This window comes from Schistocerca piceifrons, chromosome 1 (assembly GCF_021461385.2).
Source record: "Schistocerca piceifrons isolate TAMUIC-IGC-003096 chromosome 1, iqSchPice1.1, whole genome shotgun sequence".
NCBI lineage: Eukaryota > Metazoa > Arthropoda > Insecta > Orthoptera > Acrididae > Schistocerca > Schistocerca piceifrons.
Window position 1 is genome coordinate 890,052,733 of NC_060138.1, and position 72,089 is coordinate 890,124,821.

The window sequence follows — 72,089 nt, forward strand, 5'->3', positions numbered from 1 at the left end:
GTGTTGCAGTTTTAAACACCATTATTGTACAACAGAGGGACTTCTCATGTTTTTCCTATTTACTTTTACATGCTCTTTACTATCGATTATAGCTATAGATGTATCAATCAGTCTTATTACAAAACAAAAAAAAACAGGTACTATACATCCAAAGAGAATTTAGAATTTATTACAAAAATTAAGTTATTGTTCATTTGCAAGACTTGATTGTAAAAACCTGAAAAAAGAAGTTATCTTGTGTCTGTAGTACATATGTGACATAGTTTTATTATTACAAGAGTCGTACACAGTGACTATTGGATCCTGGATAATGCAACCTAACCATGATCGGAAATCACTGGTAGCGTTGTTGATTTCTAAATACTATATGCTGTCTGCAGTGGGTACTGCCTAGCCCACGTTGACGGTGTGACAATGTGTACTGCTGACTGGATGGATGCATGTATGCCACACCATCGACTTCGGCTGTCCAGAAAACCAAATACCTCGAACCATGTCGGGCGTGTAACGACCTCCATTGACTCTAATGAGTACCAACATCGCGAGATTTGGATGACTCTAGCTTCAACTTATTCTAGGTTTATGGCCAAGTCTGTTTTTGTTGCTGCATATTTGTTGTTGCTTATAGAATTATATACAGTAACATTACTTCCTCGCGTTAGGGTGGATTATCGTGAGCGGTCTGCTAATAATAACTTTTTTTTTAATATATAGTCAACAGTCTTCTCACTGTTTGATGAGACCAACCATGAATTTCTCTCCTGTGCCAACCTCTTCATCTCAGAATAGCATTTGCAACCTACGTTCTCAATTATTTTCTACATGTATTCCAATATCTGTCTTCCTCTACAGTTTTTGACCTCTACAGCTCCCTCTAGTACCATGGAAGTCATTCCTCATGTCATAACAGATGTCCCATCATCCTGTCCCTTCCCCTTGTCAGTGTTTTCCACCGATTCATTTTCTCTCCAATTCTGCGTAGAACCTCTCCATTCTTTATCTTATCAATGCGCCTAATTTTCAACATTCGTCTGTAGCACCACATCTCAAATGCTTCGATTCTCTTCTGTTCCGGTTTTCCCACAGTCAAACTTCCCTACCGTACAATGCTGTGCTCCAGATGAACATTATCAGAAATTTCTTCTTCAAATTACGGCCTTTGTTAGATACGAATACACTTCTCTTGGCCTGGAATGCCACTTTTGCCAGTGCTAGTCTGCTTTTGATGTCCTCCTTTCTCCGTCCGTCATTGGTTATTTTGTTGCCTAGGTAGTAGATTTCCGTAACTTCATCTACCTCGTGACCATCAGTCTTGATGTTACGTTTTTCACCATTCTCATTTCTCCTACTTCTCATTACTTTCGTCTTTCTCCGATTTACTCTCAATCCATATTCTGTACTCTTAGACTGTTCATTCCATTCAGCAGATCATGTAATTCTTCTTCACTTTCACTCAGGATAGCAATGGCATAAGCGAATCTTATCACTGTATCCTTTCACCTAGGATTTTAATTCCACTTCTGAAACTTTCTTTTACTTCCAGCATTGTTTCTTCGATTTAGAGATTGAGCAGTAGGGGCGAAAGTCTTCATCCTGTCTTACACTGGTAGGGGGACTATTCACCAACAGCGTAGTTACATTAAATACACTGCGCAAAAGAATTAAAGAATCACTTTTTCGAAACCCCATAATTTTCGTCTTCTGCGACGCAGAAGTGTTAAATAAGGCTCAAAGCTGCCTACAACCTTTCTCTGTAATGGTAGAAGAGAGTGGCGCTCTGCGACGTCACACTCGGGCTCAACGACGACTCATGCGTAAAGAAGGCCACAACTTAGAAGTTGATGTGAGGTATAAGGTGGGTTAGTGATGTCACATTAGCAACAAATTTCACCACAATTTTCCAAACGCCACCGTAGAAGTGTCACACAAAGAGAAGGTCGTCACAAAAACCCTCTTTACCCACATCTTACCCCTTCTCAGAACGCCTCTGCGATTGAGGTGAGAACCACGACGTACAGTGTTGAAATCACGCGGTTGTCTTGTGGGTGGCCAGGCGAAACATTGCACACACACACCGCCGCTCAGAATCCACACTAAAAGAAGTCAGGAGGTGGAATGAAGGGCGTCAGAGAAACTACCCATTCCCACTTACTCATGTGACGGTTTACAGTGCGATATACTGCATTATGACGTTCTCGATAATCTTAACACCATTGATACCCGGAGGTTGGGAAGAGGTTATGGAGGTGCAAAATTGACACATGAGTAATAGGGCCCTTTAAATCCCCTCCCAACCCCTTCCCATTCATTAACACCCTTAGTGCTATCTGCATCCTTAAATATGTTGGAGGTTGGGAAGAGGTTATGGAGGTGCAAAATTGACACATGAGTAATAGGGCCCTTTAAATCCCCTCCCAACCCCTTCCCATTCATTAACACCCTTAGTGCCATCTGCATCCTTAAATATGTACCTGCACAAAGACAAACCTTGACCAATTTCTAGGCGTCTGTGGGCAGACAGCCCCTCAACACCCTTCAGCTGAAAGGCACTACGTTACTTCCTCCAGCATCTGCTTGTGGAATCAGAGTGATGTCACATTAGCAACAAATTTCACCACAATTTTCCAAACGCCACCGTAGAAGTGTCACACAAAGAGAAGGCCGTCACAAAAACCCTCTTTACCCACATCTCACCCCTTCTCAGAACGCCTCTGCGATTGAGGTGAGAACCGCGACGTACAGTGTTGAAATCACGCGGTTGTCTTGTGGGTGGCCAGGCGAAACATTGCACACACACACACCGTCGCTCAGAATCCACACTAAAAGACGTCAGGAGGTGGAATGAAGGGCGTCAGAGAAACTACCCATTCCCACTTACTCATGTGACGGTTTACAGTGCGATATACTGCATTGTGACGTTCTCGATAACCTTAACACCATTGATACCCCTGCACGAATCAATTCTCCAAGAACATTATGGGACGGGAACGCCATGAACGTTATCTAAGCCCTTTGGAGCGTAGCACGACCGCAGGTTTTGCTCTAGTATGTAGGTGGAACCACTTGGGGACGTTCAAAACCATCCAACGAGATTTGCACGTGAATCGAAGAATCACAGGGTGTTTAGGCTTTCTCAGCCCTCCTGTCTCGCGTCTGCCTGTGGCGTGATCACTGGAGGTTGAGAAGAGGTTATGGAGGTGCAAAATTGACACATGAGTAATAGGGCCCTTTAAATCGCCTCCCAACCCCTTCCCATTCATTAACACCCTTAGTGCCATCTGCATCCTTAAATATGTACCTGCACAAAGACAAACCTTGACCAATTTCTAGGCGTCTGTGGGCAGACAGCCCCTCAACACCCTTCAGCTGAAAGGCACTACGTTGCTTCCTCCAGCATCTGCTTGTGGAATCAGAGTCGTGTCGAAGGGGTGGCTCCAAGGATGTAGCCTTACTGGTCTTACAAGGACACTTTGCCGTTTTCTCTGTATGTCCATCTTTTCATAGATGCTTGCGGGACTCGGCTGTTTGATACAGGATATCAAATGAAACACCTTTCAGCCGTCTTTTTTCCAAACTTATTTTATTTGACTTCAAGTTTCTAGAACAGTCGGCAGATCATGGTTGAAGTGATCGCTACAGCAAGCATAAACCTACTGATACCAGTACTGCTGGCGCCTGCTTTGACCAGAACGGAGATGGAATCGTCCTGTGGTTCCGTCGGGAGCCTGAAGATGGCGTAGTAGATCGCTTAAACTGGTAGCCATATAAAATAAGTTTGGAAACTAGATAGTTGAAAGGTGTCTCATTTGACGTCCTTTGCCATTTTATTCAAGCATGTTTTAATATCGCAAGACACCCACACAGCGCCACCCCTCAACCCGCGATTACACCTCAGTACATAAAATAGTAAGGCTGAAAAAGAATCAGATAGTTTTCTGCTTCGGATTAATTTCAGATTTACCTGAATGGATCTGAACGGTCCCTAATCGTTCCATCCCGAATGCCAGAGAAAGAAATTACGGTCAGGGGTCAGCTTACGTTTGATACAGTTGCAGCCCCACTATGTCGTTAGAGAAGGATTGCATCGCACAGAGGGTGTCAGCAGCTCAAAGGTCGTCAAGAACGCCAATCTTTTGCACACAGCAACGCAAACTGTTGTTTTCGTCCGCCACACTCATATATTCTACACACCAACGTGAATAATCGTCTTGTTGCCACTACCCCCAATGATATTAGAAATTCTGATGAAATGTTATCTGTCCCTTCTGTCTTATTTGATCTTAAGTCCTCCAAAACCATTTTAAATTATGATTCTAATACTGGATCCCCTTTATTTTCTAAATCGACTCCTGTTTCTTCTTCTATCACTTCAGACAAATCTTACCCCTCATAGAGGCTTTCAATGTATTATTTCCACCTATCCGCTCTCTCTTCTGCATTTAAAAGTGGAATTCCGGTTGCTTCCTTAATATTACCCCTCTTGCTTTTAATGTCACCGATGGTTAGTCTGACTTTCCTTTATGTTGAGTCTGTCCTTCTGACAATCATTTCTTTTTCGATTTCTTCACGTTTTTCATGTAGCCATTTCGTCTTAGCTTCCCTGCTCTTTTATTTGTTTCATTCCTCAGTGACTTGTAATTCTGTATTCCTGAGTTTCCCTGAATATTTTTGTACTTCCTCTTTTCAACTATCAACCAAAGTATTTCTTATGTTACCCATGATTTCTTCGCAGGTACCTTCTTCGTACCTATGTTTTTCTTTCCAACTTCGGTGATTGCCCTTTTTAGAGGTGCCCATTCCTCTTCAACTGTACTGCCTACTGAGCTATTCCTTATTGCTGTATCTATAGCCTTAGAGAACTTCAAGCGTATCTCGTCATTGTTTAGTACACCCGTATCCCACTTCTTTGCGAATTGATTCTTCCTTACTAATCTGTTGAACTTCGGTCTACTCGTCATCGCTACCTTATTGTGATCTTAATCTATATCTGCTCGTGGGTAAGCCTTACAATCCAGTATGTGATTTCGCAATCTCTGTCTGACCATGATGTAATCTAATTGAAATCTTCCCGTATCACCTGGCCTTTTCCAAGTATACCTCTTCCTCTTGTGACTCTTGAACAGAGTATTCGCTATTACTAGCTGAAATTTATTACAGAACTCAATTAGTCTTTCTCCTCTCTCATTCCATGTCCCACGCCCATACTCTCCTGTAATCATTTCTTCTGCTCCTTCTCCTACGACTACATTCCAGTCCCCCATGACTATTAGATTTTCATCTCCTTTTACGTACTGTATTAACCTTTGAATGTCCTCATATACTTTGTCTACCTCTTCATCTTCAGCTTGCGATGTCGGCATGTATACCTGAATTATCGCTGTCGGTGTTGTCCATAGTCTGCTTGTAATGACTATGTACACTCGCCTGGATGGTGGGTCGATGTGTACAGTGATGCCCTTGCAGTTCTCGCAAGATCATATTAACTAACGCGATTCTTCTCGATCTCTTCACTTGGAGAATACACGAGACTCTTAGCTTATTTGAAGCTGATCTTTTTAGAGTCTATTGTCATCAAAGTGACCACAGTATATATCTCTCCCCATGCCTCACGGAATGTTAAGTCCGTGTATCATCACAACATTTCGGAGAGAGGGAGCCATTTATTATCTGACAGTTGCTTATATAGAGCTACCTCTCCCCTCTCTGCGAAGAACAGTCTCCCTCCAAAACTGGAGTCGGCCAATCATATTGCTACAAACAGGAATTGTTTTTCCCACTCTCAAAACATGGATTTTAGTCGTCCTATCCGCAAACTCCACCTCCATAGACAAATGACGTTAATTGTGCAATCACGCTTCCCTCGAAATGTTCACATTGTTCTCCCAGTGGGAGAGCTTTCTACGAAAGGCCTAGGCCTTTACTAGCATGTCATGCACAGTTCACATGAATGCAGCATGCCTTTTTAACTATGTATTTCCTTCTCCGTCTCCGGAAATGTGGCCAATCCAACTAGCGTGAATTGCGCAGTCACCTCTCACTTGGGACACCTGAGACCTGAGGCAGTAAACGAGCCGTTGACTCCCTGCGGCGAAACAAGCTACGTGACTCTGTCGAGATCCACGCTCCATCCCTTGCGGCAGCGATGTTGATGACCTGTCCCTTCGTCCTTCGACGCGGATCTGCACTTTGATTTTTAAAGGAAAATGTTGTATCGTAGTTTGTTGCCTCCTGTTCGTTCTAGGTCTGCGTGGCTACCGAAATTTATGTGGGTGAAAAAGGGGAAAAGGATTAGTTAGTATCTTATTCCGATCAGCTAAACTTTCATTATCATTTGATATGCAAATTAAGTCTGTTACGCCAAAGTATGGCGTGTGACACCATTTGAATAGTATCATCAAGAAGATGCCCATAAAAGGTAGTAAAATAGATTATCACCTTATCTGTTGCCCATGAAATGTGATATAAATGGACTTCCACCTTACAAGCTGTACAATTGGATGCCATTGATCCGGAAAATCAGCTGAGTTTCATGGCAGTTTGAGTTATGTAAATCTCTGTGTTCATATGACACCGAAGCAAAAATATTATTGTGCTGGCCATGCAACTGGTCCTGCTCGACCCATCCAACGAGTACCACTTAGCTGCAGATCCGCGCCGAATGACGAAGGGATAGGTCACCAACATCGCTGCCGTAAACCTTTGTTTATAATGTTGGTAGACTTAGAGAAAGCTTTTTACAATGCTGAATGGTAGAAGGGGTAAAATATAAGGTGCGAAAAGCTATTCACAACTTGTACAGAAACCAGACGGTAATTATGAGAATCGAGTGGCATGAAAGGAAGTACGATTGAAAAGGGAATGAGACGGGGTAGTAGCCTATCACCGATGTTATTCAATCTTTACACTGACCAATGACTGAAGGAAACCGAAGAAAAATTTGGAGAAGGAATTAAAGTTTACGGAGAAGAAATAAATCTTTGAGGTTTGCCGACGGAATCGTCACTCTGTCAGAGACAGCAAAGGAGCAGTTCACTGGAGTGAATAGCGTCTTGAAAGGCCGGTGTAAGAAGAACATCAACAAAAGCAAAATACGGATAACGGAATGTAGTCGTCTGACACTCCACTCCTTTTTACGTTTGTCAGACAAAACACCCTATGAGTGCTTTTTCGTCATTAGAATAAATGGCTTTGGTTAGGAGTGGACCCTTATTCTATGACAGAGCACATCGGTGTTTCGCTATACACAAATCGTTTAGTTTCAGAATTATTGTCAAAGAAGTTGTGACATGACAATATCAGGACAGTTGTCAAGATAACGTATTATGTCCTGTTTAGCAGAAATAACTCTGAACACAATAATATCAAATTTAACTAGAATGTTCTCTACAAGATTTTTCTTACTTATACACTGTGAAGTTGGCCAATATTACGACAAATCATCCGATTCTGGTTCTAAGTTCGGTACTATTTAGGATGCCCACGGAGGATGGTTAGTTTTTGTGTCAAGATGAGCAAAAGATTACTCAAGGTTGCTCGAATTCACAGTGGACACAAGCTGGTGAACCAACAAGTTTACGCCTCTGCCAGCGGCTAGCTACGATGTGCTGCTGGCTGCATGGCTGCTCTCGCCCTCTGAAAATTCTATAAAAAGCTAATCAAAATCTTTGCTGATTTTATAAGCTGACACTGTTTCTCGTTAGGCGAGAAAACATGCACTAATCTCTCGTGTAGAAAATATGGCGATATACACGTGCATAGGTGGAGCAGCGTGTATGCTTCAACGCCGTCACAGTTCTCACAAGAACAATTAATTAGGTGACTGTTTTGTTTCTCCGCTATCGGAGCTCAATGACTCTTCAGCTAATTTCTAGGTGAATGTGAGTCAAATTGAACGCAGTGGTCACACAAAGTTCCTCTTTTGGCGTCGTACAGAGCGTGATGCGCCCTGTTCTAAACTTGATGCTGGTCTCGAGGAGAGTCCTCGAAGATTTTGGTCTTGTGTATTTCGTAGCAAACTGTCCCTCACCTGTGACCTTTCGTGCTTCACATCACGGCATTTTTCAGACCAATGGGAGCGTTCGTTTCATCTTGTGGAAACTACCTCTGCCAATCGCAAAGGGCCAACCTTTAAACTGCGTCGAAATACCGCCCCTTTCTACTCCTTCTGAGTTTATTTCAGCCAATCGGACATTTTGCGTCCACTCCTGATGCCTAAAAGTTACACGCGTACATCACGAGCATTCCACGAACATTTCACATGATCAACTGCATCGCTGCTCTACTTGTATCCATCTGGAATTTCCCTAATGCAGTTTTCTAAAGAATTTCTCCACAGCAAGCAGCGCTGCGCCGCTACCTGCTTCCCTCGATGTATCGTCGGGCACGTTTGCTGTCCCTATCGCTGCAGGCCACCAACTCCTTTTAGAAGCATTCTGTTATACTCGGGCCGTGATGGCATAATTCGCGTCTGCCTCCAATCTAAAATGTTTCTCCCTGCAGCTTTTTTCACATTTTGCTCATTGACATGCAGGATTTGGGTTCGGTGTGTTAATACCGTCGAATCGAGTGTCATCCCTTTGCATTACATACTGTACATTTTGATAAGGAAATCTGCTCATTATCGCTAAAGTATGCCAGATGACTTATTCATCTACTTGTTACAATGCATTAAATCTCATGTAAAGTGCTAATTTGGTATTCATTCAAGCTGTCACTTTACAGTCGAATTAAAACAAGTGAAGCTGAGGGACTTAGATTAGGAAACGTGACACTTAAAGTGGCAAATAAGTTTTACTTTTTGGCAGTAAAATAACGAATGATGACCAAATTAGAGAGGATATAAAATGTAGACTGGCATCAGGAAGAAAAGCGTTTCGGAAAAACAGAAATTTGTTACCATAGAATATAGATTTTAGGGTTAGGAAGTCGTTTATGAAAGTGTTTATGTGCAGTGTAGGTACGTATGGAAGTGAAACATGGGCAATAAACAGTTTTGATTCAAAGAGCTTTTGAAATGTGATGCTAAAGAAGAATGCAGAAGATGAGATGGATAGATTGTGTAACTAATGAGGAGGTGCTGAACAGAATTGGGGAGAACAGAAATTTGTGCCACAACCTGACTAGAAGAAGGGATAGGTTGATCAGGCACATGTTGAGACATCAACGGATGACCAACTTAGTATTGGAGGGAAGAGAGAGAGAGAGAGAGAGAGAGTGTGTGTGTATGTGTGTGTGTGTGTGTGTGTGTGTGTGTGTGTGTGTGTGTGTATTGGGGTAGGGTGAGGGTAAAAACCGTAGAGGGAGATCAAGACATGAATACGTTAAGCAAATTCAGAAGGATGTAAGTTGCATTAGTTCTTCATATATGAAGAGGCTTGCACAGGGTAGAGTAGTGTGAGGAGCTGCATCAAACAATTCTCCAGATTGAAGACCACAACAACATTAACGAGTGCCTTAGGTAACATAATACACAACCCCCACAAAAAATGGTGGATTCCCTGCTGTCCGAAGTGAAATTGAACAGTGCACAAGCACTTTAATTTTGCGCTGTCCAATGACTCTTCAGAATCGTGACGTCGGTTTTCTTGTGACAATCAAAACAGGATGATACACAGCGAAGACCGTCATCACAACTCAGCATTTTAGGCTCCATGAAAAGCTCCATCGCAAAGACGTCGAAATGTCGGATTTGTTACATAGTTGTTTCGTGCTACAAAATGTTGCAGCCTTATACTCAGAAGTATTTCTTCACTGGCCACGAAAACGCAGATGTTTATACATAAACGTTTTTAGGGCCAGATTAACGCTAGAAAGATAAAGAAATATTGACGTAAGGATCACTACGAGAGGATATAGGAAAGGTCGTACTAATGTTTTAGTACTTGCTGAGTTTAACATATCACATGAAAGTAATCAGACTAAGAAGGCGATACAGCAAATGCACCACAATTTTACGAAATTCAAATGACTATAGTTTAACCAAATCCTGAAGATATTTCGGATAGCATAGTAATTTCAATTACGACATAGTGAACTTCATATTATCTACACTACAAGTTTACGCAATCCAGTGTGATAATACATAAGAAAATGGTGTATTTTAGGCTTGGTACACATTAGCAGTCACGGACTCGAAATGCTAAGCTGTTGTGTCGGTGCCTGACGGTGTTCACTTCGTACACACGGCTTGTTGCGTTGCCGTGACAACCATGACATCACTAGCGACCTCGACGCACCTTCTTCTGGCTACGACTGCGGAGAAAACAAATAATGCAAGTATCTCTCTCGCGGACGAAGAGAAGGGTGTTCAGTAGGTGAGTGTTTACTCGAAGATTTAGTGACATAATTTTGTCGAGAATCATGAGTCTGAAAAAAAGAAAGATCTTATCACATTATAGATCCTGAAATAATCGTTTACGTTCATACAACAGTGTTATTTTAAATAAATAAGCTAGGTTCAAATGGATCAAATGGCTCTGAGCACTATGGAACTTAACATCTGAGGTCAGCAGCCCCCTAGAACTTAGAACTACTTACACCTAACTAACCTAAGGACATCACACACATCCATGCCCAAGGCAGAATTCGAACCTGCGACCGTAGCGGTCGCGAGGTTCCAGACTGAAGTGCCAAATAAGCTAGGTTTGGTTCAAATGGCTCTGAGTACTATGGGACTCAACTGCTGTGGTCATCATTCCCCTAGAACTTAGAACTACTTAAACCTAACTACCCTAAGGACATCACACACACCCATGCCCGAGGCAGGATTCGAACCTGCGACCGTAGCAGCAGCGCGGCTCCGGACTGGAGCGCCTAGAAAGCTAGCTTTAATTAAATTCGTCGTCTATGAAACTCTTCAAAAGCATTACATTCCTATAGCGTCAGTGAAATAATAGATTGATAAATATTTGCAAGTTGTTCAACATAAGGTGAAAGAACGCTTCTAGAATATGGAATGCCATTAGAGATGACGAAATATTACTGACGCATGACACACTGTAGACTTAAGTAATAGTCTCAGTACTTCACTGAGTATAGCATGGCGAAATGATGTTTCAACAGGCTGAGTAACTTGTGGTGTGTGGAAGTTACAGGTGCAGTAGCTGCTGGTGTAACGAATATCAAGATTTCTGTTCGTCGCTCAACAATGATCAAAAAATGGTTGAAATGGCTCTAAACACTATGGGACTTAACATCTGAGGTCATCAGTCCCCTAGAACTTAGAACTACTTAAACCTAACTAACCTAAGGACATCACACACATCCATGCCCGAGGCAGGATTTGAACCTGGGACCGTAGCGGTCCCGCGGTTCCAGACTGAAGCGCCTTGAACCGCTCGGCCACAAAGGCCGGTGCTCATCAACGGTCTCAAACTAAGAACTATACATTCGGAGTATCCCAGGAAGAATGTTCAATATCCGGGGTCATGACAGAAACAATCATTCGAAGCAAAAAAGGCTAGTAAACATGGGTTCCAAAATCCGTACATTAAGAGCTGTGAGCACTTCATCTTCGGTACTTTGAAACAAAAGTCTTCTACTGCAAGCTCTTTGATTTCCATAGTTCGTGAGGTGGTAGTATAGACCAAAAGAAGAAAACAAATGCCTATTGAACATGGGCTCTAAAGTGGATACCTTAAGAGCTATGTGCACTTGATCATCTGCGTTATTGCTGAACACAACGCTTCTACTGAACAAATTCTCATAGCTCTTAAAGTGTGCGTTTTAGATCCTGTGTTCACTAGACTTTTTGCTTCGAACGATCGTTCCTGTTATGTCCATGAATATTCCTCCTGGATCACCCTGTTTATACAGGTATTTCTGGGCCAGTCCCACAAAATGAATTTTCTGTTAATTTTGATGCTTATGGATAAAAGCGAGACCATTTGAGCGTAGAGGAAATCGCGAAGTGGACCTACTACTCCGCTTTTGTGCTCCTTTTGTAGTACTGATCAACAAGCTATGTTGTAAATGTTCACACAATATCAGTACTTTGAAGAATTAGCCTTTTGGGTAACATACGTGTAAAACGAAAGAGCTACACCAGCCCTGTTTTAAGCGCTGGTAAGTGAGCCTCAACTAAGAATGAATTATCTAATGAAAAAAGATTACTTTTTGACACAAAATATGTTGATGTTAATGCCTTATGAATCTCAGAAAATGATATAGAAAATCTATATAGGAATTTTATTGCTTGATTCATACTTGAGAATTTTGCCTCTCTTTCGTTTAGCATTTCTGTGTTATCAAAATCTTCCAAAAACTCGCTAAGGGTCCAGATACTATAATTTTAGCTTGGTGAAAATCAAAATTACAGAACGGGAGCTCGTTAAGATATTGAACTTCCACTCGGAAGGGTGACGATACAAATTCCCATTTCTGCATTCCGGCTTTATGTTTTCCATAGTTTCCCTAAATCTCTCAAAGGAAGTGCCTGGAATGTTCCACTGAAAAGGACGGGACAACTTCCTTCAGCATCCTCCTCTTGGCCGGCCGGAGTGGCCGAGCGGTTCTAGGCGCTACAGTCTGGAACCGCGTGACCGCTACGGTCGCAGGTTCGAATCCTGCCTCGGGCATGGATGTGTGTGGTGTCCTTAGGTTAGTTAGGTTTAAGTAGTTCTAAGTTCTAGGGGACTGATGGCCACAGCAGTTAAGTCCCACAGTGCTCAGAGCCATTTGATCCATTTCAACCTCCTCTTGTCCGAGCTCGGTCTATAGTGATCACGTGGTCGACGGGACGATAATAACTAATCTTGGTTTCTTCCTAGATAAACATGTATCCGGTAAGTATTACAATCTGTTATAGTAACAAAAGAACTGAAAGTCGTCAGTAATGCCACCCGAACTGTTCGTGATCTGCAGCTCGGTTGGTGTTCTCAAGTAGTTCTCCTAAATGCTCGACCCTCACTTGAACTTCTTACTGTTGAATAAGGATACGAATCCTCACGTAGCACCTCACCCATTAAAAATTATTAAATTTAACTACTGGGTCCGGTGTGCGTGAAACTTTATTTATCTATTCATATTTGGTGCACGTACAGCGCATCAAGGACGTAATTCTGCAGTTGGCACATCCGATGAAAAAAAATTTCCTGTAAGAACATGCAGAGCATAGAATAACTGGAAACTGATCATTGTAAACAAGTCATATTAATCATTAACTGTTTGACATACACTACGTTTACGTGCGACACATCTCCCAAAACACTAAAACAGTATTTCGTAAACCGTTTCTCGCTGTCGTATTTAGACGTAGCTAGCCCAGTTAAATAAGGCGTCCAGAGAAAGTTGTTCCAGCATCTGATTTGGTCAGCACAACGCTATTTCTCTTCACTTATTAGAGATTAACAGCTTCATGGTCATTATAATACACTGATGGAAAAAAATCACAACACCAAAAGGAGTCGTGCGACATAAACGAAACTCGGTGGAAGTGCTTCTACGTCTGAAAGGTGATGTCTATTACAATTTTGCCCCAGGCACATGAGGATGCAAATTATGTCTGCTTTAAACACAAGATGTAACGGCAGTGAGCGGTAGTTAATTTTGAGATTGGACGTGGTTAGTTGTTGTTAGTCGAGAATGCCTTTGAGGCGACAAAGACAACATTACCAACAGCTCACTCAGTTTGAAAGAGATCGTGTTATAGGGCTACGAGAAGCTGACCGCTCCATCTGCGATACTGCAGAAAGACTTGGCAGGAATGTAGCAACTGTACATGACTGCTGGCAGCGGTGGTCACCGGAAGGTACGGTCACAAGAAGGCCGGGCTCCTGACGGCCACGTGGCACTGCCGAAAGGGGAGACCATCATGTTCGGCGTATGGCTCTGGCGCAATGTACTGCATCTCCAACAGCAATTTAAGCAGCTATTGGCACCGCAGTGACACAACGAACTGTTACAAATCGGTTACTTCAAGGATATCTCCGAGTCAGACGCTCTGCAGCGTGCATTCCACTGACCCCAAACCACCGTCATTTGCGAAATCGGTGGAGTCAAGCGACAGCTCATTGGAGGGTAGGGTGGATGTCCGTTGTGTTTTCTGTTGACAGCTGGTTCTGCCTCGGTATGTCGGTCAGAAGGAGGCCAGTTAAGGGCCTGCAACCAATCTGTCTGCGTGGTAGACACACTGAACCTACATCTGGAGTTATGGTCTGAGGTGCGATTTCGTATGGCAGCAAGAGTACTCTCGTGGCTGTTCCACGCTCCTGACTGAAAATTTGTATGTCAGCCTGGTAATTCGACATGATGTGCTGCCATTCATGAACAGCATTCCAAGGGGTGTTTTACAGCAGGTAACGGTCGCCCACGTACCGCTGTTGTAACGCAACGTGCTCTACTGAGTGTCGACGTGATGCCTTGGCCCGCTCGATCACAAGATCTATCTCCAAACGAGAACAAGTGGAACATTATTGGAAGACAACTCCAGCGTCATCCACAAGCAGCATTAACCGTCCCTGTATTGACAGACCAACTGCAACAGGCATGGAGCTCCATCCCAGAAACTGATATCCAACACCTGTACAACACAAAGCATACACGTTCGCATGCTTACATTCAACATTCTGGCGGTTACACTGATTATTAACGTGTCAAAACCGCACATTTGCTGTGGCTTATCTTGCACTGTCGGGCTTGGCTAGCACTTGGATATGTGACCGTCCGGTCCGCCGAAAGCTGTTCGCAAGCGGGGTGCAATGAACCCTTGAGAGGCAAACTGAGGAGCTACTTGACTTAGAAGTAGCACCTTCGGTCACGAAAATTGACAACGGCCGGAAGAGCGGTGTGCTGACCACATGCCCCTCCATATCCGCATCCTGTGACGTCTGTATCCTGAGGATGACACGGCGGTCGGTCAGAACAGTTGAGCCTTTAGAGGCCTGTTAGGACGGAGTTTTAGTTTAATATTTTTCACGCGCTTACATTAAACTGTGACCTCGTAATGCTAATCACTTACATGTCTTACCTAGACAAGTGTATTCCCAAAATTCCATTAATTTACATGAATTATGTTTTGGTGTTACGATTTTTTCCGGCTGTGTATTTCTACTTGTCTATTTCTGCTTGTCCTTCACAGTAAGTCATTACGCCCGTGTTAGCCGAATATTTTGAAAACAATACCTAAGCTGACAACTCAGTCTCATTTCAAAATAAGCTGTGCACTTACATGTGGCCAAAATCGATTGTGGAAGTGGAAAACCGACATCTCGAAACGAAGGTTCTGAGTCGAGTTTGGAGTGTTTAGATAACCAACCAGAAACGATATTGTGAAATCGATTTACGATACCCGGTTTTGGGAGTCCCAAGTAAACATAGTGATAAACTGCTTGTTGGTAGTAGTTTATTTTACCGGACTAGTTTCGGGAATTTACCATCATCGGTATCTGTATTACATAAAAGACATATTTCTTATAATAATTGTATCAGCGTTATAGTTGCCTATTGTATGTATGTTAACCGGGGACCTAGAAACGACGGAGAGGCTCCGTCCCCACCGCAGCCGCAGTGTTCCACAACCCCACGACGACTACCGCAGTCCACTTCACCCCTCCACCGCCCCACACCGAACCCAGGATTATTGTGCGGTTCGGCCCTCGGTGGCTCATTGGACCACTCTAAACAACTCCAGTCGCCTAATGTCCAGTTACCAACCTGTTTCACCCATAAAAGAGGTGCAACTTTATACGCTGAAGGGCCAAAGAAACTGCTACATATGCGTAATATGGTGTAGAGCCCCTCTCAAGCACGCGTAAGTGCCGCAACACGACGTGGGGTGGACTCGACTAGTGTCTAAAGTAGTTCTGGAGGAAATCGACACAATGAATCCTGCAGGGCTGTCCATAAGAGTACAAGGGGCTGGAGATCTCTACTGAACAACACGTAGTAAGCCACCCCAGTTATGCTCAATAATGCTCATGTCTGGGGAGTTTGGTGGCCAACGGAAGTGCTTAAAGTCATAAGAGTGTTTCTGGATCCACTCTATAGCAATTCTGGACATGGAGGATGTCGCATTGTCCTGCTGGAATTGCCCAAATCCGTCTGAATGCACAGGACATGAATGGATGCAGGTGATGAGACAGGACATCTACGTAGGTGTCACCTGTCAGAGTCGTATCTAGATGTATCAGGGATCCCATATCACTCCACCTGCACACACCCCACACCATTACGGAGCCTCCACCAGATTCAACAGTCCCCTGCTGACATGCAGGGTCCATGGAATCATGAGGTCGTCTCCATACCCGGACACGCCCATCCGCTCGATACAATTTTGAAACGAGTTTCGTCCGATCAGGGAACATGTTTTCAGTCATCAATAGTGCAACGTCGGTGTTGACGGGTCCAGGCGAGGCGTAAAGCCTTGTGTACTGTAGTCATCAAGAGTACACGAGTGGGATTTCGGCTCAGAAAGCGTATACCGCTGATGTTTCGTTGAATGGTTTGCGCACTGAGACTTTTTTGATGGCCCAGCATTGAAATCTGCAGCAGTTTGCGGAAAGGTTCCGCTTTCGTCACGTGAAAGATTCTCTTCAGTGGCCCTTGGTCCCGTTCTTACAGGATCTTTTTCCAGCCGCAGCAATGTCGGAGATTTGTTGTTTTACCGGATTCCTAATATACACAGTACACTCGTGAATGGTCGTACGGGAGAATCCCCAATTTTTTCCTACCTAGGAGATACTGTGTCCCATCGCTCGTGCGCCACCTTTAACACCACTTTCAAACTCATTTAAATCTTGCTAATCTGCCATTGTAGCAGCAATAACCGATCTAACAATAGCGCCAGACCTGTGTTGTCTTATATAGGCGTTGCCGACCACAGCGCCGTATTCTGACTGTTTACATATCTCAGCGTTTGAATTCGGATGCCAATACCATTTTCTTTGTCGCTTCAGTGTATATAGTAATGAGCAATGACCTTTTGCGAGGTGCCCGACACCAAATGACCATTGCATGCAATTCCCTTCGCAGTGTTCACTCGAAAACTGGAATCTTTTTTGAAAGCCAACGGGTTGTGTAGCGTTTTTGGTGTTTCCATATTTTTGTCCAACTCCTGTACGAATAAACAGCTGCTAGGACGAGCGCGATTATAACATTGTGATATCCATGGCCTTATACGTCCTGCTGACCACCACGTTTTGGTTGTGTTGTGAGCTACTGCAGAAACTCTCTGAAACGGAGGAAATTTTGAGAATAGTGCCACAGTGTTTCCCACCTTCAACCAAATCAGTGTGTTCTTTTCCGCGTAACATATTAATGGCGAGCTTCCATATTTTCTTTCTCAGGAACTTCTGTATCATTAGTGACGTATCTGTATAGAGTGGGAGTGTTAGAGGGCTGGCCGGCCGCGGTGGCCAAACGATTATAGGCGCTCCAGTCTGGAACCGTTCGACTGCTGCGGTCGCAGGTTCGAATCCTGCCTCGGCATGGATGTGTATGATGTCCTTAGGTTAGTTAGGTTTAAGTAGTTCTACGTTCTAGGGGACTGATGACCACAGATGTTAAATCCCATAGTACTCAGAGCCATTTGAACCATTTTTAGAGGGCTGACTGGAAGGCAAAATAAGGATGTTTGGAGATAAGGGCAGGTAACGCATAGCTGAGGGAACACACGGGCGTAGTTGTTCCTACTCGATTCAGTTTCGGGCCACATAAGTGGAGCGGCCACTTATGCCAGTGTTTTCACTAAAGGACTTGGTGACGTTTACATTTTCGTTGCTCAAATTAAGTGTGCACGCTAGCAATTATCACTACAACACTTTCCTGACAATTATTTTTTGAAGCTAAGTTTTCAACATCAAGCGCTTTCACTCTTTATTATTTAACAGACTTGTATCATCTCCTACATCTTTTTCCATCTCATCGCAGGACATTCACGTTTGCCATCAACACTACTAACAGGACCAAAGCTCATCACTCGTGAATTAAACATTTAATTTTTATTCATCGGCGGCCGACGAGATACTCACGTGAAATAGGAAATAGCAGACAAGTGTGACTTAAGTTTCAGAGTACGCGCATGAATAAAACGGGTAGTTCACGTAGGATCGTATCACTGACAGTTGTTTGTTTCCTGTGAACCATAATTAAACCATTGATGTAACTTACTGCAGACAGACTGAAGTGTTATTTCAGTCGTAAAATTATTGCTACCTTGACTGCAATCATAGGGCGATCTATTGATAGTTATATAATACGACATTGAGAAGCCTGCAGAGAAAGCTGTCGGCACGGTGTTCGCCTTGAAGTTACTAGACTATGAGAGGTTAGGTAACATTATGGTCCTGCTATTATAAGAGGTTAGGGGAATATGGCCATACGAATGCAGTCGTTGAGTTTCTGTGCATATGGTATAAATCTGTAAATGATGGATAACATGTGTAGTGAAATCCTCATTACCCATTCCCTGCCCACATGGCACTGGCATAATGTAGAACTTCCCATTACAAACTACGGTATTCGCTGCGTTAGGTCACTGTCAGTTAAAACGTGACGTCTTAAAAAGCAGCGAGAGTAGTTTGTTAGTTACCATTTTTTCCTTAGTTGATGCGTTCTGCAATTTGACGCCAGATATTCATGTCATCTTGAGACGCAAAGACTTTCTAGAGTAGGCACTGGACCTCTCATGTTCTGGGGTTTCGTGGTTTGTATTTCCAGGAGATAGTAATTGCTATGTCCCAACCCGGAAGTATGTCCCTCGTAACACTATGTATTGTAATAATTATGTTCACAGCGTTTCGTATTTGGATTGGTCAACGAAAACACCTAAAATAGAAGGAGGTCAGTCCTGGAACTGTCTTCTGTCCTGTTTCCCAATCTGAGTTCCGCTACCTGACGAACATACATAAAGTGAGGCAACGAATCAATCTCTACTTCTATCAAATTCTTTTTAGATTCCTTTCTTAAATTGCCACTTAAATTTCTGAATAATGTGATAATACCTGTAGTTCACAAGTATTCAAACTAGCGTCATAGTACTGTTAACAGAGGTCTTCCGAGGAATCTTGTTAGCAAGTGTCTGCCTTCCTATCCCCAGTAGTTATGAACACGGAATTGGGATGAAAAATAACTCGTATTTAAATTCAGTTTATTTGTCAACGCTGTCGGTGACTGCGTATGCGGCAAGAATCCGACGCAATTTGTTCCTCTCTGTTTTGTTTGAGTTCTAGATAAATCTGTCCGTGTTCTGAGATTATGTAGAGATCTGTCACAGATACATTCTATGCATGACACAATGGAAACAGAAAGTCTAGAGGGAATGACCTTTGCTGGATTGATGATGGATAATGAGCTGGTAGGATTGCGAGAAGGAAAAGGTTAATGTAATACAGCTAAGGCACTTTTAACACAATAACTCCAATAATTTTAGAGTCTTCTAAGACGCACTTCCAAACATTGCTTCTGATTTAAAAACAGAACTATAAATTCTCAACATTTTTCATATCAATAACTTTTTTTATTTGTCGTGTAACCCGTTTCTTCAGAGATAAATGAATTATCCCCTTTCAGAAATTTCTTTTCGTCGTGTATTTTTTACTACATGTTTTACAGTGTTATGTTACTGACACAACAACAGTACTAGTGCATATTAATGTGAGGTGAATAGTGGTATAAAACTAAGAGAAAACAGATATGATATCCTACTGCTTCACTCTTGATGTACGAAGCGTGCAGCTGATGGGGCAACACTCCATAGCTTTTGCTGGCTTAATAGTCCAGCTCTCGTCTCCCTTGCTCGTGGCTGTTTGGCCTCTTAGACCTCTGCCGGGAAGATACATTAAGTTCGCTTTTTATCCTTAAATCGTATAATCTCTATTTATCTTATCAGTTTATTTGGTTCTTTGTTGTGTTCGTGTGACGGATATTCGAAACCAGCACACAATTTCCAAAACGGATTTAGAAACCCTAATTTCCATACGTTGGCTGACCTACTTATCAGATAACAGTTATGAACTTTTCACATTAAAATGTCAAATATATTTTAGTTTGATGTTGCTGTTTCAGGAATTTCATTGTAATATAACAACATAGGAAAACTGTTGTGGTTGGCGTATGATTTCACTACTGTTTTCTTCCTCATCGTCATATAAATGCTCCTATCTTGCAGAATGAGGCATAAAAATAGTGCAAATGTCGTTTTAGTTAACGTCGTTCAGAGTTTAAAGCACCGAGCATCAAAATAAGACCTCAGTGATGATGGTACAAATGCGCTGAAAGTTTGTGTGCAAGGCAAGTAACAAAAAAAAATTGTGATTTTTCATAATCAGACCGAACCCAAGCACATAAATTTAACCATAACTTGGGTACAGTACCCGCAATTTTTTTTCCGTACCTCACTAAAAAAGCTTATGTTTTTATTTCTTTTCATTCCTGAATGTCCGCTAACTTGCTACCTTATAAATCTGAAAACGACACAAATCGACATGTATTGGGAAAGAAAACGAAATTTTCACCTATCGGTCAAAAATTTACACCCAAAATTTCCTCACATAAACTCACGTTTCCTCGGGAAAGTGTTCCTTATCCACTTCACTTTTTGTGTCTAAATTTATATTTCGGCTGGTGACGAGGGATAGAGACGGAAGGGTTTGTAAGTACTGCAATTAATTTACCTGGGCTAACAATTTCAGTCCGAGAATATCACTTTGCTAAGAGCAAATGGTTCAAATGGCTCTGAGCACTATGGGACTTAACTACTTTGGTCATCAGTACCCTAGAACTTAGAACTACTTAAACCTAACTAACCTAAGGACATCACACACATTCATGCCCGAGGCAGGATTCGAACCTGCGACCGTAGCGGTCGCGCGGCTGCAGACTGTAGCGCCTAGAAGCACTCGCCCACCCCGGCCGGCTGCTAAGAGCAGAATACATGAGTCCGCACATCTTTTTAACACGCAATACATATTCATCTACTGAATACGCGCCAATATTTTCTATGAAAAACGGTTTATTATATTTTATTTTTTGCAGGTTTTTGTTGCTGAGTACTGTTCATCCATCTGCGACCCTTACCACTTAGGAGTGATAGAAGAGATAGACAAGATCCAACGAAGAACGGGGCGTTTCGTCACGGGATAGTTTAGTCGGCGCGAGATCGTCACAGAGATGGTGAACAAACTCCAATGACAGACGTTACAAGAGAGGCGTTGAGCGTCACTGAGAGGTTTACTGCTGAAATTTCGAGAGAGCACTTTCCGGGAAGAGTCGGAAAAAGTATTATTTCCTCCCATACACAACTATCGAAACAACCACGACGAGCAAATTCGAGATATTAGAGCTAATACAGAGGTTTGACGACAATCATTCTTCCCTCGTGCCTTTCGGGAGTGGAACAGGTAACGGGGAAACAGTTAGTGGTACTAGAAGTACATTTCGCCACACGCCGGTAGCTGGCTTACGGATTATGATGTAAATGTTAGATTTTACACCATCTTTGTTTGTTGCTGTACCCACGGTACCCATCTAGCGTTATAAAAATCAACTTAACATCAAAGAGTCATAGCCCACACTAAATTTGTTGAGTAACCAGACACGAATGGTAGTTCACAGGGGCTTGCGTCCTGTTGGGCAAAACACGATTCGTCTAACCTACGGAACACCAGATTTATAATACATGCTACAATTGGCACCAATCGATAAAAGCAGCACGGTGGAGCAGCAAACGATTTCTGCTAACTATGTGCCAAACACGCACGCACCTACGTGGTAACTATCACAGAAGACGACTGCTGCACTACCTGCGCTTCACGTGGTTCCTGAGGGAAGAGAGTTAGTCATTGCGCTGGACTTCCGAAGATTTGTAGAGGACCTGAAGATGTAGAGAATAGTGATTTACACTTTATTCGGTGCATGGGCCGTGTCACAAAAGACAACACTGTTACGTCCGTCGGTTGCTGCATGATTGAAGTATATACACGCTGTCGCTTCTCTCTATGAACTGACAGCAGATTATGCACCGATCAGCAATATATCACGAGATCTTCCATTTTCAGTAAAAATCAAGACACTTTAAGAATCAGATATGTACGTCTTGTCATCTAATACGAAATTACTGACGCTTGGCAGACCGCTTCGTTTCGTATTAATTAAATACCTTGGTGAGATTCTGAAAAATAAAAACGAACTACATGGAATCGTTATAGCGCTGGAATTATTTAGTCCCCTAAATCAAACAAATACCGCATAAACTGCAAGACGTGTTCAGCAGAGATTCCTGTAGGCGTTGATGTAAGGGAGGCGGTCGTAGCAGAGGCGGGGGTTGATTGGCAGACCAGACTTAAACTACAGTGAAGTATGTTTACTATCTACATTTTCACTAACATTGTGTATTCGTGGGGATCCACAGCCTCCAGATGCTTAATAAACGTAAACATGGAACGTAGTAGGCTGTAATACGATGTTTATTTAATCGCACGATTAACTAATTTCGAATAAGGGTCGTTGTCAAGTACACTTGCAAAATCTATATTTCATGTCATTTTCAAACTACTCTTAATCTTCGTAAAATGACCGAATATAGCTACTTGTAGTTAAGAATGATTTGAAAATGACGCGAAACACAGATGTTACTAATGTGCTTGACAAAGACGCTTAGTCGAAATTAGTTAATCGCACAATTAAATAAACATCGCATTACGGCCTACCACGGACCATTTTTACGTTTGTTATGTATTTTCACTGTCTTCTGACCTTGATGTAAGCCCCCTGCTCCAGTCTTGCGACTTTTTAAAGAGATCTGGGCTCAAGCAAAAGAAGCGAATTCGTTGTGAAAAATAGTTATCATACATTTTTTAAAACCTGTAACTTTTAGCCTTACTACTTATATAGAAAGAAAAACTTACAGATAATGTTCAAGCCTCAACTCTTGATGTATCCTGAAAACCAAACAGTCGGTTAGAGAGTTAAATGGTTTCATTCCTCACACAGACTTCTCTCAAGTCGAGGAAGTAGTATGAGAGTCTTTCTGCGCTATAAGCACTTTTTAGGTATTTTCTTTACTCTGGAGAAATTGTATGATGAGGCTTGGTTACTTCTCGAACATCATTTTCTAGACATATTTCAGTACCCACTGAGTTGGACTTAGCCATTTCCTTTTAAGATAGCTTCTGACAGATTATGGGACGCAATGAGACTCACAATTCGGTGTATGTAGTAGTGTGTACCGTTTGATGCGTCTGTTGAGCTCCTGGAGCTTCACGCTCTTTAAACGTCAGTGATGTGTGTACGGTGACAGGCATCAGAATATGCGCCGCCGTGGTCAGCACGACGGCCCACGACGTTGCTCAGTATTCTGTGTAGCTCATGTGAAGCTGCTTGTCTCTCGAACGTAAATTTATTCCCTAAGTGCCAAACAGTCATGTTGTTGAGGAAGTATGTATTTCTTTCTTTAAGGAGGTGATGGAATACCGGAAGGAGCTTTTCATTTTCGACGGTTTATGGGGGCATCTTGTTCAACTTCACTAAGAAATAAAACTGTTGACGTGAACACGTTTACGAGGTCGGCATGTTAAATAGACAGCACCAGTCAGCGATCGATGGCGGAAATCCTTGAGCTGCAGTCCTTGAGATCCAGTTTTGTCTCTGTCACAGTCTTCTAGCTACATGTCGCTGGTGCAACAGGCGCCAACTATCTTCTCACTGTTATATGTATATTTCCTGAGTGCTCATTATTGCCAACAATCTATAAGCGTACCTTACATTCTACGGTGTTAAGCTGCAGTGGTGCACAAAACTTAAGGACAAAAGTAACTGTTTCATGATGTGTCACTTCCAAGTAACGTAACTGGATGGAACTTGGACCATACTTAGATAGAACTGCTACAGTATAGTACAGAAGATAACTGAAATAAATACGCAGTGAGACGAACGGAAATGACACTTTTATTCTAAGACGATAGTTACACTGAAGCGACGGCGATTTATGATGGACCTCCAGACACAGCAAAAGGCAGAAAATGATTGTTAATGGGGCGTGTGATCACCACGGACGGCAGTGAATACTCTGCAACGTGCTGCCACTCTGATCACAAGGTTAGTAAGGAGTTCATGTTGTATGGCTTTCTAGTCCTCAACAAGCACGGTTTGTCAAACTGGATGGTCATTGAAGCGTAGAGGATAAGGGAGGGCCTTCCTATCTGAATCACCAAAGCGATCATGTTCAACAGTGCTCCTGGGTGCTTTACGTGTTCTCATCTCTTGCCACGTAATGCACTTAGGTACATTGTCCGAATATGATCGTTTGGGCCAATCTTTGAAAATGGTACATCAACCGATCAGCGCTATTGTAGCAGTGTACTCCTTTACCTTGTGCGTCTTTTCAGGGGTCCATTCAGCCGTGACTTCATTTTCACGGATGACAATCCGCGACCGCATCGAACTGCGCAGGAGGAGAGCTCTTGAAACGAGAGGATTTTCGGTGAATGGAGTGGGCTGTCCTTTCCCCCGACTTGTGTGGGATACGTTGAGGAGACGTATTGCAACATGTCCACATGCACAAACAACCAACCAGCAGTTTTCAACCTTACTGGTTGAGGAATGATACATGTCGTGGATAAGTGCTATGAATAATTTGCTAGAAATATAATTAAGAGATGAAATTGTTGTGTCGCATTGCAGAAGATTACTTCAGACTGAAACGACCTTAACTGTTAACGCAAGTCTGAGTGAGTTTAGACAGTGTTATGGAAGTGTGTTACGTACTAAATGGGCCATAAAACAAAGTAATTTGACTTCTACTGTTGCTGTTTCAGAGTGACATTTTCCATTTTTCACTTGATTAACATTAATACACTGATGGGAAAAAATTGAAACATCAGAAAAATAATTAATGCATAGTAAAGAACTTTCAGGAACACATTTGTATAGGTAACATATTTAAGAGATTAACATTGCAATAAAATGGCTCTAAGCACTATGGGAAGTAACATCTGAGGTCATCAGTCCCCGAGACTTAGAACTACTTAAACCTAACTAACCTAAGGACATCACACACATCCATGCCCGAGGCAACAATTGAACCTGCGACCGTAACAGAAGCGTGGTTCCGGACTGAAGTGCCTACAACCGCTCGGTCACAGCGGCCGGCTAACATTGCAAGCTCACGGGTTAATGTAAGCGGAAGATAAGCCGTTGCAAATCAGAAATGCTGCTATCTTAATAACTGCCGTAACCGGCAGAATGTTGAATGCTAGCAAGCAAACGTGCATGCACTGTCTTTCATAGGTGGCGGATGTCAGGTTGTAGGATGAAGTTCGGTGCCTGTTGTACAGAGACGGTTAATGCTGTTTGTGGATGACGCTGGAGTTGTCGTCCGATGAAGTCCCATTTGTGCTCGATTGGAGACAGATATGGTGAGGAAGCAGGCCAAGGCAACAAAAATGTTTCAAATGGCTCTGAGCACTATGGGACTTAACATCTGAGATCATCAGTCCCCTAGAACTTAGAACTACTTAAACCTAACTAACCTAAGGACATCACACACACCCATGCCCGAGGCAGGATTCTTACCTGCGACCGTAGCGGTCGCGCGGTTCCAGACTGAAGCGCCTAGAACCGCTCGGCCACCTCGGCCGGTCGCCAAGGCAACACGTCGACACGCAATAGAGCATGATGGGTTACAATAACGATATGTGGGCGACCGTTATCCTGTAGGAAAATCCACCCTGGAACGCTGTTCATGAATGGCAGCACAACGGATCCAATCGCCAGACTGACATACAAATTTCCAACCGTGGTGCATGAAATAACCACTAGAATGCTCCTGCTGTCACATGAAATCGCACTCCAGACCATAGCCTAAGGTGTAGGTGCATTGAGTCTAGCACGCAGACAGGTTGGTTGCAGGTCCTCAACTGGCCTCCTTCTAACCAATACACGGCCATCACTGGCACCGGGGTACAACCAGCTTTCATCAGAAAACACAACAGACCTTCACTCTGCCGTCAAATGATCTCTCGCTTCACTCCACTGAAGTCGCAAATGGCTGTTGTTTGGTGGCAGTGGAACACACGCTTTAGGGTGTCTGGTTCGGGGCCGTCCTTGAATGAAACGATTTGTAACAGTTCGTTGTATCACTGCGGTGCTAGCTGCTACCCAAATTGTTGCTAAAGATGCAGTACGATGCGCCGAAGTCATATGCCGAACGAGATAGTCTTCCCTCTTGGTAGTGCCATCTGGCCGTCCGGAAAAATGGGAAATTTGTGATAAGGACTATGGGACCAAACTGCTGAGCTCATCAGTCCCTATGCCGTATGGTTATTTGTACTGTTAATTAATAAAAAAACATGCGTATTAAATTTTGTGACTGAAAAAAAATTGTCTTAAGAATATAAAAGGCTTAGGAACAACGAATCCATCTTCCCTTCTCAATCTGCGTATCTTAGCGTAATACCTATGAGTAGTGCGAACAGGTTTATGTATGGTGTGCAGTTAGCATAATCTACAGTATATAATTATGCATCAGCGGACATTGTGGACAGGGCACTGACCTCGAAACTCCTGAAAATCATAATCTTAAATAGTGAGTATCGTTTTATTAATGAAGATACACACGTTTTACGTATATTGATCCAGTATTGATAACGACAATTTTCATAGATCAACATGAAAGTGAAAAAATCTCTTGGATCTTACCGTTTACAAGTTGAGAATGGGTAACGTTGTAAGAGGAACAAAATTATAAGCACACATCTAGCACAGAAAGTAGTTTCACAAGATATTCTCGTTTGGAGTAGAAAGTGGGCAAAAATTTCTAGTTTTGCTCAGCTGTACGCTGATGTAACTAAAACTAGATTCTGCTCGTTGTCGAATTCTTTTGGAAATTTGTGGTAAGTTCCTACGGGACCAAATTGCTAAGGTCATCAGTCCCTAGGCTTACACACTGCTTAATCTAACTGAAACTAACTTACGCCGAGGACAACACACACACCCATGCCCGAGGGAACCGTGACAAGACGCCCGAGACCGCACGTCCTTCCCCGCGAGGCGGCTGTCCAGAGCCCGGCCTTCTTTCGACCGCACATTCCCGTGACCACTGCTACCAGTGATCAAGTACCGTGGCTACATTCCTGCAAAGTCTTTCTTCAGTATCGCAGGAGAAATATCCAGCTTCTCGTAGCTCTATGACACGACCTCGTTCAAACTGCGTGAGGTGTTGATAAGGGCGTCTTTCTCGCCTTAAACCATTCTTGGAACTCACCACATCCAATCTCAAAAGTAACTAACGCTCACGATCTTTACAGTGTGTATTTAAAACAAACGTGATTTCCACCCTCATGGCGCTACTAGCGCCACTCTTATGCGACTGATGAGAAATTTTGGACAGGCATCATCTTTCTGATGTAGAAACACGCCTACAAACCTTCGTTTAAGTCGCGCAACTCCTTCTTGGCGTTGCGATTTTTCTGTCAGTGTAGTTTTACATGAGGCGTGTTTTTTAAGTAAGTACCCTTTTGAAATTAAAAAGAGATATGCTAAGATATCTCAATAATTTTATTTTTACATGAAAGTCTGTACCTTAATCTACGCACTGATGCCATTATAGTCTGATTCTTCCTTGTTTACGTTGTGTACTGAGTGTTTAAGATGCTTCCGATAATCGTGAGTCCCACCGACTGTGAAGTACGAGCTGTTATAAGATCTGTTTGTGCTAAAGGCCTGAAAGCGATCGATATTCATCGTGAGATCTGTCTAGTTTACGGAGAGTGATGGTATGGTAAAAAAGTGGGTGAGAGCATTTAAAGATGGCCGCACAAATGTGCATGATGAACAACGAAGTGGACGTCCTTCGGTCGTTAATGAAAATTTGGTGCAGGAAGTGGACAATAAGGTGAGAGACGCTTTACATCCACATCTACATCTACATCCATACTCCGCAAGCCACCTGACGGTGTGTGGCGGAGAGTACCTTGAGTACCTCTATCAGTTCTCCCTTCTATTCCAGTCTCGTATTGTTCGTGGAAAGAAGGATTGTCGGTATGCTTCTGTGTGGGCTCTAATCTCTCTGATTTTGTCCTCATGGTATCTTCGCGAGACATACGTAGGAGGGACCAATATACTGCTTGACTCCTCGGTGAAGGTATGTTCTCGAAACTTCAACAAAAGCCCGTACCGAGCTACTGAGCGTCTCTCCTGCAGAATCCACCACTGGAGTTTATCTATCATCTTCGTAACGCTCTCGTGACTACTAAATGATGCTGTAACGAAGCGCGCTGCTCTCCGTTGGATCTTCTCTATCTCTTCTATCAGCCCTATCTGGTACGGATCCCACACTGTTGAACAGTATTCAAGCAGTGGGCGAACAAGCTTACTGTAACCTACTTCCTTTGTTTTCGGATTGCATTTCCTTAGGATTCTTCCAATGAATCTCAGTCTGGCATCTGCTTTACCGACGATCAACTTTATATGATCATTCCATTTTAAATCACTCCTAATGCGTACTCCCAGGTAATTTATGGAATTAACTGCTTCCAGTTGTTGACCTGCTATTTTGTAGCTAAATGATAAGGGATCTATCTTTCTATGTATTCGCAGCACATTACACTTGTCTACATTGAGATTCAATTGCCATTCCCTGCACCATGCGTCAATTCGCTGCAGATCCTCCTGCATTTCAGTACAATTTTCCGTTGTTACAACCTCTCGATACACCACAGCATCATCTGCAAAAAGCCTCAGTGAACTTCCGATGTCATCCACAATGTCATTTATGTATGTTGTGAATATCAATTTCTTCCTTGCGGGATGACTTTCCTAATGTTTCTCGTAGTGTTTTGTATGGTATTGTGGCCGAGCATTTGAATTACCGAAAATTGTGCGCACGTTGGGTACCGAAAATGTTGACGGATGTGCACAAAACCAAACGTGTAGACAGTCATTGACCTTTCTTGAGCGGTACCACAACGACGTTGATGATTTCTTAAGCCAAATTGTCACGGGCGATGAAAGATGAATGACCTACGTCACACCAGAATCAATGCAACAGTCCATGGAAGTTGAGCAAGGGCATCGTTTTGCTGCGAGACAATGCCCGTCCGCAGGTCGCGAATCAGACCAAAGATATCATCACATCTTTTCGATGGGAAACACTAGATCATCCTCCGTACAGCCCCGATCTTGCGCCCAGTGACTACCATCTATTCCTGCACTTGAAGAAACACCTGGGTGGTCAGCCTCTTCAAGACGATGACGAAGTCAAAACAGTGGTGATGCAGTGGTTAACAAGTCAGGCGGCAGACTTCTATAAGGAGGGTATTCAAAAACAGGTACAACGTTATGACAAGTGCCTCAATATTGACGGAAATTATGTGGAAAAGTAGAGTAAGGTACAGTCTTTCATGTAAAAATAAAATTATTGAGATATCATAGCACAATTTTTTTTAAATTTCAAAACGGTACTTACTTTAAAATAGACGCCTCGTAAGACACACGTGTTAGTATTAAGCACGTAGTTGGGTTTATTACGTAACGAAGCGTGTTCTCTATGCAAACCTCCCATACTCGAGTTCGATAGTCCGATAGCATAAAAAAAATTTACCAAAACAATAAACTGAAGAAGACATACTTGGGCTTCACAGCTTTTAGTGTAACCACATGAAAGATATATCTGAGTTGGTATTATCTAATATTTGCCCATTGCAAGATCACGGGTCCAGCCCGTTGGCTGTAAAGTATGAGTCATCATTGATCACGAGAAAATACTAAAGGAGTATATGAGCCTAATATTCATAGTAACATAACACTCTAATAAGAAATAAGCCATTTTCTCCTGATAACTAGGTACACAAACAAAAATCGATGGTTAGGTTGTATAGTAGTTGGTAGCTTGCATTATAAATTAAGGTATACGACGTTGCGAACACCGCTGGGTGACATGCAAGTGGACATGTTTATCTAAGTATCCCACAGCTCCTAGTTGTTCTGAAGCCTCGTTTCCTTAGTAATACACTGAGAACTAACTATGAAATGGTACTAAGAAGCTACAGATCTCTTGGTCGCTTAGTATGTTGTGCAATATCCACTGAATGTATTTCACGGTTTGCTGTCTTTCTGAACAGTGTACATTGTGGGATTTGGAAATCAGCTTAGCACATCCTGTTATCTTTGAAAGAGTCACCGAGGGCGATACTGAGCGAAGTGGTGCAATGGCAAGGCACTGGATGACAAGTCGCTGGATAGTAAGGTACCGGATGGTATGACACTGGATGAAAAGGCACTGCTTGGAAAGGCACTGGATGTTGATGCTCGATGTAGGTGTTAAGGCGCTAGATGCTGAGCCACTGGGTGCTGAGGCACTGGATGTAAAGGCACTGGAGTTGTTGTGCAGAGGACGGTGGTTCAAAACCCCGTCCAGTCATCACAATATAAACTTTCGTTGTTTCCCTGAATCTCTTAAGGTAAGTTACAGGATGATTTCTTTGAAAAGAACACATATGATCTCCTTCCACACCCATACCCCATGTGAGCTTGTGCTCACAGTTTCTACTTAATTTGTTGTCGATGAGACTTTAAACCAGAATCGTCCCTCAATTTGCTGATGCCGATGGATCGAACTCAAGGTTGGCACTTCGCGCCTAGAGCATAACCTTTATTCTACCAATAAAGTCAGGACTTTCCCCATTTCCTGCGGTACTTGTTAAGAGATAAGCTTATCGCAATTCCTGTCTTAAAGCTTTAATGAGAAACTGGATAAGTAAGGAATTTGAGTGATACCCTGGGAATTTTACGACTGGAGCAGTAAGGACAGGAGCCACGTGGGAGATGGGCACGTTTAATAGCGCAGTCACAGCCGCCGGCCTAAGGTATACTTCTCCAGTGACACGCTACCTCGAGTGTCTGCTGTTCGGACCGTAGACTCTGTTCGTACCATCTTTGGTTGCCACATTGTTGTCTGATCAACACACGCGCACGGTTCCATTTCTCGATCTGGTAAGCTGCTTTAGACTCTCGTTCCAGGTTTTTGGAGAAAATACCAGTTACTGCGGGCCATATTTATTTATGACACATTTGGAACATATTAGGCTATAGTGTTCTTGTTGAGTTTTCTGGCGGATCCTAAATAACTTATTATTACGTCAGGAAGCCTACGCAGTCACGTAGGTACATTGTGAGACTATTGTGAATAGCATGTGAGAGAAATTGCTCTTGAAACAGGTGTGGCGAGCCTTTTAAAAATTCAAGTAGTGTAGTGTAATGACGCAAGTTTTGTTTAAAGGATTTTCATTTGATATACGACCACGTGCAGACTTCGTCACCTACTTCAGTTACAACACACTTCAAAATTATTTAAACTCTTTTTAAATTGTCTCTGAATGGTTCTTGAACGAAACTGTAATTAAAACATCATCATTTGAGTCGTATGCGCAGAATTACGTCACTCAGTACTATTGGTTTGCGCAAACTTTTTTCAATTCAGATGTCGTTTTGTTTCTGATTTAATCTGAATTTAATAAATATTAGAACCACATTGCATAAACTTTCAAGACTCAAACTCGCGATGAACATTGTCAAAATTAATGATCTTGTCAAATAGATTATTAATTCATTCACATAATTCTTCATAAATAAATTCTCGGAACACGTATAGGAGTATACACTACTTTATTAGCTTCATACATATAGACGTGAACCTGAGTCTTGACAAGATAGGACTGACCATTTACAATATGACTAACTTTCTATGACGTCATTGTTGTACAAAACATTAAAAAATCACAATTTTTTCAATTTTTAGAAGCACGACGCAACAACTTGGTTTCAGGATCTTCTGTTGCTCCTTGGCTGTCGACCCGCGACGTATAGTGGCCAGCACCATTCTCTCTGGTCCCGGCAACGAAGATGCTGTCTCCGTTCGTTGCGCCGCCCTCTCCGTACATGAAACATAACAAATAAATACAAACTTTAGACAATTCACAACCATTACAAATATTACAAAATATACATAAACAAAAACCTAAATTAAACCTATATTCACCTGCAAACTGGGCTGACACTGGTGGAGGGGTGACGCTTCAATTTCGCGTCCCACTACAGTAGCTGGAATCGTTTCATTCAGTAACATAGCGAAAAGTTACTTCATTTACAGTATCAAATAGTGACTAATCTCTTAAGACTCTCGATGAGGCAGGATTGCTAGAACGATGAAAACAAATGAACTCTAGCACAAAATAAACAATCATAAGGACGGTACAATTTGATATTCAATAAAATTTCCAAATCACTTGAATGAAACTGCGACTGCTCCTGTCGCAGGTGAAGTAGTGACGCCAACACTTCAGCGAAAACTTTTAGAAGGTATTAGAGGGAGATTTCAACTTACCACACGCAAGGGATTAAGACGGGTAGTAAGGACAAGTTATCTTGTGAAATTGTTGTAAATACTTATCCGAAAATTACCTTGAGCAGCTAATCAGGCAACCGACTTTGTGAGGCAAACATTGTAGATCTTTTGGCTACAAATAAACCCGAACTTTTCGATTCAGTTAAACTAGAACACGGAGCCCGCATCTCGTGGTCGTGCGGTAGTGTTCTTGCTTCCCACGCCCAGGTTCCCGGGTTCGATTCCCGGCGGGGTCAGGGATTTTCTCTGCCTCGTGATGGCTGGGTGTTGTGTGCTGTCCTTAGGTTGGTTAGGTTTAAGTAGTTCTAAGTTCTAGGGGACTGATGACCATAGATGTTAAGTCCCATAGTGCTCAGAGCCATTTAAACCATTTTTTAGAACACGGAACAAGTAATCAGACTGCCGCTACATGACCTCGGATTACAGATGTCAATGGGAATGTAAAGAAGGTAGGAAGACATATTTATTTATTAAGTCAACAAGAAACAGATTCAAGATTGTGTGAACAGTCAACTAATTCATCTCTGAAACTGAAAACGTTGAGACTAAATGGACGCAGCTCAAGTGTGTTACGGGTGATATGAGTGACCCTCCTTATTTCTACAGCCGTGTTAGAAAGCTGCTCCGAAAACCAAGAGAGCCCCAATTTTCTTTTTCTCATTAGTCTTCTGAATGATTCCTAACTGCCCACCACGATTTCTTTTCATGTGCCAATCTTTTCATGACAGAGTAGCAATAATTGCAACCTACACCCTCAGTTATTTTCTAGATGTATCACAACCACTGTCTTACTCTACAGATTTTACCCTCCGCATTTCCTTTGGTACCAGGGAAGCTATTCTCTGAGGTCTTAACAGATGTTCTGTCATCCTGTTCCTTCTACTTGTCAGTGTTTTCCAGATGTTCTTTTCTTTACTGATTCCGTGGAGAACATCCTCATTCCTTACCTTATCAGTTCACCTAATTTTCAACATTCTACTATAGCACCATATCTCAAATGCTTCGATTCTCTTCTGTTCCGGTTCTCCTACAGTCCGTGTTTCACTACCATGTAATACTACGCTCCAAATGCACATTTTCTGAAATTTCTTTCTCACATTAACGCCTATGTTTGATACTAATAGACTTCTCTTGTCCAGGAATGCCATTTTTTCCAGTGCTAGTCCGTTTTTTATGGCCGGCGGGCTGTGGCCGAGCGGTTCTAGGCGCTTTAGTGTGGAACCGCGTGACCGCTACGGTCGCAGGTTCGAATCATGCCTCGGGCATGGATGTGTGTGATGTTCTTAGGTTAGTTAGGTTTAAGTATTTCTAAGTTCTAGGAGACTGATGACCTCAGCTGTTAAGTCCCATAGTGCTCAGAGCCATTTTTTGCTTTTTATGTCCTCCTTGCTCCGTCAATTATATTTTCCCGCCTAGCTAGCAGAATTCCATAACTCCATCGACTATCTGGTTATCAGTTCTGATGTTAAGTTTCTAGCTGTTCTTATTTCTGCTACTACTCATTACTTTCGTCTTCCTTCTATTTAGTCTCAATCCACGTTCTGTACTTTTTCGACTGTTTATTACATTCAACAGATCCTGTAATTCTTCTTCACTTTCACTGAGGATAACAATGTCATCAGCTTACGATTAATATCCTTTCACCTTGAATTTTAATCCCACTCTTGAGCCTTCCCTTTTTTCCGTCTTTGCTTCTTCGATCTCTGGATGAAACATAGGGGCGAAAGACTACATTCCTGCCTTACCCCGTTTTCAATACGAGCACTACGTTCTTTGTGTTACAGTCTTATTATTCCCTTCTGGTTCTTTTACATATTGTATAATACCCGTCTTTCTCTATAGTTGGTCTCTATTTCTCTCAAAATTTCGAACACTTTACACCATCTGACACTGTCAAACGCTTTTCCAAGTCGACAAATTCATTTTTCTTCAGTCTTTCTCCCATTATCAACCGCAACGTCAAAACTGCCTCTCTGATACCTTCACCTTCCCTAAAGCCTAACTGATCGTCATCTACCAGACCTTCAATTTTCTTTTTCATTCTTCTGTATATTATTATTTTCAGCAACTTGCATGCATGAGCTGTTAAACTGACAGTGAGATAACTGTCGAATTTGTCGACTCTTGCTTTCTTCGAGAATGTTCGTATGATGTTTTTCCAAAAGTCTGATGGTATATCGCCAGCCTCGTACATTCTACACACCACTTCCCCCAATGATATGGAAAATCTGATGGAATGTTATGTATTCCTTCTGCCTTATTTGATCTTAAGTTGTCTAGAGGTCTTTTTAATTCTGATTTTAAAGTTGGAACCTCTATTTCTTCCCTGTCAGTTCCTGTTTCTTTTCTTCAACGTACTCTTCAGCGTACTCTTTTCACCTATTCGCTCTCTCCTATGCATTTAACAGTAGAATTCTCATTGCACTCTTAATGTTAACAGCCTTGCTTTTAATTTCACCGAAGGTTGTTTTGACTTTTCTAGAAGCTGAGTCAGTCCTTTCGACACTCATAGCTTTCTCAAATTTCCTCACATTTTTTATGCAGCCATTTCGCTTTATGTTCCGTGCCACTTGCTCTTTATTTCATTGTTATGTGACTTAAATTTGTGTATTCCTCTATTTCCTTGAACATTTTTGTACTTCCTTCTATCATCGAGCAACTAAGTACTTCTTCTGTTATCCGTGGTTTTTTTGCAGTTACCTTCCTTGTAACTATGGCTTTTCCTTCCAGCTCCTGTGATGGCTCTTTTTAGAGATGTTCATTCCTTACAACTGAACTGCTTACTGAGCAGCAACTAAGTACTTCTTCTGTTATCCGTGGTTTTTTTGCAGTTACCTTCCTTGTAACTATGGCTTTTCCTTCCAGCTCCTGTGATGGCTCTTTTTAGAGATGTTCATTCCTTACAACTGAACTGCTTACTGAGATAATCATTTTCTCAGTATGTATAGCCTCAGAGAACATGAAGCGTATCTCTCCATTCCTTAATATTTCCGTATTCCACTTCTTTGCGCATTTATTCTTTCTGACTATTCTGTTAAACTTCAGCCTACTCTTCATCGTTACTGAATTGTGATCTGAGTCAATATACGTTCCTGGGTACGCCTTACAATGCAATATCTGATTGGTTAGATTATGGACCCGCAAATCGCCGAAGCGGCGTCATATTGAAAGACCTTCACGAGGTAGTTTAGTGTCATTAGTGCAATGAAAGCCGTGTATGAAGAGTTCATGGAATTAGAAAGTAAAATTCTATCTACCCATCTAGCAGAAAATCGGAAGAAGGTTTGGTCTTATGAAGCATCATTAAACGGATCAAAGCCATCCTTCCAGCTTCTCAATGACCAGAACAACAGTAATGATGCTGTAGTGGAGGATGACAGCGAAGGGACGAATTACTAAATTCCTCTTTCCGCAACAGTTTCAATGAAGAAGGTTGTATTGGAGTTTTTTCTTTCAATCGCTGCACTAACGTCAGAATAACAGGCATCGAAATAAATGTCCGCGCGATAGAAAACTAAGTAAAATCGCTCAGTAGAGAAATGGCGACTTGATCTGATTAGATGCCAATATGATTCTACGGAGCTTATGCTACGTAGCTTGTCCTCTCATGGCTGCAGTCCGCCATATGTCACTGGAGAAACGAATTATTTCTTGTGGTTGGAAAAGGGCGTAGGTCATTCTCACTTTCACGAAGGGTTGCCGAACAGACGCACAGAACAATCGGGCTATGTAGCTGACATCAGTACGTCGTACAATTCTAGATCACTTTTTATGTTTCTTACATCTTTCTGGAGACCTAAAATATCTTTTGTAGGAATCAACATGGATTACGCAAACAAGGATCGTGTAAAACACAGTTCACTATATTCGTCCATGGCTTCCAGAACACAGATGATGCACCCAGATTGATGACATATTCCTTGACTTACGGAAGGCGTTCTAAACAGTCCCGTACTGTCAGCTAACCCTAACGAACAACATACGAGCGTGAGAAATTTCAGACCAGCTTTGTGAATGGGATGAAGAATTTATCATCATCTTCTTCTTTTTTTGCTTGTGCCTTTAGCCCGCGGTCGGCATTGTTAGGATCGGATTTGGCAAGGTTAATGTTAAGGGGTGGCTGGATGCCCTTCCTGCCGCTACCCCCTACCCCCAGGACAGAATCAGTGTACCCCAGCTGTCTGCGTCTAGTGTAATCCATGGAATAATGTGAATGTGTTCAGATGTCTGCGAGTCGCGTAACTGAGGCAGGACGTGGTGACCAGCCCGGTATTCACCTAGGGGGATGTGGAAATCCGCCTAAAAACCACATCCCTCGTCGGTAATCTGCTGGGCGGATTCGATCCGGAGCCGGCGCACCTACCTGAGTCCAGGGACCAGAGCATTAGCGCTCTCGGCTAACCTGGCGAGTCAAAGAATTTATCGTCGTGAACCCTGATAAATCCTTTAGTACACGTAAATAATTCGCTTATGAACTCGATTTATAATGTTGTGTCTATTTCATAGGTGTCAATGACACGGATACATGTCTCCCTTTATATGATAATTTGCATTGTCTCCGACTTTTTTTCCCGTAATGTTAGTCTTACCGATTTTTAGGGATTGTTTATGCCTTCGAGCGGCTAGAAAAACTCTTTCGTGCTTGCAGATTTCGCAACACTTGACTACGACCATGTCTTCTCTTTGAAGGTAATTCCCTACGCATCCGATCGGAGAAAGATCATAACTGACTTTCTTGTTGACTCTTATGCAAAATTCGTATAGAATTTAACACTAGTTACGTTATTACTTCAACTGAGCTACGCATGTACACAGATGTCTGACTTACATTACTCACAGTTCATATGCAACTGCACTAAAATAAAAGCGATTCAACACAAAAAGATGCATCTAAGCAAGCCAAAATCGAACTTACAAACGCACATATGTTATTGTATTACAAACTAGCATATACGCAGAAACAGTTTCAAATAAAATGTTACAAAATTCGTTTCATAATATATCAATTATACACGGTACAGTCACATTAATGCGACCACCGATTATGTTCGACGTCAATGTGTAATAACCACTCACAGATGGCTGGTGGCAGCATATAAAGCGTATCGCGGAAACGCGGCCAACAGTGCAGTCGTCGTATTGCGGAAAGGGCCGATTTATCCAAGAGGGCGAGATATGGGCTTCCGGCCCGAGAGTGGGAGCATTTCCGAAACCGCATGCCGCCGTGGTTAAGGTACACCGTGCATCCAAAAGTGGCGCCGAGGAATCTGTGGTGAACCGCGCTATAAATGACAGCGGTGAATGAAGGCTGCGGAGACGTGTACGGGCAAATAGACGTGCGACTGTCGAGCAACTGATTGCCCAAATGAACCAAGGGACTACCAACAGTGTCTCCTCGACGACCGTTGCAGCGTATGGGTCTCCGCAGTAGGCGCCTGGTTCATGTTCCTAAGTTGACGACGAAGCCTGGAATTTGCACGCCAATAACGAAACTGGGCGTCTACTGAGTGGCGATAGGTGGCCTTTTCAAATGAGTCGCGTTTTAGGCTCCATCGGATAGATAGACGTTGGAGTGTACGGCGTGAAAGGTCTGAAAACCAACTCTCTTTAACCAGGAGGCAGTGTTATGGTCTGGGGGATGTTTTCGTGGCATACCCTGGATGATCCTGTCGTTCTGCCAGGCGCAATGGGTCAACACAATGGGTTTTTCCTTGGAGGCGATGTCCATCCCTACATGCAGTCTGTTTTTCCTCGGCATCATGACATCTACCAGCAGGACAACGCAACGTGTCCCAAAGATCGCAGTGTACGTGCGTGATTCTAAGAGTATCAGGGAGAGTTTACTGTACTCCCCTGGACACGGACCTCCCCGGATTTAAATCGAGTCGAGAATCCTTGGGACTGCCTCGATCGGGCTGTTCCCGCCGTGGATCCTCAACCGAGAAACGTAGCGCAGCTCGCCATGGCACTGGCTTTGACGTAGCTAAACATCTAGTCGGTACGTTCCACGAACTCAATGACTCTCCTCCTGCACCAGTTCACGCTGCAATAGGCTTATGACAGGTGCTCACATTAATGTTAATGGATAGTGGAATAACACATAACTCTTCCCAGATGTAGAAGAATTGAAAAATAATACAACCTCAGTATATGAATGATTATCAATTACATACATAATTTCAGAATAGTTAAAAACTTTATTTTGGGTGAAAATAATGGTTCTTGTTTGTCTTCCGTGCGTTTCGGCATCAACAGTACTAATTTCAGTTGCAAACAAGCTCATTTTCAGTTTTGCTTGAGAAATCGATGGGGTGTATAGATTCTCATTTAAAAGTGATATCCTCTTTATACCCATTATTTTAGTACGTTTAAAGTTTAACATTAATTCACAGAAAGTATTAGTTTCCTGGGTATTCGTGTGGCCAAACTTGTACCAATACGGCCATAGAACTCTATTGTTTTATTGAGAAGCAAATGTGTTTTGTCCTCTACATATTTTACGTTAATTTGTTCTATTTCAGTTTTATATTTTCGGGGTAGATTTGACTTTTTGTCGCGGAATGAATATAACATACTGCGCACGGAAGACATAAAAGACAATTCTCTAACGACGTAGTCGGTACAGTAGCATCCTGTTAATGTGTTACAGCTACAAATTAGTCTAGGAAACTAATTAGTTCTACATCCCAGGGCTATCTATTTCAGAACTTTGTTATTCACACCAGTCACTGGCAAGTAATGGGATGTTTACCTAAGATCAAGGATGAACTGATGAGTGATGCGTTTTTAATGACGTCTATTGGGACATTAAACAGTGGCTTTAAAGGACATCTTCCTGGAGAAGCTTTAGAGGGCACTGGAAAAGACAGTTTTGTGTGTGCGCATCGAAATAATGAAAATTCCTTTATTTAGATGCATCGTTGAGAAATGAATCTAAGGGGCGCAGAAATGTGTTTTCTTGGATTGGAATAGAATAATGACATTTTTGTTCTGTACAGTCTTACTAGACATGTGAATTTTAGTTGCGTGCACATCTACACTTTCGGAATCAGCCTCTTTCATTTCGCTTTTACTTAGATATCATAGTTCAGGTTGTTTCTACTCACACCAGTATCGTAATACATCTTATGTATAGGGACTAATGCTGCATATTAACAATTCTACTGTGGCCCATCTACAAAACACCCACAGCGACTCATCGACTTTAATAATGCGCTGCATCACTTACCGAGCACGAAATAGGAGAAAACGTCATAGAGAAAAGACTATTCCTTGGAGATGTTACCACTGTGCGTCCAGAAACTTACTGAATGGTATCGTAACACAAAGAAAATATTATCTGAATGAGGCGATGACTTATAGCTTCCATATTTTTTGAAAAAAAATGATTATTTGAACAATAGATTCATTGTACCCTATAAAAAAATAACTATCTATTTTCAGTATACTACAGATCATTTTCAGGTGTCTACAATCAATGAAAAAGACTATAATTAGGAACGGGCTCGACAAACTAAAAAAAAGTATTCATCCACTGATGTGCAAAACTTAAGGATGAAAGTAGCTTTTGCAAGACGTTCCAGTATCAGATAACATAGATGAAACCTGGGCCATACATAGAATGGACTTCTACAGCTTAGTACAGGAGATACCTGAAAGAAATACGTAATGCTACGAACAGAAATGCCACGTTTATTCAAAGACAATAATTACACTCAAGTCAGTGCGATTTATGACGGTCACCCAGACATTACAAAAGGCGGGGCAGGGTTCTTAATAGGGTGTGTTGTAACCACGGACGGCATTGCATGCTCTACAACGTGCCCTCAGAAGTTTGGTAAGGAGTTCTTGTGATAGGGCGTTCCGTTCCTAGACCAGCGTGGTTGACAAAGGCTGTATAGACGTCAGTGCACGTGGGCGTGCTGCAATAGGTCTACCTGACACATCACACACTTCCTCGTTGGGACCGAAGTCGGGGGTATGGTCAGGCCAGTCCATTCACCTGTGCTTTTCGATGCATTGTCACCCATAAAGACCAACTTAGGACTGAATGTACCGCAGAAAAAAACCACATATGGGATACGAGTTCTACATCTACATTTATACTCCGCAAGCCACCCAACGGTGTGTGGCGGACGGCACTTAACGTGCCACTGTCATTAGCTCCCTTCCCTGTTCCACTCGCGTATGGTTCGCGGGAAGAACGACTGCCGGAAAGCCTTCTTGCGCGCTCGAATATTTCTAATTTTACATTCGTGATCTCTTCGGGAGGTATAAGTAGGGGAAAGCAATATATTCGATACCTCATCCAGAAACGCACCCTCTCGAAACCTGGACAGCAAGCTACACCGCGATGCAGAGCGCCTCTCTTGCAGAGTCTGCCACTTGAGTTTCCTATTACATCTCCGTAACGCTATCACGCTTACCAAATAACCCTGTGACGAAATGCGCCGCTCTTCTTTGGATCTTCTCTATCTCCTCTGTCAACCCGATCTGGTAGGGATCCCACACTGATGAGCAATACTCAAGTATAGGCCGAACAACTGTTTTGTAAGCCACCTCTTTTGTTGATGGACTACATTTTCTAAGGACTCTCCCAATGAATCTCAACCTGGCATCCGCCATAACAAAAATTAATTTTATATGATCATTCCACTTCAAATCGTTCCGTACGCATATTCCCAGATATCATATAATCATACAATAAAGCATCCTTCTTTCTATGTATTCGCAATACATTACATTTGTCTATGTTAAGGGTCAGTTGCCACTCCCTGCACCAAATGCCTATCCGCTGCAGATCTTCCTGCATTTCGCTGCAATTTTCTAATGCTGCAACTTCTCTGTATACTACAGCGTCATCCGCGAAAATCCGCATGGAACTTCCGATACTATCTACTAGGTCACAACGTGACAATAACGTTGACCAGTGACTGTCCGTGTTCAAAGACTTGGGGGTCAGTACACGCAGGCAACATTATGCCTCCCCCAGTCATAACATCTAGCCCACCAGAATGATAAGGACGGAAACGGTTTCTGGATAGATTACATGTTCCCACTTCTCGCCATATGAGAGTACGTTCAGCACTGTCGAACATGATCGTTCTGGTGCTGCAGGTATTATGTTTAATGAAGGCACGATGTTGCAGTGGCGTACTGATCTCCAGTTCTTTGAACACGGTATACTCACCCCTCAAATTTATTGCGACGCTGTACTCTTTTCGTAAGTGCGCATTTTCCGTGGTGGATTCGGCCGTTACTTTATTTTTATATGTGGCAACGCGCGACCGCATCGAAGAGCACAAGTGGAGGAGCTCATGGAAAGAGACTGTACTCGGCTAATAGACTGGTCTGCCCGTACCACAGGGTTAAATCCCGTCAAACACGTGTGGGATGCGTTGAGGAGATATACTGCAGCCGGTCCACATGCACCAACTACCATCCAGCAGTAGTCGACGGCCTACAAGAACACCTTACCAACCTTGTGGCGAGCGTACTATATTGTGACAGTTCTTCGTCTGTAAGGTCCATATTTCATCACGTTATGTTATCTGGTAGTACATATCATGCGAAAGTTACTTTCCTCCTTAACTTTCCCTCTCCAGTGTATATCCGTAAGACATTCGTAACTAAAATTGTACTTTAAAAACAATATCAGTTACAGGTCATGTGCCAAATCATTGACAGTTCTATTTGTGTCTGCGTTATAGACTTACTGCGTCAAAGTCACAGACCGCAGGAGAACACCCGACTCTGACATAAGGCAATCCGTCAACGGTGCGAAGAATTGGTCAGAATAAAGTGGCTCCTTTATAACAAAAAACAGCGTCAAAGATTGTAGAAAATGTTCTGAAAATACTGTCTGTGGATAAATGAATAATCACACAACGCGTATCCCGTGTTCCAACGAAAGGTACAAAAATTTTAATGACCATTTAACATGTGTTGACTACGCTATGGTACGATATTCAGGAGTTATGTGTTCTCCTCATTCTTGGTTTGAATACCGTAGGCTTGGTTCTATGGGTGTGTGACATATAACTCCACCGAACTTAAGAGTGCCAGGTATAGGGAACCTGCAGTTTAAAGAGGACGTCGATGTATGTTGCAGCTAAGCATTTTTTACATCCACAAATCATTGCCAGGGGTGAAAAAGTGAAAAGTGACAGTCAAATTTCTAGAACCCAATGGGGATCGATACTTGGACCTTTGGATTTGCACCCTGACTGTTACCAATTACCGAGCCACATACTAAACACATACTGTGTAACTGCAGTATTCGCTATCACATAGCAGAAGAAGACGAGAAATGAAGCTCAGCAATAATGATAATTTTACGTGTCTAGTAAAGAATGAGTGACAAAATTTTCTACAGCCGGAGATATAGCTGCATATAACCGGTCTCTGAACTTACGTTATCTGTAGCCCTGCCCAATCTTAGCGCTTCAGTTGCTTGCTCTCAGAACAGGGCAGGGTGGTTACAGTTTAACGGTCGACTGTGTGTAGGCCTCTGGCCTACAGGAACAGAGTCTACGAAGGAGTAATTCGCGACTTGTTTAAGAAACCATTCGGCTGTTTATTTGGGGGAAAAAGTAGTAGACAAAACAAGTCGACCGAATGGGGGTTGAGAGGTATTTTACCAGAATACGAATTGCAGCCCATTCAGATTATTTGAAAATGTAAGAACGCTGATGCATTTTGTTTATCCTAGAGGAAATTCCTGCTGGAAAATTTATTGCTAGCAGATTAACTGTGGTTTTCCGATTAAGTAATTATTTCACAAAGGGATATCGATTGCTAAATGATGTTATCTCCCGCCGAGCCATAGCTCTTACTAATACTCGGAAAACTTATTTTTTGTCGGATTTCCACGATAATGTTGACTCATAACGAGGAACACAGACATTAACGCAAATAAATAATAATAATGATGTATAACTTAACGGCCTGGTGCAAGTTTTCCAACTGGACGCACCTTCGGCGACTTGCCGGTTCCTGACCTATCCCAGTTTTCAGACTGGTGATAGTGGTCATACAGTTTAACGTGAAATCCGAACCACGTCTTGTTTCTAACGCATTTACATATCGTTGAGATGTGAATACTAGGTTAAAGGGCAGGCTGAAAAATTCATAGATTAACTTAAACAAAAGTTCGCATTAGTGTAATGCCAAATATTACCTTTCATTAGATCGGTTCAGCAACTATAGGCTTCCAATTCTTAAGAAGATACAGTTTTGTTTACAACATAAATACAAATTACGTCTTGCATGCTTGTTTACAAAATACAAAATTGCATTATACACGCTACAACGCAAATATTTTTAAAAGCACACTATGTGATCAAAAGTAACCGGACATTTGGGTGAAAATGACTTACAAGTTCGTAGCGCCCTCCATCGGTAATGCTGGAATTCAGTACGGTGTTGGCCCACCCTTAGCCTTGATGACAGCTTCCACTCTCGCAGGCATACCTTCAATCAGGTGCTGGAATGTTTCTTGGGGAGTGGCAGCCCATTTTTCATGGGCTGCTGCACTGAGGAGAGGTATCGATGTCGGTCGGTGAGACCTGGTACGAATTCAACATTCCAAAACATCTCAAAGATGCTCAGTAGGATTCAGGTCAGGACTCTGTGCAGGCCAGTCCTTTACAAGCATGTTATTGCCGTGTAACCACTCCACCACAGGCCATGCATTATGAACAGAGGTGCTCGATGGTGTTGCACCAGCAATCGCCATCCCCGAATTGCTCTTCAACAGTGGAAAGCAAGAAGGTGCTTAAAACATCAACGTACGCCTGTGCTCTGACAGTACCACGCAAAACAACAAGGGGTGCAAGCACCTTCCATGAAAAACACGACCACATCATAACACCACCGCCTCGGAATTTTACTGTTGTCACTAAAGACGATGGTAATGACGTTCACCTGGCGTTCGCCACACCCACACCCTGCCATGGGATCGCCACCTTGTGCACCGTGATTCGTCACTCCAGACAACGTTTTTCCACTCTTCAATTGTCCAATGTTTACGCTCCTTACACCATGCGAGGCATCGTTTGGCATTTACCGGCGTGATGTGTAGCTAATGAGCAGCCGCTCGACCATGAAGTCCAAGTTTTCTCACCTCCCGCCTAACTGTCACAGTACTTGCAGTGGATCCTGATGCAGTTTGGAATTCCTGTGTGATGGTCTTGATAGATGTCTGCCTATTACACATTACGACCCTCTTCAACTGTCGGCGGTCTCTGTCAGTCACCAGACAAGGTCGGCCTGTACGCTTTTGTGCTGTACGTGTCCTTTCACGTTTCCACTTCACTATCACATCGGAAACAGTGCACGTAGGGATGTTTAGGAGTGTAGAAATCTGGCGTTCAGACGTATGACACAAGTGACACCCAATCACCTGACCACGTTCGAAGTCCGTGAATCCCGCGGAGCGCCCCATTCTGCTCTCAATATGTCTAATCACTAATGAGGTTGCTGATATGGAGTAGCTAGCGGTAGGTGTCAGCACAATGCACCAAATATGAAAAAAATATGTTTTTGTGTATGTCCGGATGCTTTTGATCACATGGTCACATGGTGTAGGTGCTGTTTTATTTTATAATAATCTTCCTCAGCAGGCATTGTGATATACATTGTTTTATAAAAATATACATTTTTAAATAGTTAATGTTTGGTTCATATATACCGATGACGATGATTTGGCTGTTTTCCTCCATGTGAGCAGAAATTAGAATTCAGAATAGCAAGAGCTCAAGAGTACTTGGGTGCGTGCATGATGTTTGGGATAGAAATGGGGAGCTTTTTAAATATGTTTATGAAGTACTTTCTGACCACTGAATAGCTATTATTTGATTCCCCTTTCTTCCTTCGTATCTTAATTTTTATTATCGCACGATGGAGGTTATTTCTCTATCATAATAAGACTTTATTGTAACTCTTTGTGCTAACTACTCGTATTATGACATCTTACGTATTCCCTCTCAAGGCGTTCGGCGAAAAGTGAATACCTCCAAAGGTGTAACAATATCTCGGAATAATGTTATTTCCTTAGCTCAGTACAAGTTAGTCTTGGAAGGTCTTTACAGGTTTGTAGATGGAAGGCACTCCACATGTTGTGCACGAGTGGCACTGTCAGTGGCTAATATTCGCAGCTGACGTATTATACGTCAAAGTAAATCTGACATATTTCCTAACAGGGATAGTTTCAAATCGCAGGTCCCTTCCACAGTTCCACCTTCCACTGATTACTTCGTTCCTCAAACCGCCGATAGTAATATGGTACACAGGATCATGAATATTAAAGAATAACACATCTAGTTTACTTTTAACATAGATACGGGTTTTATTCTTGTAGATCGGAAATACTTTTTCCTACTATTGATGGTAACATTAATCATCAATCTCGTCCGTAGTTCGGACAATACATACCCAATTACTAAATAATTCCAATCACGTCTCATAACAAGATAAAACATCTGTCTCCATTCGCTCTCCAAACCAGAATCTTCAAGCCAAAACGCATTTCTCCCCGTTAATATCACAGGAGTAAAAAAGCACGGTCGCAGCTCAGAGAACGTCTATATCATTGTTTCTCACCGGCGGCGGCCGTTGAACACTCTGGTGCGGATTCGTAACCTATTCAAGCTGCACAGACGTTTTACAACAAGATGTAGCACACTTTTCCTATCTGGGTTGGGAGGGTGACTGATTTTTTAGTCAAATTACATCGACCAGATGGTCTGTTCAGTTGTCTATCTCAACGTGGAAGAAAAATTAACTGCAGCAAGTTTCCGATCGTCCGACCTAACGTGAATCCGAGACTGCACCGATAACCGGAAACCACAGATAACCCAAACTACTAGTGTTTTTCTCCAAAAGCGGTCTTTACTGCATTTACAATGCTTGCTATATGTCACGTATAGAAGACAACTACATCACTTATTCACCGGAAACTGACAGCTAATTTACAAAATTACACCTAAAGTACAATGTATTTCGTATCACTTCTTTTCAGTTCGCTTTCAGGAAATAATTATTCGTTTTTTTCTGTTTATCATTCACTTTGTTTCTGTCGATGGTATTGATTTATGAGAGAGACAGAACATCAGTCCAGACAAACGAATTTTTGTCCCACTTACACCAATACACCAATAACAGAAAATGAGTACCCTAGTGTACGCGGGAGCTGCTTCTTCGATCAACTCATCTTCCCTTTCTTCCTCTACCCAACACACTTTATTCTCAACATCAGCAAAAGTTAGCAGCTCAAATTCGGTTTCATAGGCATCTCTATTTAATTGCTTGGTAGATAATTTTCTCATCTAAATCCTCCCAGCAAAGAAGTTGTGTTCTGTAGAAAAATATTGGTTTTTATTATAAGAGAGTACTTAGGTGTTCTCTTTTACTATTTTTTCGAAAATCACCGAAATACTCGCGGATATTTCGCAAACTGCATAATTACCGCCCCTTTTATCTGGAGCTTAATGCACGCAAAAACCAAGACGTGAACAGTTTAAAAGATGTTGTGTATAATAAAATGGGATGATGTATTGTTCCACACTGAAGAGGCAAGGAAACTAGTTCATCCGTATAATATCGGGTAGGGACCCCGCGAGCACGCAGAAGTGCCGCAACACGACGTGGCATGTCTGAAGTAATCTTGGAGAGAACAGACGCCATTAATCTTGCAGGGGTGTCCATAAATCTGTAAGAGAACGATGTGTGGAGATCTCTTCTGAACAGTACGTTGCAAAGACATCCCAGATATGCTCAATAATGTTGATATCTGCGGATTCGGTGGCCAGCGGAAGCATTTAAACTCGGAAGAGTGTTCTTGGAGCCACTCTGTAGCAATTCTGGATGTGTGGGGTGTCGCATTGTCCTGCTGGAATTTCCCAAGTCCGTTGGAATACACAACGGACATGGATGGATGCAGGTGAGGAGACAGGATGCTTACGTATGTGGCAGCTGTCCGAGTCGTATCTGGACCTGTCAGGGGTCCCATATCACACCAAATGCACACGCCCCACATCATTACAGAGCCTCCACCAGCATAAACAGTTACCTTTTGACATCTAGTGTCCATGGATTCACGACGTTATCTCCATACCCGTACACGTCCATCCGCTCGATACAATTTTAAACGAGACCCGTCCTACCAGGCAACATGTTTCCAGTCATCAACAGTCCAATGTCGGTGTTGACGGGTTCAGGTGAGCCGTAAAGCTTTGTGTTGTGTATTCATCAAGAGTACACGAGTGGGCATTTGGCTACGAAATCCTATATCGATGACGTTTCGTTGAATGGTTTGCGCACTGACACTTGTTGATGGCCGAGCAATGAAATCTGCAGTAATTTCCGGAAAGGTTGCACTTCTGTCACGTTGAACGAATCTGTTCGGTCGCCGTTGGTCCCGTTCTTGCTGTTTTTTTTTTCCGGCCGCAGCGATACCGGTGATTTGATGTTTTCCGGATCCCTGATATTCACAGTACACTCGTGAAATGTTCGTACGGAAAAATCCCCACTTCATTGCTACCTCGTAGATGCTGTGTCCCATCGCTCGTGCGCCGACTATAACACCACGTTCAAACCCACTTAAATCTTGATAATCAGCCATTATAGCAGCAGCCACACACTTGTTGTCTTATATAGGCGTTGCCGACCGCAGCGCCGTATTCTGCCTGTTTATACGAGGTGCATTCAAGTTCTAAGGCCTCCGATTTTTTTTCTCCGGACTGGAAAGAGATAGAAACATGCGCATTGTTTTAAAATGAGGCCGCGTTCATTGTCAATACGCCCCAGAGATGGCAGCACCGTACGGCAGATGGAATTTTACCGCCAGCGGCGAGAATGAGAAGTTTTAAATACTTAAAATGGCGACATTTTCCTTACTTGAACAGCGTGCAATCATTCGTTTTCTGAATTTGTGTGGTGTGAAACCAATTGAAATTCATCGACAGTTGAAGGAGACATGTGGTGATGGAGTTATGGATGTGTCGAAAGTGTGTTCGTGGGTGCGACAGTTTAATGAAGGCAGAACATCGTGTGACGACAAACCGAAACAACCCCGGGCTCGCACAAGCCGGTCGGACGACATGATCGAGAAAGTCGAGAGAATTGTTTTGGGGGATCGCCGAATGACTGTTGAACAGATCACCTCCAGAGTTGGTATTTCTGTGGGTTCTGTGCACACAATCCTGCATGACGACCTGAAAATGCGAAAAGTGTCATCCAGGTGGGTGCCACGAATGCTGACGGACGACCACATGGCTGCCCGTGTGGCATGTTGCCAAGCAATATTGACGCGCAACGACAGCATGAGTGGGACTTTCTTTTCGTCGGTTGTGACAATGGATGAGACGTGGATGCCATTTTTCAATCCAGAAACAAAGTGCCAGTCAGCTCAATGGAAGCACACAGATTCACCGCCACCAAAAAAATTTCGGGTAACCGCCAGTGCTGAAAAAATGATGGTGTCCATGTTCTGGGACAGCGAGGGCGTAATCCTTACCCATTGCGTTCCAAAGGGCACTACAGTAACAGGTGCATCCTACGAAAATGTTTTGAAGACCAAATTCCGTCCTGCACTGCAACAAAAACGTCCGGGAAGGGCTGCGCGTGTGCTGTTTCACCAAGGCAACGCACCCGCACATCGAGCTAACGTTACGCAACAGTTTCTTCGTGATAGCTACTTTGAAGTGAGTCCTCATGCTCCCTACTCACCTGACCTGGCTCCTAGTGACTTTTGGCTTTTTCAAACAATGAAAGACACCCTCCGTGGCCGCACATTCACCAGCCGTGCTGCTATTGCCTCAGCGATTTTCCAGTGGTCAAAACAGGCTCTTAAAGAAGACTTCGCCACTGCCGTGGAATCATGGCGTCAGCGTTGTGAAAAATGTGTACGTCTGCAGGGCGCTTACGTCGAGAAGTAACGCCAGTTTCATCGATTTCGAGTGAGTAGTTAACTAGAAAAAAAATCGGAGGCCTTAGAACTTGAATGCACCTCGTATATCTCTGTATTTGAATACGCATGCCTATAGCAGTTTCTTTGGCGCTTCAGTGTATAATGACCTCTGAAAAGACTTATCAAAAGAAAGCGAAACTTGTCTGTGTTACAGACAATCACATTGCCGTACAAAATCATTGTTTGTTTTGTTTTAATGATTAACATACGGCGTATAAAGAAGGCGCGTAAAACTAATTTCAGCAAGCTCATTGCAAGTAATTTTACATCTTTTGTTGTCGTTTAAGGCAGCCACGTTTGTGCTTTAGTGAAACGGAATTTGCACATTATGTTTTCGACGAAACGTAGGTGTACACCGCGGTTGACACGCGGAATCAGAGCCCGTGGCACTCGAGCAGGAAGCACGGTAAAACGTTAATATGCTCCCGTTAGCAGCGGGCACAGCACCCAGCAGCCCACGTGACCGGCGTCCAAGAGCTGCTCGGTGGACGGGATTTCAATTCCTCCCTCGTGGCTCGTCTGGAATCTCTGATTACTGAGAGAGTGAAAGGAGAGACTACGCACAGAACTCGTATCGTGTGCGTCACATAGAACCGCTAGGTGTGAAACACCGACGTTAGAAAAATATATTCACCTTCCTTCAAACATAGTGGAACAGGGCAGCACACAAATATTTAACTCGCAGCTTATCGTTCTACTGTAGGTAAAATTGTTAAGAATCACTATGTTATGTAACTGCAATGCTCCAGGACTACTGCAAATTCTTTGGATCTGTACTGCCCGGAAGACCCACGTGCATCTACACACACAGGCACACACACACACACACACACACACACACACACACACACACACACAGTGGTTTCAGACAGCTCCATATTCCAGTACCCGCCTTTCCATGCAGCTTTTATCCTTAATTCATTCGTTCTACCCTAAGAAGACTGCACCTTCCACTCAATACATAAGACTCTCCAGGCACGGATTTGAGGAGGAGAAAAGTATTCGCCCCCCCCCCCCCCCCGCAAAGAAAATGTTACTAAAAGGATTTGTATTTTTAAATTTTAAACATTTGATTAGCTGTAATCCAGCAACCGTACGCTATTTAATGACAGGACGTATATACAGCCATTTCGGTGGCACAAAATTTTGTCAGTTGACCACGGTTTCGACTGCACTAGGGCAATCTTCATCAGAATAAAAAATTACATGGAATACATGCAATCAGACCAAGGTTTAAAACGTCTGGGCAAAAGTGCTCTCTCCAAACAGAAATGACTGATGATCATTGCCCTAGTGCAATCCAAACCGTGGTCAACTGACAAAATTTTTTGCAACCAAAGTGGCTGTATATGCCTTCTGTAATTTATATTTTTACTTATATCTGTTTCGAAGTCTCTCAGCAAACATACGGAAAATAAAGTAACACGAAAACAGAGTTTCCAAAATGGCAGTGAATTCTAGAAATTGCAAGCTGTGTGCACCACAGTTGGGTACAAGAGGACAGAAAGGGAATGACGGGAAAATCTACACTATCAAAAGTATCCGGACACTCCAAAAAACATGCGTTTTTCATATTACTTGCATTGTGCTCCCACCTGCTCCTAGGTACTCCATATCAGTGACGTCAGTAGTCATTAGACATCGTGAGAGGGCAGAATGGAGCGCTCCGTGGAACTCACAGACTTCGAACGTGGTCAGGTGATTCAGTCTCACTTGTGTCATACGTCTGTACGCGAGATTTCCACACTCCTAAACATCCCTAGGTCCACTATTACCTATGTGATAGTGAAGTGGAAACTTGAAGGGACATGTACAGCAGAAAAGCGTACAGGAGGTCCTGGTCAGTTGACTGACAGAGACTGCCGACAGTTGACGTGTGATAGGCAGATATCTATCCAGATCTTCACACAGAAATTCCAAACTGCATCAGAATCCACTGCAAGTACCATGACAGTTTGGTGGGATGTGAGAAAACTTGGAATTCGTGGTCGAGTGGTTGCTCATAAGCCACACATCACATCGGTAAATGTCAAACGACGCCTCGCTTGGCGTAAGGAGCGTAAACATTGGACGATTGAACAGCGGGAAAACGTTGTCTGAAGTGATGAATCACGGTACACAATGTGGTGATCCGATGGCATAGTGTGGATTTGGTGGTGAACATCATCTACCAGCGTGTATAGTGGCAACAGTCAAATCGGAGGCGACGGTGTTATGGTGTGGTCGTGTTTTCCGTGAAGGTGACTTGCACCCCTTGTTGTTTTGCGTGGCACTATCACAGCATAGGCCTATAGTGATGTTTTAAGCACCTTCTTGTTTCCCACTGTTGAAGAGCAATTCGGGGATGGCGACTGCACCTTTCAACACGATCGAGCATCTTATCATAATGCACGGCCTGTGGCGGATGGTTACACAATAGTAACATCCTTGTCATGGACTGGCATGTACAGAGTCCTGACCTGAATCCTATAGAACACCTTTGGGATGTTTTGGAATGTCAGCTTCGTGCCAGGCCTCACCGATCGACATCGATACCTCTCCTCAGTGCAGCACTCCGTGGAGAATGGGCTGCCATTCCCCAAGAAACCTTCCAGCACCTATTTGAACGTATGCCTGCGAGAGTGGAGGCTGTCATCAAGGCCAACACCATATTGTATTCCAGCATTACCGATGGAGGGCGCCACGAACTTGAAAGTCGTTTTCGACCAGGTGTCCGGATACTTTTGATCACATAGTGTACTTTCTCGAACGGAAGTGGATACGACGTAAAGAAACATTTAGCTTTGTTCGACCAATACCTATTACCCATCAGTCTGGCATTCATACCAGACAGAACTGATAGAGGAAATAGAGAAGATCCGAAGAAGAGCAGTGTGGTTCGTTAGAAGTTCCCTCAATAACAGGGAAAGCCAACTGCAGTGGCAGGTGCTGCAAGAAAGGCGTTTGCGTCGTTTACAGTAAAAGTTCCGAGAGAAAGATTCGTAGAAGAAGCTATCAACATGTTCTTCGTCTTACGTAAAATTAGAGATGCTCGAGCTCACAAGGAGATTTATCAACAATCAATCTTCTCGCAAACTATTACCGACTGGAACAGGAAATTGGGGGGGGGGGGAGGGCGGGGGTTACGCTGGTCATAAAGTACCCTCAGCTACACGTCGTAATATGGTAATATGGCATAACCATAGTCTGCAAACACTTCCTCACAACCGCAGTGACCGAGCGAGACGGGTTTCACTGAACTCACATTTGGAAGGACGCCGGTTCAAATCCCTGTCCGGCAACCCAGGTTTACGTGGTTTCCCTAAATCGGTTCAGGCACACTGCTTGATGGTTCTTCTAGAAATGGCACGGCCGATTTCCTTCCCCATTCTTTCGTAATCCCAGCTCCTTCTCTGTCTCCAGTGACCGCCATGTCCACGGAAAATTAAATCGTAATCTCACTTCCTTTCGTCTGCAAACGCAGTGTGAATGGAAAAACCCGTAACGATGATTGCACACTTCGATTTTATATCATGTAAATTATAATGCTGCCAATATTTGTGAAACTTTGTTGGTATTGTTGTTCTTAAAACAACTCTACGACACATTAATTCAAATTTTGAGGTAAGTGCCTTTAAAACCATATTTTTTATGAATTTCAATTTATTGCAAGTTAACCAAAGCAACGTGCTGGGCACTAATGTGAACAAATAGTTGTTATTAAATTAAAACTTTTATATAGGTCATATACTTCAGCAGTTTTATAGTATAGGTCGTACCAGAGATTTTTAAACGATTTCGATCGTAGTCGAAAGGTGCAATACCCCATGAATCAACCAAAACTTGACATTTGCTTTACTTTTTGCTGTACTTGACTGATCGTTTCACTCCATGTCTTCAGACTCTGTTGCTCACAGGTATTTGAGTGAACTAAGTGACTAATTCTTCAACTGTGTAGTGAACTAGTGTTCCGTTTTTACATTCTCTAAGATAGTTTGTTTCACAACTCCCATATTAAGCGCAAATTTTGATTCATATAATCAGACTGATATTTTGGCATAATCTCATTCGATACTGTTACAATTTTTATCGAATAGCACGCCCTCCTTGAAAATTTCCTTATCTACAAAAAACTGCAGATTATAGTTAGCATTACCCACTCTTCTTTTCGTCCTTTTTTTTTTTGAGCTTGTGAAACGTCCCCTTAGAAAAATTTATACATGACTGTGCTTAAACTGACACACAATATTTTTAGCGCAACGCAATCTGACTTTCAAAAAATCCCTACGAAAGAATGGCCCTGACTAACATTAACCTATACGTTTCACAAATCACTTACCTCACAAAAATCTTGGTTACTCGAACTACTGCAATACAGCGAGCACCACTACTGCCAGCTAAATAAAAGATTCAAACTACGGAAGGCACTAACTACTGATAGGGATAGTTAGCAAATGAAAGATATTAATAGAGAACAAACAATGTATTTACCTTAATAGTCATAATATATATAGTAGTTCATGACAAATTACAAAACTCCGCCATCTCTCTCCCCACATCCATCACTGCTGGCGGCTCACCTCCAACTGCGCAACGCTATGCGCTGTTCACATCCAGCTGCCGCTGCCCAACACTACAATGGCAGACAACAATGCAAACCAGCCACAGACTGCACACAGCACAGCCAGTGGTTCTCACACAGAGCGCTACGTGGCGTTACCAATAAGAAAACCTAAACAGCCTACTTACATAGCCCCCATGCTTCCCACAAAAAATTTTACAAATTGTTTTGGGCAGTGGCCAATAATGATTTGATAAAATTTTCCATAATTACAATAACAAAGATATCAAATGCACACACTTATTGATACAATGTTGGTCAAAAGCTAAAATTTTCTCACAGTCCATAAAGACAGTCCTGATCATTCATCACAGTAACATTGCAGTGTTTTTCTCAAAGTCTGAGCAGTAAAAGAAAATGCACACGGAAGTAGTGGATTTCCATGCAATCTTGAAGAAGTAGTGTTGTCCTTCCAATGGAAAGACAGTGCTGACTCTTGACATGCAGACAGGTAATGGGCCACAACAGAGCAAACCCACAGCAGAGTCAGTCGAAGTTTTGAAGAATATTGGCAGGTAGGTCATCACAGAGCAGACCCACTGTAGTCCTGGTAGAGATTACGGTATTGGTGGGCCACCAGAGGTGCAGACCCACTGCAGTCCTTGTAGAAATAACGGTACTGGTGAGTCAGCAAAGGTGTAGACCCACTGTAGTCCTTGTAGAAATGGCCAGCAGCCATCTGTTGTGACTGTGCAGGTGCACAATCACCATCGAAGAGTCTTGCAGAGAAGATAGCAAGTCCATAAACCACCACTTGTACACTCACGTAGTTTTTGGAATTGTCCTTAGAACCAGCAATGCTGTTAACGAGTCCCTTGCTGAATTATTAACACACGTGCGAGCACTAACAGTCCTCTTTTTTTTCACATATTGTGCATATACTATGACCAACAGAAACGTGCGCAGTGAAATAAATGCTTACAAGTTACTTAATTTGATGAACTGGTGTCAGTTACAATTTTATAACATGAGAATACAATAACAAAGGTACAAAATACATCATTAAAGAACATAACAATACAGATAACATTTGTAGTAATATGGGCTTTACAAAAGAATAGAAATAAACATGTACATCAGTGTTACAAGAATTATGACATAAGTACATACATAAAAGGTCAGAATAACTTTTGAAACATCAACTTCACACATGAGCAACAAAACAGAACAGATAAATAATGTCTAAACATCTTTACAAAGTAAATAACATAGTATTAGAAAAATTCTACAACATAACTCTCATCAGCTAAACACATAAAGACAGGAAAAACACAAATACACACAAACACATAGCGGAATAATACAAAAGGAAAGGACAGGGTTTGTTTTACTGCAGTATTTTGCAAACAAAACTTTCTTTACTTCTTGGAGATCTCCCTTCATTCATCATTATTCCCAAAAAGTCCTATCTATAATTGCTTTCTGTATTCTATTAGTATTTCTGTCAAAATAATTATTTCTCAGTGTACAATACTCATTTTGGCCCAAATCTTTTTCATATAACTTCTCAAGGCATTTCTTCCAATTCATCATAACTCGTTCTTTCATATTGCCTAGCCCATTTTAAGCTAACTTAAATCTACTGAGCTCAGATGCTAAACTAAGGGACGAGGCAATGTAGCAGTACAAAACAATTAACACAAACAGCAATGACAAAAAATTCAAATTGGCAAAGCAAGGAGCAATATTACAACTAATATAAGGCAATGAGCAGCAAACAATAAAAATAAATCAGTAGTAAAACTGGCTTAACAGAGTAATGCAAAGTGAAATTTAGTAGCAATATGCCTGGCAAACAGCAGCAGCAAATGCTATAAACCTAAACATGACAAAGCTCAAGCATAAAGAATATTACACTAAAGACAACAACACAGATAAGGGAAATGTCTGTTCACATCTTAATATCTATGTCATTAAAGTGGTGCACCACAAAACTAATTCTACAAAAGATATTACCAAGTAGTTGAAAAGAAAATTATGAATGCAGTTCCTGTGAAGGTAAATGTCTTTTTGTGCTGCCTCATTTTTTTGAAAAAATTATTATTTACTCGATCTGTAGACAGAAAATATTTATATTAGTACATCTATAAAATTTTATTTTAACCAATGCTGCAGTGCCGCTAGAAACTAGATATTAAACACAATGAGCAATTATGTACAAAGTAAAGCATAAGAACATCATTCAGTAGTTAGTAGAAAAATCTCTCAACTAGAGAGACAGTAGTCATAATCAGGTGTATAGACATAAAAATATTTCTCGTCATTTCATTAGGCATTTCAGTAAATATCATAAATTAAGAGCTCAACAGTGTAATCATATGTTTTCAAGTTCGACCATGTCGTTTTTGCTATGCTTTCTACAAAGGAACGTCAATAGCGAGGATAATGGCCTCCCCCTTTTTTTCACCTGTACCTCTGAAAGGCACACACTAATGGCTTTTTTCAAGGCGACTGTCACCCAGCTGGGTGCCCACGGCGCATTACGTGCAGGTGGTCACTTAACTTTCTTACCAAAATATTTACGACACCAGTTTCTGCTACAGTGACAGTCTCATATGAAAATTTCACAGGTCGAAAATTTACGTTACAAATGTGTAGAAACAAAATCCTATAAATATAACAGTGTCCAAAAAATTTTCGTTGGCATTGTGGTACATTCAAGCATTTACACACATTTCATAACTCTTAAAGTACGATTCTTGGTTTCCAACATCCTGTTCCACAAAACAGAGTCCCTAACCACTACTCATTATTCCTTACCTTATTCGTCGACACTTCTTCAATATTTCATCTTAATAAATACGTAGCATACTCAAATAACTCATATAGCATCAGCTTATTGATCATAAACATACCGCAACAGCATAATACACATCGTAATAATAACATCATAACACCTCAGTCAACTCTCAAAATCGTTGTAGTTTCCTCCAATAATTTCAAAACCTAAAAAAAATTCTCTGCTCATTTCAATAGTGTCATCTACCTCAAATGTACTTTAAAAATCACGATCCCATACCAAATATATCATTCAAAGCTCTCATAGCATCACAATGGTTCCGAAAAAATATGAACAGTTCACAAAGTACAGACAAAATACAATTTCATAAGTGTGAAGTTACCCAACTGTGTAGTTGCGTAAACATGTGTCACTGATGTAGTAAAAAAAATGTTTATCTCTCAGTTAAATGATCAGATAGCTGTGTAATTTGTGTGTTAGAGAAATATGGTACCGATGTGTAAAGTTGTATAAGCAAATACCATATTGGCTAGTGCTCCTTGTGCTTGCCAAACACATGGTACACAAAGTAAGCGTGTACCCCCCTGAGGATTAATGTAATTTTACCTTCAGGTGTTACAGATTATTGCCATGGAATAAAATGTATCACGAAAAACTTTCTTTGTAATTCAAAAACCTTTAAAAATAAATGTTTTAAGTATAAAATTAATCACTGAAATACATGTACTGTAGCGCTAAACGTGCGTCTTGCTGTAAAATAATCTCTGTGGAAGTGTCGTAGTTATCGTCCTCCGAAAGCTAAGTTCTGCAGAAGCCAATGTACTTACCTCATGATAAACAAATGTGAAACGCTTTGCGTATAGATATCTTAGTTATTATGCTTGTTACTGTGATGAAGAAAGTACTGTGCTGTAACGTATTGTTGTGCTACAGAAAAGGCTGTCTCCTTGTAGCTATACCACAAAAGTTACTACTAAAACATGTTTTACTTTCCAGAAGAATTCAGAAAAACTGTGCAGATATAAAACAGATACACCGCAAAAACAACATTGTAAATTGTCACTCATTAGTAGCGTCGTGATATAATTGTGTAGCTGTCAAAGAAATCAAATGCTGAGTCATCATTAATTCCACAGAAAGTACTTTAAATCCAGAATGTATTTTCAAGTAAACCAAAATGTTACATTAAAATCTCATTAGCAGTACTGGTAAATGTTCTAAGTATGTGAGCCTTATAGTCGTTACGTAAACGTGCAACTAACAAGCAAGAATGTACACACACAATAACACTGTGTCGTCTGTTCACAATAACAGTGCATTCGTAATTTCTGTTTAAATAAGTTCTCTTGGTTCTTGACTGGATATTTAACTTCAAACATTGTTGCATATTAACAGATTCTAAGTCTGACAAAGCATACTAGTAATGTAAAGTGAAAAGTTTTATGGCAAAGACAAAGTTAAAAAGCAGATTATCTTTCTATAAACGGTTTTACATGTGAAATGTGGTGTAAACCTTTACTCTTCCTAGTGCACAGAGTTTCAACTTCAAAGCAATTATCATGTTGTATACATCGGTAAAGAATGCTAAAATTTTTCTCAAGGCTAACGTCTTATGTTATTTTTCTCGGAGCCAGCGGGCGCACGCGGCTGCCTGCTGTGCGAGTCATTGTCTGTCTCTTTGTTGGCGCGCGCCGTTATTGGGATTAGGAGACCTAACTTCTACAAATTCACCTCCTCGAGAGGGCCCTGCTCTGTTTGAATCCCGCCAGTTCTGATGCAATTCAAGTCTGTCGTTATGATCATATCGTCTGTCGTCATGTCGGTAGATGCCATAGTTTCTTTCTTGTCAGTCACATGGTGGAGAATTTCTCCCTGAACCGTAACTGCGCGCTGGACCGTTGCGTCTAAAGTTATTCTGTCTCCCTTGATAATAATTGTTTTGGTTTTAATATTGTCTGTTCCTATGGTTATCTCTGTCATATTCATAGTTACGGAAGTGCGATCTTTCTCTGTAACTATTACTCTGCCAGTGGTTGTCGTATGGGTGGTGTCTGTTTTGTTCACGATTTGTATTGTGAGAATAGCCTTATCGTGTCCAGTTATTATTTCTTTCATAGCAGAATTGCGACGGATGTGACCTGTAACAATTGTTTTCCTGTTTTCGCATCCCGCGGCTGTCTGTGTTAATTTCTAATTCTTGTAACAGTCCCTGAAAAGCTTCAATGTCTTCTTTGCAACGTCCTGTTCAGGCAATTTGAGTAAGCAAATGCGGATGAGTTCTGAGGGGATGTATGTGTTTGACAGGTACTGATTCTTGTGCAACATGTCTTCAAAATACGTCACAAGATTGGAAAATTCAGATTGTTCGAAATGTTTCATCATTATGATGCTATGTTTTACTCGGTCTTGTGTAGCTTGAGACCAATATGCTGAGAGGAAGGCATGATAAAAATCTCCTTCACTGTGACAATCGTGAATGACCGATCGCATTCTTCTATTGCAACCTCCTGGTAATTGTTGGGAAATGAGCCAGTTTAATTTTACGACTGTATCTATTGCTTCCACAAATTTAAAGATAAAAATTTGGGCAAAATGTTGGAAATGCAACAACTGTTACTTTATAAAGGATGGTTTTTCTAAAGAACGACAAACTGCAGGAAACAATCCTTGAGATTATAAAGAGTAAAAAAAAGATCATGTGGGCATATGGTCAGAAATACTTACCAAGTGAGGTGGAAACAAAATACTTTTGATGGTGTAGATTTTAGAGGTTTAAAGTACATTCTTACAGCTGGTTCATTCTCCAAGTAGCCACACATAACTTCTAACCTGTGCTCCAGTGACCAGTTGGGAGGAAAACAATGAGAGAATTGATGAAGCCACGCTTGTGGATGAATGTCGTTGCCAGAATTCTGAAATGTTTTGAATTTACGTGTAGTAATGAAGAGCTTATAGTCAAAATCATCGTGTCGGCGAGTCGCATATCGGTCATTGTTAGGTCGTGTCGGCGGTTCCATCTCAAAATTCGGTGCACATTGCCAGTTTCTTTCATAACTTCCGAAATGCCTTGTGTTATTATTTTGCGGCTTTTCCGTATTTCTACGTCCCTCTTCCTGTGTTGGAGCGCGAGTGTCCTCTGAAATTTGTAATTTTTGTATTACTTGTGCCAACTGATTTTGTACTTCCCGGATTTCTCTTTTGTATTGCGTATTAATTTGATTCTGATTTTGTTTGAATTTCTTAATTTGTTCATACTCTTCTGTGTCAGTGATGGCTACAGGTATTGTGTCATTCAGATCATCATCTACCTTTGCAGATAAGTTAGTGAACTGATCCGAAAGTTCGGCTACTTTCTCCGATAGTGTACTTATTTCCTCAGTGTGTTTTTCTGAACCAAGTTTCAGAGTGTCCATTTGTGTTGAAATCGTATCTACTGTGTCCTTTAAGTTTTCCTGAGTTTTTGCAAGTTACGTAACCGAATCGGTAGATGCAACTGAGTCAATTTTAGCCCACAAGGTCTCATGATTTTCATGAACAATGGTTTGCAGTTCTTTTATGGCTGCTTCGTGATTCTGTAATGCATTTTCATGCCGCGAAAAAATAGGTTGAAAATGCTCACAAATTTGTGTTTTTACGTCATTACAGACTTTTTGACACTTCGATTCAATGTTATGTAACTCAGTAGTTAAACCTTCACGTGTTTGTTCAAGTGTGGTGTCTAACTTTTTAAGATTTTGTTCCACTGTATCTAACTTTTGAAGATTTTGTTCCATTGTGTCTAACTTTTGAAGCTTTTGCTGTGTTTGTCTCTGGTTTTGTTCCATTATGTCTAACTTTTGAAGCTTTTGTCCCTTTTCTTGCATTAATTGTAATAACAATGCACTGGTGTCTGAAACATGTTCCTCGGTGCTATTCGGCAATGCATTTGAACCGGCAATATTCGCAGTTTGAAAAGCAGAAAATGTGTCTTGACTTATTTGAGAAAACGGTGAGGACGCAAAACCTGAATCTACAGTATTTGCAAGATTGTGTCCTGTCATTTCGGATTCCTGAGGCAAGCTGTTGCCGACCGATCGATCGATAATGCTTCCCTGTTCACTAATTGTTTCACTGTCTACACCATTGTTTGCAGCCCGCTCCATTTCCCTATGCACAATTACCAAATTACTACTTTGAACATCAGTTAATTCATTACTCGGTGGCGCTAACACACTGCTTTCGTTTTCACTGTCATTTCTCAGTTTACTTTGGAGCCTAGTATTACGTTTTTCACACGCCATTATTGTCACAATATTTCACACGATAACACAGAAAAGCACAATTTGAAGAGCAAAAATAAGAGAACACATTAACACAACACTGAAAATAATATCTAGTTAATTGCAGCTGCGAAATACTTGGTGCAAATCTACATGCATGCCACAACTGTTTTACTGTGCAACAATGAAAGACTGCAACTACAAAGGAGATTCTCTCTACAATTACGCACTAGCAATAAACAATAGCTACACTAATTACACAAACTACAAGAAAAAATCAGAAGATTCCAGTGAGGTATCCTCGGCTAAGGGTCGACGTATGAAACGTCCCCTTAGAAAAATTTGTGCATGACTTTGCTTAAACTGACACACAATATTTTTAGCGCAACGCAATCTGACTTTCAAAAAATCCCTATGAAAGAATGGCCCTGACTAACATTAACCTAAACGTTTCACAAATCACTTACCTCACAAAAATCTTGGTTACTCGAACTACTGCAATACATAGAGCACCACTACTGCCAGCTAAATAAAAGATTCAAACTACGGAAGGCACTAACAACTGATAGGGATAGTTAGCAAATGAAAGATATTAATAGAGAACAAACAATGTATTTACCTTAATAGTCATAATATATATAGCAGTTCATGACAAATTACAAAACTCCACCATCTCTCTCCCCACATCCATCACTGCTGGCGGCTCACCTCCAACTGCGCAACGCTACGCGCTGCTCACATTCAGCTGCCGCTGCCCAACACTACAATGGCAGACAACAATGCAAACCAGCCACAGACTGCACATAGCACAGCCAGTGATTCTCACACAGAGCGCTACGTGGCGTTACCAATAAGAAAACCTAAACAGCCTACTTACACTTGCACTGTATCTTCACGAGTTCTGCATGGTTATTATTTGATTTGACAATGTTAGTGGTAGAGGATGGCCGGTTGATTTTAGGTATTTATGGCTTCACTAACTGCTTTGATGTGAATGAAAACCACTGTGTACAGTACTGTTATTTCAAGACATAGTTAAAATAAATATTTACTAAATCACATGCTAAATCCATCACGGCACTAATCAAGTCTTTATCATAACTAGTATATAACAAGTAATATACGTAACATCGAATTTACGTATCTGTTGCTTAGTAATTTTTCCGCGTTTTCTGAGCTCTATGTTTAGGTATTAGATGTTATTGTCGTTTAAATGATGTACCATCAAAGCCTACAGTTTACTAATTAGCTAATATTTAAATTTCCGGACTCTGATCCCTTCACCCAAGAAACGCTTACGTATGAAGCAAAACCGAGACTCTTTTGTGGCATAGTCGCGTTTTGTGTTTGTAAAACCTTTTCTCCATTTCAGTAGGCATCCTTTGGAATAATGGATCAGGAAAAAAGTGACAAACTACAAAATATGTACCAGTTATCATCTCAACAACTGGCGTTTTTACATGGACTCTTGAGGAGCGCGTTCCAGTAACTTTTCACGTTGTCTTCAATCAATGTCCACCAGGAATTAAATTCACAATGATGAAGTGTAAAGTAATATGTAATTAACGAAGTGTTATTATGATATCATTGTATCACAAGAAATCTCTCACTGTATAGGATCCGACGAAAGCCGGTGAAACGACAGGTGTATTAACAGATAATCATATAGCCATAAAAGATATCCGTTAACGCAGCTTCCGTGTAAAATGACTCACACACTGACAATGGATTTCAGATATCAGGTATCACTAAAATTACGACAGTTCATATCTCAGATTATCTGATTACCTTACGATGATGCAACATGCATTAGTGAATGACGTATCATGTAGGATCTCTACATGATCCGTAGGAGCTCAAAATAAGAAGCAACACAAGGAAATCTTTTCAACTCTTTCAATTCCGAAGAGCGTGAGAACTCACTTTCTAGTGATCTGTATCATTTACTGATCTTGTACTTCGAGAAATGTAGCTTAATAACATTTCCCACACTGTCACAACAGTACGAAGAAGTCTCAAACCGTGTCCGTCACGTGACTAAATGAGGTCTGGGGTAGGGCGGCTACGACTATCCTTATAACATCACATTGAATAGTTTTCCTCTCGGAAGAAGATTAACGAACATACTCTTTTTGTTCAAAACTATAGAGTTCCAATAAGGTTGCAGGGATCTTAATTTTTATGCTCCTCTCGTAAGTAACAGTTACATGTTTAATTTGGGGTAGAAAAATCATGTGCATTTCTTCATCTTTATTCACCAATGCGGCTACATTTGTAACCATGACAACAGTTCACATTCGTTATTCACTAGGACATAAGTAACTATAAAAATTCGGGGTCTCTGTCAGTAATATTTCATGAATATTTTTGAAGTTATTACCCAGAAAAAACAAGCTTTTTTGACCGCAGAAGGTCTTGTAGCTATATTGCCGGAAATGGGAAATGTTACACCATGAGCGTGACAGATCCTCATGTTGGGGACCAGACTTCGAGTGCCGGTAATGCCAGTGGTTTTTCATTTTTCCCTGGTAGGAGGACTGAGCAGGGGAACACTAAGCCTTCTGATGCCAACTGAGGAGCTACTTGATTGAGAGGTAGTGGCTCCAAGGTCTGAACATCGGCAACGGCCTGGAGTATGGTGCCATGACCCCATGCCTCACCAAACAGCGATGGTGAATGACAGGCTGACACGGTGGTCGATCGACTATCGTGTGGCCTTGAGGTCCTGATCTCAGGGTTTCCTTTTATACCATGAGCGCCTTGACCGAACGCTCCCAAGCTGATATTCCAGTATTTACAGGCAAGTGGGACACACTGATGGAGAAAAAAACAGCAACACCAAGAGGTGTGTGACATAAACTAAAGTTGGTAGGCGTGTTTCTAATAGCGGAGATGCTCAGCCGCAGAAGGCTTTCAAGAAATAACTTTTGGCCAACAAGGATTTCGTCGGAGGTGGAACATACACACTCACACTCGCGCATACGCAACTCACACAAACATGACCACAGTCTCTGGCTGCTGAGGACACACACGCTTCAAAAACACGCTGCAACAGTTGTGAGCGTTAGTTACCTTTGAGATTGGATGTGGTGAAATGGTGTTAGTCAAGACTCCCTTTAAGGCTATTTATACACCATTATCAACACCCGCATGAGTTTGAGTGGGATATTCCCTCTCCGATATTGCAGAAAGACTTGGTACACTACTGGCCATTAAAGTTGCTACACCAAGAAGAAATGCAGATGATAAACGGGTATTCATTGGACAAATATATTGTACTAGAACTGACATGTGATTACATTTTCAAGCAATTTGGGTGCATAGATCCTGACAAATCAGTACCAGAACAACTACCTCTGGCCGTAATAACGGCCTTGATACGCCTGGGCATTGAGTCAAACAGAGCTTGGATGGCGTGGAGAGGTACAGCTGCCCATGCAGCTTCAACACGATACCACAGTTCATCAAGACTAGTGACTGGTGTATTGTGACCAGCCAGTTGCTCGGCCATCATTGACCAGACGTTTTCAATTGGTGAGAGATCTGGAGAATGTGCTGGCCAGGGCAGCAGTCGAACATTTTCTGTATCCAGAAAGGCTCGTACAGGGCCTGCAACATGTGGTCGTGCATTATCCTGCTGAAATGTAGGGTTTCGCAGGGAACGATTGAAGGGTAGAGCCACGGGTCGTAATACATCTGAAATGTAACGTCCATTGTTCAAAATGCCGTCAGTGCGAACAAGAGGTGACCGAGACGTGTAACCAATGGCACCCCATACCATCACGCCGTGTAATACGTCAGTATGGCGATGACGAATACACGCTTCCAATGTGCGTTCACCGCGATGTCGCCAAACACGGATGCGACCATCACGATCTGTAAACAGAACCTGCATTCATCCGAAAAAATGACGTTTTGCCATTCGTGCACCCAGGTTCGTCGTTGAGTGCACCATAGCAGGTCTGTGATGCAGCGTCAAGGGTAACCGCAGCCATGGTCTCCGAGCTGATAGTCCATGCTGCTGAAAACGTCGTCGAATTGTTCGTGCAGATGGTTGTTGTCTTGCAAACGTCCCCATTTGTTAACTCAGGGATCGACACGTGGCTGCACGATCCGTTACAGTCATGCGGATAAGATGCCTGTCATCTCGACTACTAGTGATACGAGGCCGTTGGGATCCAGCACGGCGTTCCGTATTACCCTCCTGAACCCGCCGATTTCATACTCTGCTAACAGTCATTGGATCTCGACCAACGCGAGCAGCAATGTCGCGATACGATAAACCGTAATCGCGATAGCCTACAATCCGACCTTTATCAAAGTCGGAAACGTGATGATACGCATTTCTCCGCCTTACACGAGGCATCATAACAACGTTTCACCAGGCAACGCCAGTCAACTGTTGTTTGTGTATGAGAAATCGGTTGGGAACTTTCCTCATGTCAGCACGTCGTAGGTGTCGCCACCGGCGCCAACCTTGTGTGAATGCTCTGAAAAGCTAATCATTTGCATATCACGGCATCTTCTTCCTGTCTGTTAAATTTCGCGTCTGTACCACGTCATCTTCGTGGGGTAGCAATTTCAATGGCCAGTAGTGTAGGAATGTAGCTGCTGTACATGATTGCTTGCAGCGGTGTTCACGGAAATGTACTGTCGCATGAAGACCTGGCTCCGGACAGCCACGTTGCACTAACGAGAGGGAAGAACATCGTGTTCGGCGTATATCTCTGACGGCAACCTGAGTAGCAGTTGGCACCACAGTGATACAACGAACTGTGACAAATCTGTTATTTCAAGGACAGCTCCGAGCCAGACGCCCTGTACTATGCATTCCACTGGCCCCAAACAACCACTTGAGTTGTGTCAAGCGAGGGCTCAATGGAGGCAGGGTGAGGTCTGTAGTGTTTTATGATGAAAGCTCGTTCTGCCTCGGAGCCAGTGATGGCGTGTGTTGGTTAGGAGGTGGCCAGTCTGCACCCAGCCTGTCTGCGTGCTAGACACACTGCACCTACACCTGTAGTTATGGTCCGGGCTGCGTTTTCGTACGAGTGCAAGAGCGGTCTCGTGGTTATCCCACACATTCAGAATGCAAATTTGTATTTCAGTCTGGTGATTCTACCTGTTGTGCTGCCATTCTTGAACAGGATTCCAGGTTTTTTTTTCCAACAGGATGAAGCTCGCCCACATAGCGCTGTTGTAACGGAACCTGCTCTACAGAATGTCGACATGTTATCTTGGCCTGCTCGATCACCAGATCTAATCGAAAACGTAGGGGCATCATCGGGTGACAACTCCAGCGTCATCCGCTGACATCATTAACCGTACCTGTACTGACCGATCAAGTGTGACCATTTTGGATCTCCGTCCTATAAACTGACATCCGACATCTGTAAAACACAACGCATGCGTGCTTGCATGCCTAAATTCTACATTCTGACGGTTACACCGGTTAATAACATTCCAGCCTGTCACGTTTGCAACGTCTTATCTCGTGCTTACATAACCTGTGATATTGCAATGTTAATCACTTAAACATATTACAGAGACTAATGTATTCCTGAAATTTCTCTATTCTACATTATTTTTTTTGTTATTGCGATTTTTCTGTCTGTGTACGATGATTAAAATTTCATCCCTAGGCGAGCTTATTTTTATTGCAAATTGGAAATTGGTGGTAAGTTCCTATGAGTACAAACTGCTGAGGTCATCGGTCCCTAGGCTTACACACTACTTAATCTAACTTAAACTAACTTGCACTAAGGACATCACATACACACATGCCCGAGGGAGGACTCGAACATCCGATGGGGGAAGCCGCACGAACCGTGCAAGGCACCCTAGACCTCACAGCTACCCAGCGCGGCGATTTTTATTACAGAAACAGCCACGACGAATGGTGTGGGTACATGATGGCTGTTGGGTGTGTCTGATGTTAGTGGAATTTTTGAGAGGACAACGGAGTATGTTCAGAGAACTTGCACGTGATGCATCTTACCTTCTCCAGCACTTTGAGAAAGGTCGAATTATTCCCACGAGGGACATGCGAGCATCAAACCGACAGACCGAATAGATAGCTGTAGGTGCCACGAGTCATGACACTGTGGCAAGAAGAGTAGGCACGGGTCCATACAAATTAACCAGGAAGATGGAACCCACCGGTTCCTTCCTTTCTTTCAGATAATAATAAGTGAGGTGACAAAAGTTATCGGATAGCGATATCCACAAAAGTTAATGGGAGGAGCTTCCATTTGTACCCAGGTAATTCAAGTGAAAAAATTCCCGACGTGATTTTGGCCGCACGACGATAATTAACAAACTATGAACGCAGAATGGAAGTTGGAGCTAGACACATGGGACATTGCCTATCGGAAATCTTGAGCGAATCCACAGCGTCAATGATGTGCCGAGAATACAAAATTTCATGCATTATCTCTCACACGGACAACGCTGTGACCGAAGGCCTTCACTTAACGACCGAGAACAGCGGTGTTTGCGTAGATGTCAGTGCTAAAAGACAAGCAATAGTAAGCTCGTTACCATTCCGGTTGGACCCTAGACTACTGGAAAACCGTGCCCTGGTCAGATGAGTCCCGATTTCAGTTCGTAAGAGCTGAGTGTGGTGGAAACCTCACGAAGCAATAGATCCAAGTTGTCAATAAGGCACTTGTAAGCTGGTAGTGGCTCCATAATGGTGTGGGCTGTTGTTACATCGAATGGACCTGATCCTCTGGTCCAACTGAGCGGATCATCGACCGGAAATGGTTATGTTCGGCTACTTGGAGATTATTTGCAGCCATTCATGGACTATGTTCCCAAACAACGGTGGAACTGTTATGGATGACAGTGCGTCGTGTCACTGGGTCATAATTGTTCGCGACTGGTTTGTCCAACATTCTTGGCAGTTCTAGCGAAAGATTTGGCCACCCCGATCGCCCGACATAAATCCCATCAAACATTTATGGGACATAATCCATTTCGTGCACAAATCCTGCACTGGATAACACTTTCGCAGTTATGGACGGCTGTGGAAGCAGCATGACTCAATACTTCCGCAGGAGACTTCCAACGACTTGCCGAATCCATGCCTCGGCGAGCTTCAGCACTACTCTGGGCAAAAGGAGACCTACACGATACTGGGAGGCGTCCCATGACTTTTGTTACCTTAGTGTAGTCGGTTAGCAGTATATATTTCCTTGATGAATGTGCTCTGAACAAGAGTTGCAATAGCGGTATTTGGTGCACCTGCTTTCATAGCTAGTTACGTCACGCGAGGTTGATATGAACTTGGCTTTTCGATTGAAACGAAGGTTTTTAGAAGTAAAAACCTTTTTTATATGTAGGTTTGAGCGAAGTCAAACAGTAGAAGCAAGACATTAAAAACCAAAAATTCTGACGCTATCTGCTACCTACCTCCTGCTTTGAAGTCTGATTGTATGCATGAAAGTTTTCATAAGTACGCTCTGAATAGCAATGCCCTCTCATGTGTAAAATTTAAATCCACAAATAATAGGACGGCGCGCTGAAAAGTAACGCCTCCGAATTTTTTATGTGAAAACTCTTCAATGTTTTCATTTGCACAAACTTTATTAACAGCTTCATGTCTACATACGTATTTCTCAAAATAGTCACCGCCGCGCCAACACATTTCTCCGAACGAGAGACCAACTTGTTGACAGGGTCACTGTTGAATGTGTGTGTTGGTTGACGGAAGCACAACTCGTCACTGCTTGCAACGCTGCATCACTACCAAAGTGAAGACCACGAAGGTGTTCTTTAAGTTTTGGAAACTGATGAAAATCGGATGGTGCCAGGTCGGGACTGAATGAAAGGTGATCGATGACAGTGTATCCAAGGCTTCGGATTGTTGCAGATGTTGCAGCGTACCGTTGTCATGCTGAAGGAGAAGGCGCTCCATGTGTGGATGAACTCGTCGAATTCGAAATTCGATTACAGCACGCTGTTTCTCCCACACCGACGTACTCTCTAGGACAAGAAAGGACGCACCAAGAAGGGATTATCCGAATGGGACGAAAAAAATTTAAATTAGTGACAAGCGTTAACGAACGAAGTTGAAAATCTCGTAATAAAAAAATATATAAATATATATTTCAAGCACAGTTGTGCTGTCATGACGTACACAACATAAGTGCATGAAACACATGTAACAAAGAATCGCTACAGGTAAAATATTTCAGCAGAAAGAAACCTACATGCATCGGAAAGTAGGGAAAGCAGCTCCATAAATGGAAATGTGATGAACTCAAATGCCTTAATGTTTGGAAGCAATAATACAAACCCTAGCCTCTGGCGTGCTTCGCAGGTTAACCCATCTCACCAGACCATGAACGTATCGTCTCAACAGGGAAACTGATTGCTAAGGTTCTGGAATTACTGGAAGTAACACGCCGCTACTCCTTGGAATATGAACCAGAAAAAATGCACACATAGTACTATGCCTGAGTTCAACTCTACAGAACAGCCTCTTACACCACTTATACCTAACGAGCATCAACGCAAAACTCATATACTCTTCGTGTATTCAAACCAAAGAGATAAACATACAGAGGCGACACCAAGGGCGTAGTGTACCAACACTTTATACACATTATATTGCGACAGGCAGAATGCCTACGCAAAACATGGTGACTAATGCCTACGCAAAATATGGCGACTGAGTGCCACCGCAGGGAGCGCTAAATAACGTGTGAAAGCTTCTCTATGGGTATTCTAGCTCTCTGATTCAAACCGCACGTTTCCCACTTCGACACGAGTCGTAAATGCCATAACCGTGACCCCAAAGATTTTCCTCTTGGCATTCTACCATGGAGAGTGTCACAGATTTGAAGTTCCTATGGGAAGTGTTCTGATCAAAAATTCCAACTCGCGTCATTGACTGGTGTACTCTTAGTCTAAAATATAAAGAAATCACATTTCATCGGTAAGTGAAGCCGTTGAAGTGATACTTTCTTTCATAAACATCAATTTTGGCTATGCTGTTTCCTTTTACTGAAGTAGTATCCTTTCTGTCAGTTGGCTTTCGATTTCCTATCAATCCAATTTGAAAAACTTTCTGAGTGAAAGTGAGAAGGAAAGACAGGAAACCGACCAAAAATAGAAAGGTATGGTCTCAGCAGTTTCTGGAACAGAACATGTGAGTGGACCGAACATTCGTGTCGCCAGTCCTTATTAAGGAAAATGCTGGATCACATCACGTACTTCTCTTCTTGGTTACTCTAAATTTGTAACGAAGAGAAAGTTACATTAGCGAGATCAAATGCGTCTTATTACTCGGTCAAACGTGCGTTTAAGACCAAAAAAGTCTGAAAATTCCTCGCTGGCACTCTTGTTTACGAAAGCACTATTACATTTACTATTTGAAACATCTGTTGCGTCCACACTACAAAAATTAAGATCAAGATGCAATCATAAACAGTAGTTTCCTAATGTTTTGGGGCATCTAAGAGCGTCTAATGTTTCAGTGCCGGCTTCAAAGCAATATACAGCGTAAGTCTGCAGAGCACCACCTCTAATGACATCTCCATGCATTCTGCTGAGCTTTTCAAAGACGGTCATGCATTTAGAAATCGGTTGCTTGGCACTGCATATACCTTTGCAGAGTGGTTATGCTTTAACAAATCGTTCAAATGGCTCTGAGCACTATGGGACTTAACATCTGAGGTCATCAGCCACTGAGAACTACTTAAACCTAACTAAGGACATTACACACATCCATGCCCGAGGCAGAATTCGAACCTGCGACCGTAGCGGTCGCGTGGTTCCAGACTGAAGCACCTAGAACCGCTCAGCCACAGCGGACGGCATGCCTTAACAACATGCGAAAGAAAATCAGTACTGAAACTTGTGAATGTGACGGTATGACAGTTTCGATGACTTAGTTTTTCAATGAGCCAGACGTTGGGGCAACTCTTTTCCGAAGGCGATTATGTGGCATTCCCCTCATAGTCATCAACCTATGTTAATGCACCTTCTGATACTGCTAACGAGGGGTCGCTAACTTATCACGAAAAGAATAAGAAGAGAAAAATGAATGGAAGTACCGGTATGTTTCTTGGTTTCAGATGTACTCGAGTGACTGAGTAATACTACTCTGAAAATCTCCCTTAAACTACAGAAATCGAATTCATTGGGGAAAAAAATGTATTACGTAAGCGCAATTATATCATGACAGTGCTGTCGACGTCAGGTCACTGGAAGAGAAATTATGTCCATAGCAGATTTTGATCGGAAAGCGGTCTTTATTTCAACTGTTTCGATCTGTTCTCAGTGCAACAGTCAGTCCTTCTACATGTGAAATACTGATGAGAGCATAACAAATGTTTTCAGTGCTTTATGTAGCTGCCATAAGTCACTAATGTACCTAAGCTGTAATGACAGGACTAATAATGCAGTTTGGGCAAGGATTAAGAAGTGGCGCCCTCTATGTGTGGTACATCAGTGTGAAGTCATGGGGTTGAAACATAAGAGTTGCAAAGGTTCTCTTCTAATCTAGTTTAATAGTTTATAATTTTATGTTTGTAGCTGTTTTGGCCGGCCGGAGTGGCCGTGCGGTTATAGGCGCTACAGTCTGGAACCACGTGACCGCTACGGTCGCAGGTTCGAATCCTGCCTCGGGCATGGATGTGTGTGATGTCCTTAGGTTAGTTAGGTTTAAGTAGTTCTAAGTTCTAGGGGACTGATGACCACAGTAGTTAAGTCCCATAGTGCTCAGAGCCATTTGAACCATTTTTGTAGCTGTTTTATCACAATGTCTTTATCACTTTGATGTACCACATATAGAGGGTGACATGCTTTAACGAACTACCCACCACTCCTTTATAATTGCTGACATTATAATTTATGTGTATGAGTGACATACGAAGGTTGCACACAGCACATAAACCTGACGAGTTGCTCTCCAACTACGTTGGGTTTCGTATACACTATTACATTTATTGGGACCGATGACCTCAGCAGTTTGGTCCCTTAGAAATTCACACACATTTGAACATTTTATCATGTGTGTGTTTCAGAATAGTTGTGTAAAATCAAACTTAGCATATCTTATTTGTCGCCGGCCGAAGTGGCCGTGCGGTTAACGGCGCTGCAGTCTGGAACCGCAAGACCGCTACGGTCGCAGGTTCGAATCCTGCCTCGGGCATGGATGTTTGTGATGTCCTTAGGTTAGT